At 43.4% G+C, this 72,089-nt stretch overlaps 1 long non-coding RNA gene across 2 annotated transcripts; it reads left to right on the forward strand.

Moving 5' to 3' along the window:
- Positions 1–12,135: 12,135 nt before the first annotated feature.
- Positions 12,136–46,891, forward strand: LOC137471750 (uncharacterized). Of its 2 annotated transcripts, XR_010997815.1 has the most exons (4): positions 12,136–12,365; positions 23,427–23,560; positions 42,248–42,362; positions 44,369–46,891. It is a non-coding gene; the product is annotated as an uncharacterized lncRNA (long non-coding RNA). The 2 variants fall into 2 exon arrangements; XR_010997816.1 differs by lacking the exons at positions 12,136–12,365; positions 23,427–23,560 and adding an exon at positions 37,144–37,302.
- Positions 46,892–72,089: the final 25,198 nt, after the last annotated feature.

Here is a 72,089-nt window from a genome sequence, read left to right on the forward strand (position 1 = left end):
GCTCACCAACCCAGCTGTGTCACTGTGCTCACTGAGAACTCCACAGTGACAGTGGGCCCACGTCTGGCATCCTCCGGAGCCTTGGGAGCTCTTGGGGCCATCGCTGTGCTCACAGCTTCGGGCACAGAGATCCTTCCACCAAACGGGTGTTTGGCAACCAAATATGCCCTTGGATGCCAGCCCAAATCCATTTTAAAACTTCGTGCCGGCCTCCCACCATCACGGAGGTACTTCCAGAAATTTCACCCGCACTGGGTAAAATTAATTTGGAGGTGTTTTCCAGGAAAGTGCTTGGAAAAGATGTTGTGAATGATGCTGGAGAAGGGAGCAGCAGCAGGGACATGGGTGCACAGGGGAAGTGGCCACCTCTGCCAGGTCCCTCAGTGTCTCTCAGAACACTCTCAGCCATACAGGCAAGTAGCTGCTGCCTGCTTGGTGGTATTTGCAGGTGGTTCATCCTTTACACACCCAGCTAAGAAACACCCAGATCCAGTCCAGTATCTTGGGATATTACAAGGAACTGCTCTGGAGCAGTATTTCTATACTGAATTTCTCATCAAAGTTATTACATTTGCAATATTAGAGAGTATGACTAATTACTTCCCCTCCAGAGAAGCTATTACTTGAGAAGGACCATTAGTTTCCTGCTCAGTGCAGATGCTCAATCATGGAATGGGAGAAAGATATTTTGTGGTTTCAAATTTCCTCCATGGCTTTCAGGATGTTACCTGCAATTAGATTTTCCAAGGGAAATTCCATTTCAAAAATCCTATAAAGAAAGTGTCCTCAAGCTGAACAATGCTAGAGCTTGGAAGAGGCTGTCAAGAACTCCTGGAGATGTTCCAGGTCTCTGGTTTTATGTGAGCTCTGCAGATTGGAACCAGTCTCACTGGTGATGGAAACCATGGTGCTTTCCCAAGGAGGGCTCTTGTGTCTGTGCTGAAGCCTCTCAAGGGTTGGAGATTGTTACCCAGCCTTATAACTCAAGACCCCAGGGATCAAGAGAAACAAGCCTGATTCAAGCCATCTGACCCAAAATTAAATGGAAAATCTATCAGATAAATGAATCCCACAGGTCTGTGACTTTATGGGGGTTTTTTCCTTCCCTTTTCTCAGCTGCTGGGTTGGTTTCTACTTTATGTGTCTATTTTTCTTTTATGTTGGCCCTTTAACCACCTTTTTTAAGCTTTTTCTTTATGACAGATTTTAAGCTTGTTTTCCATCAAAGTAACCAATTTCATTCTTGTGGTGTTATAGCATCTTTCACTGAGGAATTAGATGTGACTGTTGAGAATTAAAACTCTAAATATCCTTCTCTTGAGACCTGTAACTTGGAATGGAGTGAATTGCTACTCAGTTGAAAAATTTCTCTTCAGGGAGAGTTCAGGTAAGGACAAGAAAAATCCTCAGAACTCGAACATTTCTCACATCAGCAACTAAATTAATCACCTAATCTTGCTAGATCTTGCTGATGAAGGAAGACATTACTGAAGAACTAAGAAACTAAGGAACTCATAATCCATAGTATCTTAATCCTCATAGTTTTTAAGAGAAGTAGAAAGTTACTGGTTTTTCCTTTTAACTTCCCAGAGCCTCAGTGATGTGGTTTGGGCCTCTTAGAGATCTGGAATTTAACTTTAGGATCATTTAAGCTGAAGGTCAAGGTCAGCCCCACTGCTCCATCCTTCTTTGTGAGACAAGGCATTTGAAGCTGAAGTATTACCTAGTAAGTATGGCTTTGGAAACATGACATTTTAGAGCTGAGTAATTACAGAGGAGGAGAAAAGAAACCCGGAAAACACAGACTTTATTGTTTCTCCCTGCCCTCAAGAGCCAGCAACCCCTTCTGGACCTCCTGGTTCTGATGAACAATGTGTTGATTAGCAGAAGGTTCCAGCCTCATTGTTTTGGGGCAGGAAGCAGGATAGGATGACTTCCCCAGCCTGCCCCAGTGCAAATGTAACACCAGGTTGGCTCTGCTGGGGCCTCCCTGGGTCACTCTGGGTGTGAAACGCAGTATTTTGCATCTGTAACTGCTTGCAAGTCCTTGATGTGCTTCGTGTACACACTGATTTAACCCAACACAAATACGGAGCGATGTGGGAGGGAGCTGTCATCTGCAAAGGAAGTTGGGGATTCGGGGGCTTGGTGGCACTGGAGGCAGCCAAGCTAAAGAGCAAATCTGCATTTTCCCCTGCCCTGACATACAACCCTTTCTGAACCCTGCCTTCAGAGGACGATTTTTGCTTCATCACAGGCAGAAGCAAGAAGGCTTCAGCCAGAAAAAATGAAAAGGGGAAATGCCTGTCAAGCTTGTGCGTTATTAGGGATGAACTAGAAGGTGCTCTATAGGAAAACCACTTCAGATAACAGAACTTGGGTGGGTTCAACTAAGGGTATGCAGAAGTGTGGAAATCCAGACAGACTCAGTAAAACATAATAATAATAATAATAATAATAATAATAATAATAATAGTAGTAGTAATTAGGGATTTTCACTGATTAGTCTGTCCTGTATTTGTAAAACAGGAGGTTTTTCTACCTACTACAACAGTCAAACAATTCCAAGTTCACATTGCTGAAGACACGGACACTAAAAGTGCCCCTGGGAGGGCTGTCATCCTGGATAGGCGCTGGGAAGCACATCCTCCCTCTTGGGTCCCAGGAGGATTTGTCACAGAAGCAAACTCTTTCCCAGGAGGTCCCAAGTTGTAGTCCCAAAATGGGAGGAGTACAGCAGGGAAGGAAGACCCTAATTCTGCAGGTTAGACAGCGTCACCCCAAGGAGCAGAGACACACCCTGTGGGATTTAGTGTCCCTTAAACAGTGTCTTTATGTTGCTGTGCTGGAAGAGGTTTCCCCCGGCCTGTGGCACACAGCCCCCAAGGAATGTGATGGCAGGAGCAATGGCTGAACGAGCCCTGGGTTAGGAGTTTCACATGTACAGACTGCAGTGACTTCAGACTCTGAGAAACAGCCACTGCACCCTCGACACATTTTATATCTACTCATATTCAAGGACCAGGTCAGGTCATCCTTGATCAGTTTTGACTGAAGTATCATTCAAGTAGAAATTGCTTTTCATGGCTCAGGAGATACTCTTCAGAATCCAAATCCCTGCTTGAAATGTGAGTGTCTGATTTATTTATGAGTGTCCTGGAAACTCAAGAGGTGGTGACAGAACTAAGGGGAGAGCCCCTCCGCTGACCTCTGCCCTTGCAAAGCCATCATAGACAAAATTGATATTGGCTCAAGGGAGCTATACATTAGTGAAATGTAACGTGAGTTCAGATTTCATCATGTCATGCCATAAAGAAACCATTAAGTTACTTGGATCAAAAAAGGAAAAAATTAAAAGAAAATGGTAGCAGAAAGCCATTCAGACACAAGCCATCTGGAAGGGAGAAAACATAACACAGGTATAGGTCGCTTTAAATCTCAAAAACAGCTTCACTTTTCTATTTCTGCAGTTGTTGTCTCTGCACTTTGCTCTTTTTGGAATAGCAATTACAGCATGTCTAGTAGGAATTCATGACAGCTTAGGACCTCACTTTAAAGGTAAAGGGTTTTTTTATTGAGGTGGCAAGAAAAAGACATTGATACAATTTTAGATATCTGCCAACTCCCGGAAGAGATCCAAGCTATTAATACAGACACGTGTGCAAGACACGATACACTGGTCTGAATCTGTTGTTATCAGAAGGTCTTGTAGTGACACCTGTAGCTGTCTAACACTCTCCCTCCCTTAGAATTTATGTTGTAACAAGTCTACTGTTCCAGCAGAAATTTCAATTCCAAATGGTTGCTTCAGTTTGTTGGGTCATTTTGGAGGTGTAAGGAGATGGAGAAGGGCTCAGCAAGGATAATCTGGTGGCTCACAAAAACAAAGTTCCCCACTAGTGAGGCTGCATGAAAGTCAGAGGCCTGGCACTGGTCCTGGCGGGCAGTGTCGGTGTTTCTGCAGGGTGAGGCATCCAGAGACAGTCTTGTGTCATCCCCCAGCCCTGCTTGGCTGAGGCACACACCTCTGAGACAGATGTTAGACATGAGCTTCAGCTGGCAGACAAACCCTGGGCAACTCTCCTCTGCTCTGAGCCTGCTTTTGAGTGCAGGCACTGTGCACTGACCACTCTGCCATGGTTTGGGTACCAGCCCCCTCCAGGCAGGGTGATATTGGGTGTCTGGGCATGAACAAACTGCTTAACCCCCTTGGTCGTGTGGCAGGATATCTCCCTGCTTAGCCTTGTCTCTGGGCTGATGCACTGTCCAAGGAGAGTCAGTGCTGCGGCAGAAGGCACCAGATGCAATGAAATCCCCGACATGAATGTCTTGTTTCCTATCTGGAGCCCAGAAGTTGAGTATTCTGTTGAAAAATTAAATGCCTGGGAGTCAGAAGGGTAGTCAAAGCTCAGGAGCAGAGGAGGGAGGGTAAGGTTTGCATCTCACCACAGGAATATTGCATTATTTGCTCATCTCAGATCTGTGGTTGTTTTGCACTGCTCGCTTGACTGAACTTCTGAGTAGGAAAATCCAAAAGCTTAGAATGAGACAAAAGGGGTTTTAATTGTTTTTTGTTTCCCCTTCTTTATGTAATTTCAAAGCTGGACTGTTTTAACAAGCCCTGGAAGCTCTGAACCCTTACCCTCAGCTTTATTTTTTACAATTTGAAGTCACAGTTGTGAAAAATCAGACGCCTTTTATGTATTGAGATGTAAAACTATAAGTCCCAGGAAGAGACTAGTGGCTCCCTAAACACAAGTTTTTGGGATTCTGAACAGACTGTAACCCTACAGATTGGGCCAGGCTTAGTTATTGGTACAGGGGTTTCTTCCATCGGAGGAGCTGAAAGTTGTTGAACTATGAGCTGGCTGAATGTACCCTCCAATTTAAGGCTGAGATGTAATTTCACATAGCATGTGAAATGTGGTCCCTGCAGAGCAGAGCACAGAGCAGCACTGCAGGAGGGCTTGTGGTACAGAACAATCAAAGACTGTGTTCAAATCCTCTGGAAAAATCCAGGTGAGTCTGCAGGAGCAGAACAGGCAAAATAAATCCCTTTTCTGGCTCCATTTCAGCAGAATTATGTCAGTGTTTCATAAACTGACAGAATTCCTATTTGACCTGAGTCCCAGATCTCACTGCTTGCCGTATCTTGCTACCAATTGAGCAATCCCTACTCCAGACCAACACTGCAGAGCCTGGAAAGTCTTGGGAGCCTCTGAGAATAGCCTCAGCAATTAGGAAAGTAGCAATGCTTAATGAAATTTACTATGTGTTTAAAAATGGTAGGGAACCAAAGCCAAGATAATCCCGTTCTCCAGAAAAGCAGCTTTGGGTGGGATTCCTCGTTTCTAAGAGCCACCTTAATTTTTCACATTCCCCACAACAGATTGTTTTATGAAAGGAGTCTTCCCCTACCATTTATCCATCTTTCTCATCACTCTATTTTCTCACTGTCCCAGCATTCCTGATTTTGCCTCCTCTAGCTTCCATGGGGGAGGTTTTTCACCCTATTTTCTGGCAGTGGTGCTGATTTCTGGAAATACCTACTATTTCCATAACCTCAGATAGCAAATTTCCTGGGCTATGTCCCCCCTCCTTTTGAGAAGCTAGTTATGCAATTACAGATAGCAGAGTTGCTATTTCAATGTGTGCCCCACAACCTGCACTCCCATTCCACCAGCCCCCCTTAACCAGCCTCAGCCACAGCTCAGCAGGATTATCTGCAATGCCTAAAAACATAGCTTTGCCAAGCCAAATTTTCCAGCTGCCCTGTTGGGGATGTAGGATTCTCAGGAACCTTCCTTCTGGAGGTGGGTGTCTTCTCTGCTGATAACAGATTTTCCAGAGCAGAAACTTAGTGAGACAGCTTTGACCTGAAACTGTCAGTGAAAGATCCAGTGTAACTTCTATTGGATATGTTATCAGGAACAGCGGTAATTTATTAAAGCAAGAGCCTACATTCCACATGAAGGGGAAATTACCTATATTTCTGTGTGATAAAAATCCACTCTTCTCTTCCGAGAAGGCAGGTGCAGTGACTTCATGGGGGATCACTTTCTGCCTTCCCAAACCTCTGCAGCTCCCCAGCTGGTGAGCCATGAAGAGGCTTACAGAAGGAGGGAGGGGATATTGTCCTTGTAATTGCCATCTGCAGTTGGGCCATTTTACTATTATCCTGGATGTTACTCCACAGAGCATAGCAGGGCTTTGTTTGTTTGTTTGTTTGTTTACTTTTTCTCCATTATTTTAAAGGTGCTGGTGGCACGGGTGTGGGGGAAAGGGTTCTTTGACAGACTCTTACTTTCTGACCTCACTGGGGCATTTCAGCATAGAAATGGCTGCAAGGGCTGCACATTTTCCACACATTTTCATTTGGAGAGGATGAGGATTTCTCAGTGTTTTTTCCTCTGCCTGCCCTGTCTGACATTGTGGTATCACCTGTGATCTTTGTGTCTCTCCATCTCATTGTGTCTCTGTTACTTGATCTCCATGTGTCTTGCAAATATTTTAGGGAGTATAGAGCAGGGAAGCTTTGTAAAATTTCCTGCTACCTCCCAAGAACAAAATTTTCCTCTTTGCCATGTGCTTCTGGAGTGGATCTTGCCCCTGCCTGGAGGAGTGCTGCACGTGCACTTGTCTTTTCTCAGAAGGCTGCGAGCTTTCAGGTTGCAGGTGGCTAAACAAGCACATTTCTCTTATCTGTATCTCGGCCAGGCTGCTTGTCACCACAGCCTAGGATCCTCATGAACCCCAGGCAGCTACAAATCCCTCTTTTGATCGTCAGGCAGACACAGCAAAGCTCTCCTGTGAGATGGTTTGAGAGTCAGCCCTGTCCTTCCCTGTAACAGTAAAGAAGCAGCTGGAAAATCAAGGAAGTGCTGCTGCAGTGACAGAGGGAATCCCAGCCCTACCTGCCTGCACCCAGAGCTGTGTTGCTTTCCTACATGGAGCAGCCAGCAATGACACGATCCATGTAAAACCAGCAGTGAAGGAGGGCTGGAGGCGGCTCACACGGGCACATCAGCACAGCTTTCACAGCATCAGAAGAGGCTCACAGCTCCTGTCCTTCATAGGCAGAAATTCATCCAATCTCATCACTCCATTTAAAGGGAGAAAATTGTGCAAACAAGAGGCAGGATGCCCCTTTATTTCCCCCTCTATCACTGAAGTAGCAATTACTGTTCTCTTCAAACTGCCAAGAGCCTGCACTGAGAGGAACCCAGACATAAACAGTGCTGTGCAGAGGAGGAAACAACGTGAAAGAGGAAGATCTACAAGTCATGTTTGCCTTCAAATTGGAGCAGCTCTAGTGCCTGTTGCCTATGCCAAATGTGATGGATGTGAGCACAGTGCCATTTTTGAGTAATATTTGTTCCAGAATGTAATCATTTGTATATTGGTGGACTCCTTTGGAAAGTTTATTTTAGTGGATAAACCAGTAATGTGTTTCAAACACATCTCCTCCTCTGTCAACCAGAGGACAAACATTTTAAAGGAACATGATCAGTTTCTCATTCTTTCTTTCATGAGAATTGCTATTTCCCACACATGGGGACTACTTTGTAGTCATGTAGGAACTCATTTTCTTTCTATTTTGAGAACTTCATGAGGTGCAGGAAGGGGAATTCTTTGCCTTAACTGAAAAGATACTCATCAGATTCCATGAGTGGCACAAAGCATCATGTAAGAGAACTGAAGGATTCAAAGGGAAGGGCAGTATAGACAGTAAAGTGCCTGTGTGTCATGAGGAGAAAACTTAGGGATGTAAACACAAAGCCAGTCTTACATGCTGAAGACCAGGACTCCTGCACACAGAGAATAGAGCAGCAACTTGGTGCTATCATCTGCTTAACATGCTTAATCTGCTTTTATTTGACAAAAAGCTGGGGTTTCTGAACAAAATGCTGCATATGCTCTTTGCTGTTGAATGTGTCAGCACACTGCCTGTCCCTGTGGCAGATGACAGACCCCTCTGGGGCTGCTGGAGTTTGTTGATTTGCCTCCTTAATGCTGTGGAAACAAAATCCAGCAGTTCACCATCAGGATTCACAGGATGTTCAAAGTTATGGTCTGTAAACTACAAATAAGTGTTCAGGGTCTGCTGGATTTGATTTATGGCTTATAAATGTGATTTTGCTGACCTAAATACTACTTTTTTGTAGTCTGCCTTCTATGAGAATAGTTAGAAATAGGAAGCCAAGTTTGCTCCTGCTTTTTTGAGAGAGCCAGCTAAAAGGGACACACACTGTTCTCTAGTTAAGAGAAGCCCTTTTCCTCCTGCCTCCCTAATGCTTGGAGACAAGGCAGGAAAAGACAATGTCCCAGGAAAATCACCCATTGCTCAGCCCCTTCCTGCCTCAGGGGTAGGAGAGAGTACAGCAGCCACAAAGTGGCCCCCACTGTGGGATTCTGACTGTGACTGACTGTGAAAGAACACCCCCAAAACCTGTGTCCCACTTTCAACCACAGCCTGCTGGCCCCCCAGCTACACTAAATAAATATATCAAAAGCTCTGTCCTGCATGACTGTAGTCAAATCCTGAGACTGATATGGGCAAACCACTGGGATCTGAGATTCCTGTTAAAAGGAGGGCACTTATCTGTTCTCAGTGCTTCTCAAGTGCTGCTGTCTGAAAGGTCTGAGGAGGATTCTGTATTTATTGCTTTATTGCTGAATCAGGGTGTTGGAAATTAACCTCCCACCTGCAGAGCCATGGCTTTCACAGACTCCCATGCAAGCTGGATTCCTCTGCACAGTGAAGGTGCAGCTCTTCCCTCGGCCACGACTTTTATTTAGCTCAAATTCATTTCAGGAAGGTGTCAGTCGATTACCATTACTTTGGAAGAAATAAGCACAGGCTTATTTCAAAAGGGTTTTATTAAAAAAAAAAAAAAAAAAAAAACATAGCAAAGAAGCGGTTTGCTGGTTAATCTGTCTGTGTGAGCTGGGCTTTAGCCTAAGAACCTCATTACAATTTTCCCCACTATCTGTTTAAATTTACAGTCCTGTTTAGCACCATCCAAATGGCAGGGGCCTTCAGCTGGGTAGGAACTGTGAAATGTAAAAGCTGCACAGGAAGCACCAACACACTGAGCTGCACAAAGTGGGCAGTACCAGACCAGGCAGGTAAAATGCAGCATGTCTGTACAAGTGATACAGAGGGGAAAGTGACCTATGAAAAAGGTCTGTATATAAAAGTTGCTGATGCATAGCTAATGCTTTGTTTGGGGAAACGTGGGGCTGGCAGGCTCTGGTCTCCTCTCCTCAGGTGATCTGCCTGCAGGCAGTGAAGCAGAAATGTATTTGGCAAGGAACAGAAGGTTGTGTATGCACCGAGTGTCTGAAAAAATGCTTCATGTAATAGGGTCTGCTGATTGAATACAAAGTCAGATATTGTTAAAAGCAAAATTACTAAAGTGGGGAACTGAATACACCTTTTTTTTTTTCCTGGGCACAGCACGAGTGAAAATATAGCTGATGAGTGCCTTTTCTGTCATTATTGGTGGTGTCCTTCCTTTTATCTATGGATAAGATCTCTGTATTTCACTCTAACAACTCTCCAGGGCATTGATCTTGTGCTCTTAAGCCAGTCCTTGCTACAATTAAGTCTGCACAGTGAATCTGTGTGGCTGCAAGTGCCAAACACTGAGGAGCTTTTAGCTGATCCAGTCTATCAAACTGCAGTATTCACCTATTTGAGAAGAGAGAATCAGGAAATGGCAAAGAAAAAGGTGTCTGTAAGCAGAAGAGAAATAGCAAAAAAGGGAAGAATTGTGTAATGGCGATAATGGGATACCTACACCCTTACTCAGGTCGTTGTTTGCCAACAATTCCCCCATCACCTGTATTCTCTGGACTCCTCTGTCAATAGGCTCTGATTTCTCATGAGCCACAGCCACCTAATTACATCCAGGAATGGGACTTACATCCTACTCTTCTCATCAGTGTTTCTTATTAGTAGCTGCCATTGCTGCTGCCTTCTGTGGTTTTCCCTGTACATTCAATAAAGAGCTCCAACACCTTCATCAGGGCTATGAAAATCAGCAGGCAATGGAAATTAGGTATTTCAGCAACTGCCTCTCTAGTGGATCCACTGCTAAACGTATCCATGGACAATCTTTCATGTTAAATGTATAGCCAAAAGTCAAATGTAAGCCTTAGCCAAACAGAATCTTCAGCCTAATGCAAGGGAAACTGCAGGACTGATTTCATGAGGAAAGGAAGAAAGAAAAGGCAAGGCAAGGTCCCCTTGAGTAACAGAATCAATGATATTTATACTGCCCAATATCTAATGTGACTTGTCAGTTTTGGAAATCTGTCCTCAATCAGGGCTCTGGTGGTTTGTGGGCAAATCTTTCCTGGCTCTGCTTTCTTTCTTGGGTCATCACTACTGGAAGGAGAACACATGCCAGTTGCAAGCATAATAATGTGGGAAAACATAATAAACAGATACAAATACAGCAGCCTTTTGGTTATAGAAGCTCAAGTTGCTCTGTCTAAAATTCCAATAATATAAAATTTATGTCGAGAAAATATCACACTGTGAAAATAAAAACCTAAAGAGTTTATTGTTTCTGTTGAAATTTCACTTTGAGGAAATGGAAGAAGAAAAGGAATTATTTTTTTCTTATTGCCATCACAATGTGTTATTTTAGATACTTTTAACATTTAAAGATTTTAGATATTTTTAACATTTGTTTGATAGAAAATTTCTGCTGGGCCACGCTGTGGCAATGTCTCAGTGGCGTGCATGGAAATGTTGGAGTTGGTCGTACTCTGGGGCACATCTACAAAGAGAACAACTGTGTGAGCGAAGCAGCCTTTCCTTCACACCTGTATTTAGTATTTATCACAGTGAAGGTCATGGCAGTGCTGGCCCATTTTGAGAGATTATTTTGTTACTATCTGGGTTAAACTGAAATAGGACGCAGCTCATTCTGGGAAACCTCCCTATGGAGATACCTACCACAGTAATGAAATGAGAACTCAATCTAATTGTGTTATTTTGCTTCCAGAGCATCTGTAGGCAGGTCTCTTTGTTAGGAAGTATTTCTACACGTTAAAAAATGCAAACAAATTTTAGGGATTGATCTGTTTTCCGTAGAAACTAGAATGGGCTTAAATTTGGAAAGACTTATGAGTTAAAAAACAATACTTTGCTGGTTTTAGGGAGGAGATAGAGAACCTAAGAGGATGTTTAAGTCTCTGATTTTTATGTACAGATATTGGTTATGTCTGTACCTCTTCTGGTGTGGGTTGCAGCTGTTTCTGTAATATCCTTCTATAAGTTTATAAGAATATGTTCCATTTGCAGTGATAATTAACTAATTAAGAAACTAAAATCAGCCAGCTTTCTTTTAAAAGAAATCAATTTAATTTAAATTTTTAAAGTATACTACCACTCTCCAGATATTAAAATTGCATTCTTTTGTGTTCTTAATACGTTTCAACAAGATCAAGTAGCAGCAACAAAATGTTCCATTTCCATGGAAATCAATGTAGTTTTCTTTGCCTCTAATCAGACCACTTTGCTGAAAGCTAAATTGTTTATTTTTAACCTCTCAGAGGATGAAAGCTTGGCGTGCCTTTTATGTCAGGAGTGTAGCTGTTCTTCTCTGCTTCATTAGGTCTTTTGGCTTCAGCCTCATCTGCGGCTGAGAGCTGGGCAGTGGGACAGATGTGCAGGAGATGCTGATGCCTCTGCCCTCCTTCCTTCGCTCTGCTGGCAGTTTCCAGCCCAGTGCAGTGGGAAGCAGCATAAAAAAAAGAGAGACCTGCAAAGGACTGCTTCCTGTCTGTCTGCAGGCTGGCTCAGAGAGAAGCATCAGGATCTGGAGGGGGAAAGTGCAGGGGATGCTCAAAGAGCTGGGATGTCTCATGCACCTGCATGAAATAAAATTGGTTGTCTTATCATTAGTCCCAAAAGCAAAGGATGAGGTCAGGACACAGGCAACACACAGGGGAACCCATATGCCACTTTCCAATCCAGAGGCTGCAGCGGTTCCTCCCGCAGCTCCCACGTCCTGCACAGCTCAGTGTAAAAGGCGGTTTTGTAACAATTGCCGCTGCACATAAAGCAGAAACAGAGAAACAGATGGGTGCCTGAAGCCAAACCTGCTGTCCAACAGTTTCGGTCTGAGTCAAGCCATGGTACTTATGCACCGTGCTTGGTGATGAAGGTTCAGAGGCTCTGCAACCTCCTCCGCAGGTGCCACCCACTTCTGGCCTCACAATCAGCTCTGATCAGAGACATTCCTGGGTGTCTTCCCTACCTCTAGGAGAAAAATGGCATCAATAGGAAAGCACATTTCAAGAATGCACACCCCAGCATAGTGAAAGCTCTCATTGTACCATACTTGTAGGTAGGTCACTTATTTTTATTTTTTCCAAAAAACAAGCTGCTGACTTAGAGATTTGTACTAAACCAGAAGCTATTACAGTAAATTGCCTTGGGTGGGTTTTTTATTTTTTGAGAAACCCAGTTGCTGTAACCAAGCTGATATCTATTGCACTGATGGAAGAGCACAGGGCAGCAGATCCCATCAATGCATGTGTGTTATGAGGAGTCCAGCTCATAAGGATGAGTATTTGGATGCAAAGATGGTTTTCTAGTTTATAGATACTTATATTTAGGGTTGCCATCTTCATCTTCTCTTTGCAGACTCAGCACTGCACCAAGGCACTTCTGTGATGACTAATGATGGAAGGAGCTAATGCAGAAAAGAGGATTGAGGTAGGGATAGGAGCCCTCAGGTGAGAGGAACAGCCAGAGGGAAGTGACTGGCAGGTGATGGCACAAATAGGGTGTAGGGCAAGGGAGCAGGAGGGTAGGAAAGTTAACAGGAATTTCCCATGTCCATCCCATTCCTATGCTCCCCACTAAGGTCTCCTCCTTGTTACAGGTGTGTTATCTTGGTGCCTGTGAGCAGGGCAGCAGTGCCTGGCTGCCATGTGTTGGGGAGATAGTTCTGCTGCTCCAGGTTGCTTGGCAGCATTCTGAAGTTGGTGGTGTTTGCCACCTTCTCCAAGCTGAGCCCATGATCTTCCCTGCCAACAAAGCATGCCCCGTGGATCTCACCAAGATCACATGTATTGATCTGATGAGACTGATTTATTGGTTTGGGGTTTTTTTATTTTTCTTTCTTGACCTCGACAGTTTAACCTATTGATGTATCTGTTTTTTTGAAGGTTGCTTTTTGAAGGTTGCTTTTGTTGAAGGTTGAAGGTTGAAGGTTGCTTTTGTTGAAGGTTGTGTACCTGACCACAGTTTAAAATCAGCTGTAGTGCTTTACTTTTCCTTGTCTCACATTCTCGTGTGCCTGACAGTGCCAAAGCCATCGCAGGGATCAGGGACAACACTGACCCTGAACCTTCAAAGGCAGGAACAGATAATCAGCTCATCAATGCAAAGGCCTGTGCAGAGATTTTATTTACCTCTGCTGATGGCACACAGGACACAGGAGGGAACGATCTCCTTCTTTCTCTTCAATAGCTCGATGCTTCTGCACAAAAAACAGTAACCAGCAGTAAAATTGTCTCCTTGCCAGTAAGGTCAGTAGCTGCAGCTCAAAATTCACGGGGAAAGTGTGTAGGAAAATACCATTTTTGTGAGGTCACTCTTTACCCTGAAAGTGGCATTGAACTGCCTTCATGGGGTCTCTGCCTGCTGGGGAGGGAGAGAGGTTTTCTTATGATGCCAAAAATGTACTCCAGCCTTTTCATCAAGTATTTGAGTAATGCCAGAGTTGAACTAAGGAGACAGCAGGAGAATAATCAGAATGACCTGATATGAAATAATCTCCTCTGTTTTATGTGAGGTTTTTTTTGTTAGCATTCAGGTAAGACTTTAATTGAAGGTTTCATTTGTTACCTATTGATCTTTGATATTTACCCATAGTAATTTTTTTTAAATTTGATTTGATCTTGCTAGATAGGAATGAAATACACAATTAGTTTTAAGTTAGCTTAAACTGAATAGTTCAGTTAAAAAATGATTTGCTGACAATACTAATTGCTTGGGTTGCTGATAGACTCCAGGAACCACTGCAAGACAAACTGATATATTATAGCAGGCATCTGAAACTGGCAGATGGTTAGGGAGAAGAAGCAGATAAGCAGGTTCAGGGAATTCCAGAAAAAGTAAACCTCTGAGGCATCATTGCTAGAAAAATTAGGCCATTGTAAGATTTGTTGGCTCAGTGCAGCTTTTGTTAGTGCCAGCCACAAGAGATAGGTGCGTGAGCATGTGCAGCCTGCAGTGTTTAATTGCCACTGAGCCAGGGCTCTGGTGCCCATGTGGGAAAGCACTTCCCCAGGTATGTTTAGTGGTGTCTTTCCCAATATAGAACACAGAGAAGATGAAGCAGGAGCAGGACTGCAGCACACAGTTGTGTGTGCGAGGAAAGGGCCAGCGGAGCACAGCTTTGCTTCTCATGTTATCCCTATGCAAAATGTCTCCTGGGAACATCATTTCTGGTGACTCCATCCTGTGGAGCAACAGCAAAACAAGCACCTACGTGCCTGCCAGAAGGTGCAAGTCAGCCAGGACCAGGAAGAAAAAGGGGTGACGGGATGTGTGTGTGTGAGAAAGAGACAAAAGTTTCAGTTGTTTAAATCCCAAGTGATTTATCTTAAAAAAAAAAAAAAATCACAACTTCTATTCTCTTTTTCCTGCCTGTTTTCCCTAGACAGAGTTATCTTTCTTCATCAGTTTTCCTCCTTCACAGGCCCACTTTTTTTCTTTTTGGCATGGCAAGAAGAGGAAGAAAAGAAAGTATGCCAGAGGAAATGAAGGAGAAACGGATAAGCACAACCTGAAAAAGCATTTAATTTTTTTATCACTGCCTAAAACCCAGAAAATGGTTTTAAAGTAACTTTTATGATATAGGAGTAATTCAAAGTATTTTTTTTTAAATGCCTATCAGGTCAAGCAATTGTTTCTGTGTCTGTCTTGCAAGTGAATGAGTAACAATGGGATGGTAAAAACTAGCTGACTTAATAATTTTAAAAAAATTGTCACATCACTTTTTGCTTCTGTACAGCTTCTTGCTTTCTCACTATGATGTTGAACACCAGCTTTATTACTGTCTTGTGCACTTAGGGTTTAGAAGTGTGTTGCTACATTAGAGGGGATTAGATAGGCTGGGGCTCTGAGCAACCTGGTCTGGTGGAAGGTGTCCCTGCCCCTGGCAGGGAGGTTGGAACAAGATGAGCTTTAAGCTCCTTTCCAACCTAACAAATTCTGTCATTCTGTGATTAAGGAATTTGGCCCTGAACACTGAGCCGGGGGCAGCAAGGGTTGCCTAACCCCACGAGGATGCAGCACCTGTTGATGGAGGTATCCAAACCATCACCCAGCATCCTTGCCCTACAAGGAAAAAAGCAGGAAAAGGCTGGGATTTAATGTAGTTTGAGCTTTTTTTTTTTTTTCTCCACAAGGCTGGTGAGGATGGAGGAAGGGAGCAGATGGGGATGCCAGGGGTTAGCTTCATCTGCCACAGGAGGGAGAAATTGGGACCATGCCCAAAGGGAAAGTGAAGCTCAGCCAAGAGGGCTTCTGAGGATACATTTCTCTGAATGGGAAGGCACATCATTCCATTAGTGAGAAAAGATCTACTTTAAGGGCTAAAATAAAAAGCTGTGTATTGCTGAAAATGCAGAGTCTCAATTTTCCTGTGACATGTGGGATTCATTTCTGGGCCTTGCAGTTCATGAGATAATGGACTGCGTAACTGTTCTTCATCACTGTGACTAACAGCCCCTTTTTGGCACACGTCCTGGAACTCAAAGCAGTGTAATTTTTATTTCTGGATATCACAACTAATTATTCTATTACAACTAGCTGTAATGTTACAACTAACATTATTATTATTCATCTGGGCCCTGGTTATCCTTTCCCTTTTATAAATCCTACTTCTGCACAGTTTAAATTTTGAGGCTATTAACACTTTGATTATGGTCTAATCATATTAAATTATCCCTTGGTAGTAAGGTTGTCCTGTCAACCGCTATCATACCCACAATTAATTGAAAAGATAACTGGTGGTTTGATGCAAAGGCTGAGCTGGAGTAGGGTAGCAACCCCCAGGGAGTCTGGTGCAGGCTCAGGTGGGCACTCCCTCCTTCCTTGCAATGAGGCTGGAGACAAAATGGAGTTAGGCTATAAATGGGAAAAGGATTTAGGCTTGTAACAAAAGTGGGTGGCTGCATGCTGAAGCATAATTAGTTTTTTAAGTCCTCCTGGGTGACACAGGAGAGAGAAATATGAAAAATAGGGAACTGAGTTACTACATTCTGCTTAAAACTAGGTCCCCATCCCTATGTGTTCAAAGGGCCTAGGGGAAACATCACAGCTCCAGCGAACAAAAATCACAATGTTTGAGTCTTCAGCCCTGGTATACAATGCCACTGCCCACACATGCATGGGGCCTTTCAGGTTGCTGTTTACCAGGGTATTTCACGGACCCTGAGGGGGGATGTGCCACAGAGACTCCTCTTACCAGCTGAAGGACTTTGGGGTAGTTTCCAAACATACATCATCCCTGGACTGAGCAGCCCCAGGGGAGCACCTCCATGGATAATTACCTTTTTGGCAGCTGTTGCCCATGGCTGGGAGCTGCCATGGGAGGCTGCTCACCCTAGGCCTGCCTTGTTTATCTCCCCACATTGGGATAGACAATGAGCTACGATTTTCCTTTCCATAATTATTGATAGAGTGGCTGGTAAATGCTTCCTTGCCTCCTCACCAGACTCAAAGGTTAGCTTGTTAACAAGGAGGTTTTCAGATACTCCCCACCCGTGTTCCCTTCAGGGGCGAGCGGGGTGTCTTTTAATGGTTGTTTGATGCTGTTCGCATGGGCAGGCAGCACGATAACAAGGAGAATGATTGCTTTGCTGATCAGAGCCTGTAATAACTGCTCACTTGGTGCTGCACATTCAATTCTTGACAAACCAAAAGGCATTACCATTTGGGCTGATGCTATTTTTACCCCTGACGGGCAGTAGGAATGATTAAGTTTCTCCCTTCTTCCACCCCAGTTGAGCATGGGGTTGTTGCATCTAATTGCAAATGATCTTGGATGATTTCTTTTCCCTGATATCTCCAGAGGCATAAATTTTGGAGTGCCAGCAGCAGGCAATACAATTTCAAAACATTTGGGAATGACAATTAGGGCTTATTTAGGCGATGATTGAGCTGCCTGAGAGCTCAGTGCCCACCAAAATGCACTGTGGCCTTAGACAAAGGGAATTTTCTTGCCTGCCTACATCTGATGAAGAGGGATAGTTGCATGATGATGGCTTATTTTCTCTGTAGTTGAACACCTCAGTTCAATTGTTTGAGCGTGCAAAAAGTAGTGTGTCCATCCTTGCATGGAGGCTGGTGCATTGTCTCATGGGGTTTGTCTATACTAATTTATGTTACTGCATAATTCTAAAAAGAAGAAACTTTTTTTTTCTTCCCACTAATCTCTAATAGTAAACCTGGGTTTGTAATAAATGTAGTAAACATAGGTTTATGGGTAAATAGTAAACTCAAATTTCTGCTGAATTTCTGTTGTTGGTTAGTTCCACTAAGCCAACTGGGCAAAATTGTTTGTTATGTAGGTGGGGTTTTTATTTGGTGTTTGTTGCATTTTTACTATTGGAGCACAGGTGGAGTTTTATTTGATGTAGGACTTAAGGCTGTGTTTCCAACACTAAATATCCTGTACTTTGGAGATAGGCTCCGCTGTTCTGCCCTGGCATCTCCCAGCCATCAAGCAAGGCAGGAATGCATTGCAGACCCTTCCAAATTATGCAGTCCTTGCAGGTGGCTGGAGGACAGTTTCTGCAGCAGACACAGTGGGATTTTCCCTCTGCTCCCCTTCCTGCATGGCGGGCTTGGAGCTCACCAGCTCATCAGCTTCTTCCCTCCTACTCTTGTTAGTTGTTACTGTTTCCAGAAATATTCCTGAATGTGGGTTAACTGGGAGCTGTTGCCCTCTCCTGCATAGCAGGAGGGCAGACCAAGCCTTTGCGCTCAGAGCCCAGGAGAACCATTGGTCGCGCTGGGCAAAACCAAGCATGACTTTGGTCCCCAGGAACTCGGCCTGATGTATGTGAAGCTCACACATTCTATAAATAAGCAAAGTGCATATGTTAGGGCACAGAAGGAGGAGGACAATATCAGAAGATATTTACGGCTTGCTTGGGGAGCAGTCAGTTGAGATGAAAGCTTTGTGGCCAGACTTTCCTGAAGAGCTTGCTCGCATGATTGAAGTTGGCTCTCATTTAGCCACTAAAATTAGCAGTGGAGCTTCTAGGCCAGCTGACTCTTTTAGGGGCTAGACAGCTTTGACAGCCTGGCCAGAGATATCCCAGAAAGTGCAGCTGAGTGTGGGGAAAAAAAAAATCTATTGGTTATGGAGTTTCTCCAAATGGAGCGGACTTCCTCTGGAAACACGTCCCTCACACTGCCTGCTAAGGTTTTGAAAACCTACTTCTGCTGTGCAGATAGGTAGAAGACACTTGGAGATATGTGCAGGCAGAGAGATAGAGATCTGTAATGCACATCCACAGCTCTAGGGCTGCTTGAGCTGTGTTCAAGCTGTTGAGCACTCAAGATGTAATCTTGAGTGCTTACATCTTACCTGATGTAAGATTGGATCAAAGTAGTCAGTGCTGTACAACAGTCCCCAGCCATAAAACAAGAACTGTCCTCTGCTTCTCCTCGGGAATGATAAGGGTGGCATTTAAAAACAAACAAAAAACCCCACAACAAACCCAAACAAACAGAAAAAACAGAATAGCAAGCTTTTTCCTTCTTGCTCCTGTTTTTGGTGTTGTCCTTTGTCTCCTGGTTTTAGCTTTAAAATCTTGAAGTTTCCCCCACTGTGAATTGGGTAAGATGCATTTTTAGAAGATAAGAAGGATCTCATGAGGCTAGAGCTGGGTCTAATAAAGAAAAGACTAATTGGGGAAGGGCAAGAACCAAATGATAATGTTTCACTTACTATTTTGAAAATTACTCATGAACAGGAAGAGGAAACAGCTGGAATTAATAGTCTCACTTGCATTTTGATTTTTGAAGTCAAACAGAACAAGAAATATATGCTAAGAAATGAAACATTGAAATACTATTTTTTTTTGGTTTTTCATGCAAAAATCTTTAATCCATTACGGGAAATATCCATTAAATGTTTTTCCATATGTCCTATAGAAAGCTGGTCCTTTAGAAAACACCTAAATTCTCTTTCTGTATCTGTGCCAGATACTTTAGGCTTAATGTAGAAATCACAAAATTTGTTAATACAAAGGGCAGCAAATGAAACATGACTTTGAGTAGAAAGGCCCCTGGAAGGCTATTGACTAAATCTGCAGGTTCATTAATCACCTATGGATAGGAGGTTTTTTTTTTTTTTTGGTTTTTTTTTTTTTTTTTCCATGAGCCAGAAGATATTTTTTTAAGTAAGACAAATGAAGAAAGGGTGGTTCTACAACTCATTTTATGACAGTAATGGAAAGTCAGAACTTTATTTCAAGTGTGTATCCACCATCTGTGGGGAGCTGGAGCAGAACTGAGTGATAAGGACATAACCTTTGATCATCTCTCAAAATTAAACCTCATTGAACAATCTCTCTGGGTGAAATTCAGCCCTTGGATATGAAGGTATTTCTATTAAAGACATGCATTTGAGAGCTAAACACAGCTACAGGAGTCCAGGCCAAACAAATCTGATGAGGGTATGAAAGTGAATTTTCACTGGTTATATATAGGGAATGGTGTTGGATCAGTGAATGAAGTCCTACAGAGCTCTGATAAAAATGATCTTTATCAAAACTAACAAATTGAGTTTGGCCATCTTGGGTCATTTTATTGTTATTATATCTTTATCAGTGATCACCCAGAACAAAGTTTTCAGACTTTCCAGGAAATTAACTGAAGATCAGTTACTGTGCTGTCTTCCAAATTTATGGCTCTGCAGCTGACTACAGACCCAGACACACAGCCATAAATAATCTCTCATGTCTTCAGCTCATCAAATTGAAATCTGCTTCCTTGGGAGGAGGCAAAATGAAATTGGTGCATTACAAACAAATTTATTAAAAGGTGTGTTCAGTCTTTCAAGAAGCATGAGAAATCATCACTGCTTAGTAGGGAATGAGATTTTTTTTCCTTTTAACTTTTTATTTTATGAGTATGAATGTATCTGAGAAACTCAGTAAGAGGAGCAGCATGGAATAAGTTTACCTTCTAGAAGTCAAAAACAAAGACCAGACCTGGAGCTGATTAATGGCTGCATAATCTATCAGTTCAAAATCAAGGAGCTGTGGGTAGAGGCAAGTTATTTGTAAGGTAATTTAGCTTGACCTAATGAAGGCTAAGTTCCCACAGACTATGGCAAGTTCTATCAGTCTCTCTGGCTCTGGAAGAACTTGGGGAGTGTTCTTAGTGTATCATCGTAAGTGCATTTGTTGTTTATTAAATATTACAGCAGAGAAGATCTTTTTAAAATTATTTTTTAAAAGAAAGACTATAGCAGTGGTGGTAGTGCCTCTGGGATAACAAATTATTATTAGAAGAGGGAAAACTACAACAGCAGGGTACAGTGGGGAATTCCCCAGATGTAGAAAATCCTTTCACCCTCTTTAGTCTGCAATAGGAATGATTAAGTTTCTCCCTTGGCACAAACTTTTTGTTTAGCAAGTCCCATTGTGTCAGGCCTTTCTTGCAGCAGATAATGGCAGGTGCTGTGGTGGAGTGAGAGAAAACTCCTGCTGATTATAGATAGAAGGTACCTGAGGAAGGTGACTCATCTGAAGGGTTTTGTTTGCGCACACTTAGACCAAAGCGGGGATATTTTGCTAACTGGTGGCTACCAAAGAGTAGCACATTTCCAGCCTTCACCAACACAGCTTGGTACCTTCAGCAGTCCTTCAGCTGTCCAAAGCCTAGAATTTGATCACTTGTCCCTCACCCTCCTGTCAGCTCCTGCCAAGGAGCTCCTCTCTTGGGTGCCTGTTCTGTGCAGACAGGTGCTGGAGAGGGAATGAAAGCAAAGGGACTCCCCTGACACCTCATTGCTGGAGAGATCCAGATACCTGAACTCCTCTAAGGTTTTCCATCTTTGCAACAAGTCTTACTGCTTGAATGAGCATTGATTCCAGCTCTCAGTTTCCTGAATACAAAGTAAGTTCGGGCCAGTTTTCTTTGCATGGATAAACATGGTGATTACTAGGCATGAATCTTAAATTCTACATCATGGATTACTTTTGCATTGTTGAAGATAACATAAGAGCAGCCCATGGCTGTTTGTGCACCTGGTTCATCCCACAAATGATTTGCTCAAGAAGGGCTGAGGGTCTGGTACAGCCTATGTAAGACACTGCAAAACCTTCCAGTGGTTTCAGTGACTTCCAGTTGAAATTGCTTTGTCAATAGTTCTGCCTTTTTTACCCTGTTGCTTTACTTACACTGTATTCTTACCAATATTTACTTTGTTCATGTTTCCATTAAATTCCTCCAGGAACAGTCTTTCGGGGCTAGTTTTCAGTTTGCTGTTATATTCCTTTCTTACCCAGCAAATCCAGCTGCTGTATTTTTTTCCCCACTGCATTATTCAGCCTTGTACTCTTTCCCAGGTTTTCCTCCTCTTTCTCCCCCTTCCTCCTCCTTCCATGCAGAGGAGTGTTATGTGGCAGCAGTGGCAAGCTCCTGGATTTTCCCACAAGGGTACCAGAGGAATTTTGGGGCTCCTGTCCCAGAAACAGCTGGCAGATAAACAAGACTCAATGTCAGGATTTGCATTCACTCATTTACTTCAACAAGTTGTAAGTCTGTTACAGGATTTTATGTTTTCTAATGATGTTGTTTTGAATTTTCTTTTAATAATAGTGTCATTACTTACTCTGGAAGTATACTTCAGTTGCTTAGACACTGCAGTATTCCTGGGACATCTCTCTTTTCAGGAGGAAATTAATTCAGTGTTTAACTCATAGGGGTATCTTCTGCAACCTATTTTTAATGGGCTAAGCAAAGATAAATTCAGTATAGTGCAAATCATAAGAATAATGTCCGATGTCTTCCTTCCTCCTTTCTTGGGGCAGACCTGCCAGGCAGCATTACAGAGAGCTCTCTGGTGGGAAAAGGAGATGCAGAAAGTGCTGCCATCACTCTTTGCCTGCACTTAGATAAACCCGTTGACATTCACAGACTGTAATGGCAGGAAAGCTTTCCAAAACCATTTGACCAGAGGAGTTTGAGTTACCATCATTGTTGTATCACAGTCTGACAGGGAAAATGATTTGTCGGTCAAAATGTCTTGTAAACACAGACATTTGATTCAATTTAATCAGAGGCAGCTCCTTGTGCAGAGTGTGGGTGGCTCATCCCCAAGGGAAGGAGGAATGGAAGAGCAGGGAATTCACTCCATCACGGTCACTCTGGGTCAGCAGGGAATGCATCAGAAGAAATGCTGACTGCCTGGGAAGAGGGAGGCTCTCCCAGGCCTTGGGAGCAGCTCCCCATTCTGGCTCAGCATGCCAATCTAGGCACGGGCCAGGCTGAGCTGGGACTGAGGTTTGTGTTCTGGAGTCAGCCAGAGACTTGCTAGGAAGAGGGAAAATCCAAGTATCCCTTTATACCAGAATGACACGGTGAGGGATGGCGCTGGCCCAGTGCCAGCCCACAGCCCCCAGGATCTCCTTCTGCAGGCGCTTGTAGGCCTGAGCAAATCTCCTTGTGCTAATGGCCTTATTAAGATCAAGCCAGTGTACATTGCAAATCTACACAAAGAGAAATTAGAGCCCAGATTAGATTAGGGGCTGAAGGCTGGGAGCGTACAGCTGTTTGCGAAATTGCACGCTGAATTTCATTTTTGAATAGACTTTTACTGGTAGCAATTTGAAGGCAATCATTAGAGCCATCAGCCTTTGGATGAGAAATTTCAAGGGACACTTCAGCATAAATCTACTCCTCTGCTATAAGAAATTATTCCTGATATGCTTTGGGCTATGGAAACCAATTACATGAATTATGCACAATAACCTGTTTCTCCCAAACAGGGGTAGCACTCCGGGCCATAAACAGACATCCTTTTACTTCCAATTAACTGTGTGGCTGTGTAAATATAAGGAAAACTGCCTTTTCAACTTGAATTTAATAAACAGAAAACAATGGGGAAAGGAATCATCATTTTACAGTTATAATATGAGACTCTGGCCATCCTTATTCCCTTCCTCTGCAAGCCAGCTGGAATTGTGAAAACAAACCCTTTCCCATTAAATCATAAATACTGCCGGTTTTATTCCTTACTGACTCCTAGGTTCCAAGATTTAGGAAAGAGTAGGATATTAATTTCCAGAGCTAAACTTGATATAACTCACAGTGCTCTAGTTGTCATTTAAACTTCAGGTGTGTTTTTCTTCTATTGCAGATACTCCAGAGTTGCCCTGTAATCCCCGATTCCTGCTGAATTCACACCCTGGCGATATAGCAATGTCAAAGGGATGCAACTGGTAATTCTGCCTGGCTGTTAAACTGCCTCATGTCACCCTGCTTCCAATGGCTGCTGACAAGGTATGTGTTTTAACTGCTTCCAAGTGCTTTAATCTTAGTAGAAAAATAATCCATTATTAATGCTTAAAGCCATTGTTATCTTCTCTCTCTGCCAGCTGGTTCTGTATTAATATTAGTGTTTCTAAACTGAAGCTTTGTATGTGTGACTCAGGCCTCTCATGTCATTAGTCTGAAAACCCTGAGAGCATTTTCTTACACAAAAATTGCACAGGGAAGGAAGAAGGTCTTTTTATTTACCTTCAGATTTCCATCCTTGAGGATTTTCTTGCTGTGTGTTCTCAGGTTGCAGGTGTGATTAGAAGACTTAATTGGTTTTGTATGAACACTGGGATCCCGTCATTCCCCAGGAGCAGCAGGTTTCATTAAAACCACCACCCAATATCATGAAACATGCAATTAAATTCTTGAGCTGCCAACATAGTTGCAAAAATGGTTTATAAAGCCCCAAGTGATAAACATGTTGAGAGAGGAGGCTCTGGGGTGGCGTGAGCTGCTCCAACTCCTGCTCTAACAGAGCTCTGGGTGTTTGGTGAGAGGCACAGCACTGCTCAAACCAGATCTAGCCAAGCCTTTAGCCAAGCTGGGGCCAGGACAGCTGCAGCCACAGCACTTGCATGTCTCCTGTGTGAAGGCAAGGCCCTGTAATTGCTGCTGGACTTGTGTTAATCCATGTCTGTGAAGGCGTGGCTAGGAGACAGAAGGATGGACCATGAAAGCTTCAGTTGCATCTTCTGGGTCTCTTGGAAAGGTTGAGCTTATTGCAAAGCTTTTCTTCCCAAGTAGTAGTAGTACTGGGAAGGTAAAAATAAACACTCATATGTCTCAACCCCCAAACTTTGCTGAATAGAAAAAGAGTGCATTATGCCAATTTTTCTTCCAGTTGCTTGGCTTAGTGCAGTGATGGTAGCACAACATGGGGGAAGTTATGCCTGCCAGGTTGAGATATGGACTCATAACCAGCCAGCAGTAAAGAGCTGAGGATTTGTCTGGGAGGGGAGAGAAATTTTTCTTTGTTAACTACTTTTGCATCTCACACTGAGAAGAGGATCAAAGTTTGAAATGAGCAGGCCAGCAGAACAGTGCTGGATCTGTGATCCAGCTGTCCAGGTGTATCTGCCCTTAATGTTCTCTTGAAGGATTGAAGCACAATCAGAAATTCATTTGAAATTGTGAAAGTCCTAAGTGAGGAACATTGGTAGGTCAGAAGGAAGAGACACCAAGAACTAAACTTGCTATTTTGGTCTGTTTTTTCCTCCCACTATCTTTGAAAAAAAAAGAGAGAGAGTGCATTGTAGAACCAAAAACTCATCTACCACAACATTCCTTTATCTTCAGCATTAGGAAAATAAAAATCCTTCCAGGTACTGAAGAAAAGAATATGTGCAGGGTTCTGTGGTCCCCGTCCATTAGCCCTGGCTGTCTGCTGTCCTTTCCTTCAGCTCAGTCTGCTGAACTCCTGTCTTCCCGTGGGAGGTGGATCTTGTGGCCTTGCACACAGAAATTGCAGGAAAGTAGGTGTCTGTCATTCAGGTAGTTGCTATTTTATTCACCCTTTGAGGCACTGGAGAGAGGTTGTCTTTTTTAAGTAAGACCAATATTTGGAATAATTTGTGATTTCAATTTTAAACAAGCTTGGCGTGATTATGTAGCAGCAGATGCTGGGGAACATGAAGTGTTTTATCTGGCAGGTCCTATCTCTCTGTAGGTCTAGCAGGCCAAGAGACAGAGCTTTCCTGGGAAGACTCACCACAAGAACAGCATCCAGCTTTTTCCCTTTTTTTCTTTATTTTTTTTTTTCCCTAGCAGCTGTACTACTTTCCTTAACTTAAAAGCAAAACCTGTTCCTTTTCTCCTCATTGTGCAAGTCTGCAGAGAGAGAGCGTGCAGGAAGATGGGCAGAGGCTGGGAGCACTTTCATCCTGCTGAGGCTGTGCGTGTGTGAACATCCCGAGCATCCCGGGGGGACCCCTCTCTGGGAAGCGCTGCAGAGCCGGCTGCGGTGTGTGGTGCCGATAAGGACATGAAACAATGGCTGCGATACCAAAAGCCTTCACAGAATTACTTGGTGAGGATGTTGCAGAGTCAAAAGCTTTGTGCCTTCACAGCACGGAGCAGATGTGCTCACTCCTGAATGCTTAACTCCTTCTCTTCCTTTTAACTGTGTAAGTGCATGCACAGCTAATAAGAGCATCTGAATTTGTGAATGCTGAGGAAATGGCACTTGTGTTTCTTGTCACTTGCAAGGGTTTACATTTCCCTTCTTCCAGGGCCACGGTGAGACCTGTAAACCACTGTAGTGCAGCCCAGGCACTGACCCTATGTGAAGATTTAGGGATGCCCAAGCCGTGCCTGGCAGAGGTGGGAAACCTGAGATGTCCTTGCTTGAGATCCTCAAGTGGAGTTAAGGAACCAAATTTCTTATATTATTGATGCCTCATTTCCTCAATACTGCCACAAAGATTTATGTGAAGGGACTTCCAGAGTGCTAATGGAATTACCCACCTAAATCTCCCCTGTGCCAGTGGCAGGGAACGCTCTGGTTCTTTGCCCTCATGTTAGTGCTGGGTGAGTAATTGAATTATTTCTTAGCTAGGAAAATAAAAAGTCCTGTTTTTTTGTTGGTAGTGTTGAGGCCTTTTCAATACCTGCTTTTTTAATACCTTTACTTAGGCTTGAGTTATAATTTGAAATACAAAATGAAACCATTTTGATATTTTTTCCCATTCCAGTGCCAGCAAGGGTCAGTGGTTTCACTCAGTAAACTCTGCCTTTTTTTTTTTTTTTTTTTAATTAACAAAATGCCATTCTGCAGCATTCCACTTAACTCTGTTTAGTGTGCCTGCTCCTGTCAGGACTTAAATGTTGCTTCAGATCTGGTGCTGATTTTGCTGAGAAGTCCTTTCCCATTGCCTCACAGCTGCCATTTAATTTCCTAAAATCCCCCTGGATTTATTGTCTGTGCCAGGGCACAGAACTGCACTGGCTGAGCTTGGGGAGGATAAAAAGAGCAGCACAATCAATTGTGTGGAACAGGACCAACTTCTGGTCTGGTGAAAATGACTGAAAGAGTAGGAATAATTCTGGAAATCACTCTGAAACCAAGATGGGAGGATACAGCTGGAGCTGGGCAGCCTCTTGTGTGAAACCACTTCTATGAACCTTGTTCAAGTGTGTTCACAGACACCTGGGAATGATGTATTCCTTGTCATGGGCCTGATCCTCTGGAGCTGTGAGTGTTGTCAGGAAAGGTGACCAGGTCAGCTGCTCCATGCACTAGGAGGACAGCTTGTGCCTATAAAGAGAAATACAAGTTCAGGACACTGGAAGTATGATAGTCTGAAGATTAATGATAGAAAACTATCATGTGTTTGAGGAAATGAAAGTAAGCAGGAAAAAAGGAGCCTAAATTAGGCCACAGCTCCCTGGACAGAATACTCAGGTTATAAGTACTCTGGCAGCATTTAGAGCAGGGCTGGCTGTGCTGGTTGCTCTTTGCTGTCCTTGACACTAGGTTTATTCATGCTACTGTTGTGCTGTGCTGACAAAGCCACCCCAAGTGTCTCTGAGGTGGAAGGAGACTGTGCATGGGTTTGGCAGCAGGATTGACTCTTGACTCTGCTGGAGAGTGTGGGGGTTGTGCCCCGTTTGCTACAGCAGCTCTGTGGGACACTGGCATTTCATTGTGAGCCTTTCATTGCTCAGCTGGTGCCAGGGATGCTGGGTTTAAAGAGCATCTTCTCAAAGGAGCCAAACTTTTCCACACCGTCACCGAGTCACCCTGATCTTTGTGATCGAGCTGGCACAAGGGCTTGAAAAGCATCATAACCATCCTCTCCAGCCCCAAAGCTGATGAGCAAGGGAAACTGAGGCATGAAGAGGAAAATGTGGGGTGCTGATGTCTCAGCTGGGTGGGAGAGCTGCGAGCAAAGCAGCAAAACACTTCTCATTGTCAGGCTTAAGTCACAGCAGATTTCAGCCTTCAAAACCCCCCAGTGATTGTTTTAGAGGAACAAAATAGTCCTTGCTGCAAGGAGCCAGCACCTGCAGTGAGCTCCACCTCTCCCTCCCTTTGTCGGGGGGACCGAGGTGAGAGGGGAATTCAGCAGCGCCCACAGTGCATGCTAAACGAGATCAGGCAGTGGCCACTGTTTGCTGAGCTGCAGTGTATGGCATCACTGGGAATTGCTGCATTGCTGAGTGCAGTCAATCCACTTACCAGCACTGCACTGCTCCTGAAGGATCCCAGCCAGCTGCTCCTGTCTGCCGTGGTGCATGGAAATGAAAAGTGCAATCCAGCCTCTGGTTCCAATGAAAATTCTCTCTAATCTGGAATAGCTCTACCCTGCGAGGTGCCTTTAATATGGTAGTAGGGCTGTTATGTCAGGATGAATACTTTTTTATTTGTAAAAAAAGAACTTTTTTCCTGCCATAAAAAAGTTTAGTGCAGAGAGTTAACTGAGGTAATGTTTTTAGAAGCTGAAAGTATCAGGAACTCAAATAAAAGGCAACAATGATTGCTTTTTTTTTTTTTTAGACTTTTCTTTCTTCTCTTTAAAGTTCCTGAGAGTTAATTTCCTGGTGTCATTGTCATAACCCCACATCTGAGTAATTGATTTGTATTTGTGTCAATCCCATGTATGCTTCTGTAAGTATTGCATGCAATTCAGACTACATGAACAGCTAAACTAAAGCTGGTTCTGAGCAAATCAAGCTGCAAACTGTGTGTATAGGCAGGAGTAAAACACTTTGCAAGAGCTCCACTGTGCCATCAGGTGTTCTCTGCTGGATGCAGTGTATTTCTTGGATCATTTATACAAAAAGGCCACTTCGATTTTTATTTCTGTATCAGATGCATCATGAGACCAGTGCTGATATCGTGACTGTGTCGGTTTCCTTGATTTTAAGTAAATTTTCTAGGCCCCTCTGTCTGCTCATTCCTGGTTGTGCTGATGTCTCTGATGTGAATAAAAATGCTACTGAACAGGTAACCTTAGTGTCATTCAGCACTATGGCCCTTCACATTAAACTCTAGCTTTTGGCTTAATAACTCAATAGCCTCTGAACTAACACCACTCTTTAGCCAATCAGGATTTTAAACCAGCCTATTTCTGTTAAGAAGCCAGTGGTTTTTGGAAGTGCCTCTTTGCAAGATGATACAGGAGTTACTTTATGGTTATGATTGAGTTATGGTTATTTTTAGGGTTAGAATTCATGCAGAGAGAACAAGGAAGGGGCTAAAGCATGGTGGAGTGGGGCTGTGAAGGGATCCCCAAGGGAGGTGTGGGCTGCCAAGGGACCTGGGTTGTCAGAAACTTTGGGGTCAGTGTGCTATAGCCGGGGATGAAGACCCAAAAGGATGCACTGCTTGTCTCTCACTCCTTCATTATCACAGTTGCTTTTGGGGCCAGTTGCATCCCTTTCCTGGAGCATAATTTCCAGCTCCAAGGGAACCATTAGCCATTTTCCTTAGAATATACTTTGAAATGTATCACCTATTCATTACGGTCCTATTTTAAATAAAATAGGAAATGAATTATTTTGATATCACAAACTATAATGATTCCTCTCTCCATGAGAATTCATTAGGCTTTATTTAATCAACTACCTGATGCACACTGTGGTCTTTGCAAATAGAAGCTGCAGTTGTGTCACAGGAAAAATAGACTCCATGGACATGAGGAAAAAACCACCCTGGACAGCAGTCTAGTCTGCAAAATCAAAAATCAGATACCCATAGTTTAGGTAAATTGAAGCTGAAAGAAAACCAAATCACTTTGCAGTGCCAGGATGAATGAGAAGCCAATCTGAACATCAAATTGACCTTGCTCTAGGGGAGAATAATTTGGTATGATATATATGCTGTCTCTCAATGTGTTGCTTACAGACAAACTAAGTGGTTTTCCTGGGAAAAGAAGAAAAGGAGGTGAACATAAAGTCATGAGGAATTAAGGGTCTTACTCTCAAGTCAACCCTGAGATAATTTTGGAACTAATACACTTTTAAGGGAAAGCAGCACTGCTTTAAGGGAAAGGTGCAAGATTTTTCTTGGTAGGAATGTTCATTTATGCATAACTTCTACAGCTATTGATGCAAGTTTTAGCACAGCAGCTCGAGGACAGCATTAATGAACACAGGACAAGTAGGAATGAGTGTATGAGATATGGAGAAAAAGCATGCTGTAGAGGGACTGAGGGAGTGGGTATTGAGTAGCATATCCTGGCCTCAGTGAAGGTACTGGAAACTTTGTTATGAATGTCCAAAAAAGTAGTGATTTTTTTAAATCGTGATTCTGTTACAGAGCTTCTGTTGCCAAGCAGCCCTCATGAAATGTTTAAAGTGCCTTGGAGTGTTACTAAACCCACCACCCTGAGAGCAATAAAGAGGAGTGGTTTCATTCCTGAAGCCTCACTGTCAGGTCTCATTAAGGAACTAAGTGTTCTCTTTTCTCCTAATTACCCTGTGCAGACATCCCTGGTGCTGTTCAGCTTCATTTTATGGCCCCTGCAAGTAAAATGCAGCTCCATAAAAAGCCAGCCCAAGATGTGCAGGGTAAGAAGGCACAGACCTACTGGGTGGGTGCAGAGCATAAATACCAGGACTAAATGACAGGGTGGGTTGGCAGGAGCAAGAGTGGGAAGATTGTTCCTGTTTGTTACCTCTGGGTCTTGGGGGAGTTTTGCCACCAAATTCCATTAAAATGAGAGTTTCAGCCTTTAAAAGCATCATTCAGGGGCTTGTTTTGTTAAATAAGCTAGCAAAGATTGTATATTAGTCTCTGACAAGGCTACATTTGGGTGAAAACCATGCTGAATTATTTATTTTGTCATTAATGTCACACAAACCACAGTAAAGAGAATTATATGGGCTGCAAAAGCGAGCAGCTCTAATTCAGGTTCAAACAAATAGAATTGTTATTCTTCAATACCATTGGCAGGCTGCAGCTGCCTAATGCATCCAGGAGAGGATGAGAAGTGAATGGTAAATCAATGGAAAGGTTCACACCTGACTGACAGCCTTTAAATAATGTAAAGCGTCCCATGGCAAACAGCAGAGTTATACAATACATTAGCATTTAAGACCAGTGGAAAGACATGCAAGGAAATGTTTGGGAAGTTTTGGTCTTGTAGCTGCAAAGTTTAAAGAGCTGGAGAGGAGAGTACATGGAAATTGTGTGAAAAGCTCAGAGTGTGCTTTTACAATGAGAAAACAAAGAAATTTTAATTTGGCCAGACTGACTTTGGTTGGCATTGGCATTTGGTAAGGCCAGAAAGGGTGTTGTGCTGTGCAGGGCAGAGGACTCCAGGCAATGGTGCTCCCCTGGAAAAGTTGGGGCAAGGAGGTGAACCCAAGGCCACTTTGGGAGTGCAGGTTCAGCCCCTGCTTGTGCCACACGCGACGTCTCTAAGCCATGCCATATTAGTTTCCACAATTCTGATGCTCTGCCCACCTCTTGCCACCTGTGGAAAGACCATTCAAGGCATCCTGGAGGTTTTCAGCTGTGTTCTGTCTTTCACAAAACAGCTTCTGAACAAACATCATAAGGAGTAGGATGAACACAATTGAAGTATCTAGCAGATACTGAGGTCTGCTTCTGGTTCTGGGAGTCTGTGCAATGTGCATTCCCTGGTTCTGGGAATCATTGCAATGTGCATTACTGCAAATCCAGTCTGGACATGTGTACATGCCAGCTTGCACATGAATGTGCTCTCTCTCTCTCTCTCTGAACTATGAAAGGTCTGAACTTTGCATTCCTGACCCTAGAAATGTGTCATAAGGGGACCTTTGATTTGTGGCTGTTTGGTGTGCTGAGGAAAGGGGAAGAGGATAAATGTCTGTGATCAGACAGATGGACATACCTTCATTTTATGATGAGTTTATGGCCATAAACTAAGCCACAAGAAGTTTCACTCAACATGAAGGAGAGCTTCTTTATGTTGAGGGTGGCAGAGCACTGGGAAAGCTGCCAAGAAAGGTCATGGAGTCTCCCTCTCTGGAGACATCCCAAACTCACCTGGATGTGTTCCTGTGTCACCTGCTCCAGGTGATCCTGACTTGGCAGGAGGTTGGACTGGATGATCTCCGGAGGTCCCTCCCAAACCTAATGATTCTGTAATTCTGTGTTTTCCCACTACACATTAAGATGGGAGAGAGTGAGGCTTGGCAGGGCTGGTGTTTGATTTGTGATTCAGCAGCAGTCTTTTGGTGGGACATTAGGTGTACAGTGATTTACATAAGCTATGCAGCTTTCTGCTTTGTCATCTATAAAACTGGGAGAAGTAGCCTGAAAATTATGTAGTGATGAGAAATGCCTTAGCAGCTCTGTGGTGCTGAGGAACAACTGTAATGAGGTAACAAGACTGTAAAACTTTGGTTTATTAAATTCTTTCCAATGTTAATAGTTAAAGTTTATGGGAACAGTATCAGAAACACATTTAGGTTTTTAAGAAGCTGAGGCATCATTTATTCTGCAGTGAGAAATGACAGCCACTAGAAAGACAAAAATTAACTTTTTGTGTAACTATAGTGAGGATAAACCTGTTAATAAATGAAGGTTGAGAGTTAGTTTTAACATGTCTGGTAGTCTACAGCAGACTGGGAGGTTTATATGGAAGATTTCATGGAATAAACTATGTATTGTAATGCTTGGATGCAGCCTTTAAACAGGCACAGCCATCAGAAGAAGCTTCTGATAACCAGGAATGGGCTAATGAAATTAATTGCAAACATTTTCTCAGCAATAGAAAAAAATTAAAGTATATAAAAAGTATATAAAATATTTTTAATTTAATGATGGGGAAAATTCTGCTTAGTTTTGTTTATGAATACTAGTTAAAAAAAAAAAAACCCTAATCTGGTAACACCATTTGCTTCAGTGTCCCCTTTGACCTTCTGATGGAGCTATGAAAAGTCTCTCTTCTCTTCCTGGGATTTCTCCTCTTTCATCTACCACCCTTTGCCTGGCTGGCTGCTCTGAAGTTCTTCTGTTGTTGTTGAGTAAGAAACGGCACAGACTCACCAGAAGGCTGGTTTTCACAGCAGCAGCTGTACTGCAAAAATCTCTCTTTTTATAGACTGTTCCGATACAGATAGACCAGATTGGTCAATTAATCAATACATTTCACCTAATTGGCTAATTAACAAAAACACCTTTCTTATAAAAAATCTTTGAGAAAACCAGGAAAACAGAGAGTAGGAAAACACCACCTGCGGGTTGTTTATAATAACAAGTTCTCATCATTTCTCTACAACTCCCTAAAGTCTCACAAGTCGGCCCTGAGAAAACTTTATCTGGTTTTCTTGCTCTCTGACCAGGCTGTCACATCCACATTCTCCCTTGGTTTTGGTGCCTCCAGGCTATGGGGTAAGAGTTAAGCACAACACAGCAGTGGACACCTGATCCCCTCTTTGACCAAGAGAAGCAGCAGGATCTTTTCTCAGCCACTTGGCTGGAAATTCGTAGCTTCCTTTAGCTATGAATTCAATAGAACACTAGCAGTTGCCTTTCTTTGTCTTTACTTGGCTAGGCATTGTTGCTATTTATTCTCCTACTAATTCCTGTCTCACTGCATGTATGTGTGTCATATATCATGTGCGACACAGCACTATTGGTTACTTGGATCTGTTCTTTTTCCACCCTAAGCCATGGACAGTGATACTGAGCAGCATAGGCCCAATGTGCAGCCCTCGGGGACCTGTCAGAAATAGTCTCTTGGATGAGGATTTCATCAGTGACCATTTAGTTATTTTGGCTGTGAAATGTAGCACACTGACTTTATTTTGCCCTGTGAACCCACAGGCAGAGCATTTGCATGACATACAGTTACTCAGGTGAGAAAAGGTGTCATGAAGAAAAACCCTCTCAAATAATGAGCAGAAAACAGATTCTACCCAATGTTCTCATAGATGCCATGCTGTTATGAGTCACCTATTTCAATATTCAGAAAGGGCATCTAACAGGTTGACTGGAAAGCTGAGTGTCTTGAAAATTCTGGAGTGGCTTTATTGCAGTGGGGTAAAAAGATTATTTGGTCAAAGACCTTTTTAAAAGTGCAAGGTACATGTATGGGTGTGGTAAGTTCCAGTGACACAGTGTGAGCTGCAGCTGTGGTGGTGTGAAGAGAATGATTACAGTCCAGGTTAAGGCAGTCAGGATAATGTCACTGAAGTCACTCCAGTGGGTTTGTATTTCACAGAATCATAGAATGGCCTGAGTTGGAAGGGACATTAAAGCTCATCTGGTTCCAATCTCCCAAAGGTGGGCAGGGACACCTTCCCCTATACCAGGTTGTCAGAGCCTCATCCAACCCGGCCTTGAACACTTCCAGGGATCCAGGGGCATCTAACTTCTCTGGGCAACCTGTTGCCAGTGCCTAAACACTCTCATAGGGAAGAACTCATTCCTAATATCCAATATAAACCTAATTTCTCTCAGTTTGAGGCCGTTCCCCCTTGTCCTGTCACTCCAGGCCCTTTTGAATAGTCCTTTTCCATCTTTCTTGTTGGCTCCCTTCAGGTACTGAAGGCCAGAGTTAAGTCACCCCTAAGCCTTTTTTTCTCCAAGCTGAACAATCCCAAATCTCTCAGCCTTTCTTCAGTGAGAGATGTTCCATCCCTCTGATCAACTTGGAGGCCTCCTCTGGCCTCACATCAACAGTTCCATGTCCTTCCTGAGCTGGACCTGGGCTGGACACAGCACTGCAGGTGGGGTCTCAGCAGAGGGGCAGAATCCTCTCTCTTGACCTGCACTCCAGTGTGAGTGAAATTAAAATTTGCATTTTAATCTATAAAGAGTAGCTCCTGGAAAAAGTATTAAATTTGAATGTGCTGCAGTCACAGATCTCCATTAACTGCAGAAATGGAGTTTGGCTGCATTTCACTGGGTAAAGCTACTTCAGGTTTTCACCTTGCTCTAACATTGCTAGTCGTCTGAGGAATTACTTGGTGTTTACACAGCACTTTCCTTTCCTGGCTGATAGAACAGCTTGTTTGCCACAGCAACCCCAGTGGTGACTGCTGCTCAGGCACAAGAGATGTTCACATGAATTTTGGAAATTATTGGTGTTTTAAAGCAAAAGGGATCTGATATAGTAATGAGATGCTAAGCCAAGAAAGTAAGGTGTGCTACAAGTTCATTAACCAAGATTCCTGTGCAATCATTTTCAGTAATGCTCTTGTTTCTTCTGTTGGTTTTGCTTTCCTATGTTTATGCATGCACTTAGGGGAAAAAAAACCCTTGAGAAATAAAATAATACAGCTGCAGGTTCTGAATTATATTTTTAGCCTAGTGTTTGACAAAGACATTGGTAGCACTGCAAAAAACAACCAAAGGTGAGAGTGGATCCATTTTTCCTTCAAGGGAGGCTGCTCCAGACATGAAGGCTCCTGGATGCTTGTCTGGGCTCATGCTGCTGTGCCACTCATTTTCCTTATGGGAAGAGTAACATTTTGCGACCAAGACAAAGCTTCATAAGAGCAGCAACAGCCAAATTACAAATTACTCTCCTTTCTGCCTAGTCCTTTAAAGGAAAATCTTTCAGATCTGACTCCCAGGGGGCTGAAATCAGTGTGGGTGTTAAGCAACATGGCTTGGCTATTTGGGTAAAATGGCCTAGTTTTGATTAGGTAGGGAATCAGAGGATAAAAGGGATTTAGTTTTCTCAGAACTGGGCAGAGAATAGCAATGTAAAAACCTGGATCACATAGTTGAAGCCAATATCTTCCCCTTGAGGCTTTCTTTTGTTTCCTTTGTAGCGCATCAGCTTAAAAGAGACCTAAACTCCTATTTCTGAAGGTTGCCGAGTGGGAGGGCAAAAATAAAAAGGGTGTTTGGAGTTCACAAATGCAGCCTCCTAGGAAATTGTGGAATCAACCTGTCATCCTTGGAGTCATGGCTGATAATTCTTATATGACTCTTGGTCTTTATCTAAATTATCTGCTGGCACATCTTCAATTTAATGATGCCACATGACACTTGGTACAATTCAGTCTCTTTCACATGTTCCCACTCTCCTGGTACTTCGGAAGGCAGCATGGACAGGAGGGAAAAAAAAGCTTTTTTCTACATTTTTCCCTGGATGTGTTAATCCTCTCCAGCCTGCTGAGCAGCTCAGGCTGTCATCTACCTTTGGGCATTGCTGACCAAGGAGCTGATGCAGACACTTCCACCCACCTGCAGATATCCTGTCCTCTGTGTGTATTCCTAAACTATATTTGGAGTCAAAAGGAGAGAACAGACACATAAATGCTTATTTTAACAACTCTCACTTTAAGGAGCGGCTCCTGCTGAGTGGGCATAAGGATATGTGCTACTTCTTGCTCCAAACAGAGCCTGGAGGCCCTGGGTGGGTGACAGGGTGGGTGGACAGAGCCCCTGGTGACACAGGGAACAGTGAACCTGTCCCAGGTAAGGTAGGGGACCAACAAAGACCTGACCCTGCACCCACAGAGCTGCCCCCAGGCACCAGCTCTGACTCCAGTTTCTGTCCCAAATCTTACCGGATTTGCAGTAACTTGTTTTAGCTTTTCATGTTGCTCTTCTGGATCTTAATTTGCTTTGCAATACATCTTCTGCCAGGTTGTCTAAAATATATTGAAGGAAACAACACTAATGGCCCCCCATATATGACAACAATAGAATAGAAAAAAAACAATTCACTTAAGGGAGAGAAAACGAGGTGGAGGAAGGAGGAGAAGCAAGGAAAGAAGAAAGACTTGGATATTTTGTCAGATGTATTTGGTTGGGATTTTTTTTTCATAGAGCTTTTTGTTTTAATAGTCTTTGGTTAAAAGGAAAAACTGTTTTATTAAGAACACTCCTTCTATTTATTTTCTGTAAAATTAATATTTGCACATAAAAAAAAAAAAGACAGCTTCTACTTTGCATACTAATTTTGACTGCTTATCTCTGCTCCTTTTAATTTTTTAAATGAAATTATACCTGGATCCCTGTAATCCTAAATTCAACATGAAGAAGGAACCTGAATGCTACTGTAGATCTGCCTGCTGATTTCCAAACCATCTTATACAATTTCCAAAATAGCTTATGCAATATATGACCTGGAGAGAAGGCACATTTTGTTTCAGGAAAGAAAAAGGAAAAAAGGGCAAGCTTTTCTCCCTCCCTGTTCCCGGAGAAATGATGGAATTTGGAGGCTCAAAGGCCTGCCACTGGAGCTACAACACTTCAACCCTGGAGGGGCAGAAAGAAGCAAGGAGAAACACCCGTCCAAGGTTAGTGTGAGAAGAGCCTCCCTCCCGTAGGCCTCTGTGGGCACATGTTAATGTTTTAAGTTTCACTGCTTTACTCAGTTGATGTCACCCCTGTTCAGCCCCATTTTACCATGTTTGTATTCCCCAGAATGTTCTCCCCTCTCTCGATCCCCATTGGCTGCAGTTTGTCAGAGTGTTCTGCCCCTGTTATCCCATTGATTCCCCTAGTTTGCTGTCCCTCCCCTGCACCACTTTTCCCTGTTTCCATTGGTCCTCGACCCTCAGAGCCACCCCTTTTTCCTCGTGTGTAGCCCTGTGCCCTCCACCCTGCTGCGTCTTTGTCCCTAGACCCTCTTCGTGCCAATAAATAAATGGTTTTCGGATCTCCAAACAAAGACCCTTCTCTTGCTTCCTTCATCAGCTCTTTTAACAAGCGTGCTCTGGGCCCTGAAAGCACAAGTTGCTCTCTGGGATTTGTTGAAGCGCACCGCTTCAATGGAGCATTCAAAATCTAAAGGCATCAGTAAGAGAAGGTACATAATGAGCAAAATTTAAAAAATCTTATTGTATTTAAGTAACATCCTGGGCTTTGGCGACTGGTTTCACAATGTGTTGAGTGTTGTTGCTTTGGCATGGAATGGTTTCTATTCTGGAATTGCACTTTGCCATGGGGAATGTTGGTACAACAGGAATGGGATTTGTCTCTCCTCTGGGAAAATTTTGCCACAGCTCATGTCATTATTGTAGGGAATTGTAGGGGTGCCCACTCCATTCACGTCCCCGCTGTCGCAGGCACCATTCCAGGATATTCCCGTCACAGGTTGGACATGGCTCCACGTTTGCCAAGGAGTTTGTTTTGTTGTATTTTTCTAATGGGGCCCTGTGTAAGAGGCACCAGGCAACTACTGCCCATCTCCCAGGGTGAGCATTCCCTCCCTGGGGAGAGAAGAGCCACAGCCGGGAGGAGCAGTTGGATGTACATTGCTTGTGACACTGTGCTTGAATCAAAACCTTGAGACCAGAAGTATGAAGCAGTTTCTGTCCATGCTTTCCTTAGGAGAGAATTTTTCCCTTATTGAACTGCCCCACACCTTTGCAGACCTGTTCTGGCCAGCAGGCTACTGCTTTCTCATTAACAAGATACATTTTTAAAGAGCTGCACTACAACGAGCACAAGGAAGCTCTGAAGCCTTAACCAGAGGCCATGAAATTTTGTGTTACATATTTTTTTTTTTTTCAATTACTGTATAGAGAGAAATGCATTAAAACTCAAAGCAACACTGATGGAATGATCCTGGGTGAACAGGCTGAATCAATGGGTAAGCAGTTCCTGTAAGATTAAAAAAGGTGTTAAAATAGTCAAGCTTTGTGCTGCTTTGAAGCTCACAGGCATGACATTTTGGTGGTTTTATTACATTTTTCGTGTGTTTGAGTCAAGTAGACAGTGTCAAATTCTGATAAAACAAATTCCAACATCCTGAAGTCAAATGATGATATAATGCAACATGTACAAACTGTGGGGTTTTTTTTTTTTTTCTTTTTATTCACTCAGGGTATTTTTAAGCTGAGAATTTAACCATGTGTGTCACTGCAATTTAGAAACAAGCTGAGGTAGGTAGGAGTTAACTCAAAATTATTGGGAAAGATGAAGACCACTTATATTTCCAATGATCTGTATATGCTGGACAGCCTCTATGTCCATCTGAAGACATTTTGCTGTAGTATTCTTCATCTTTTCTGCACTTTGATGAAAAAAATCAAATTGTTTTGATACTCCATTTCAGGTGAGAAATTGTCTTTTCAGGTAGTGCGATTTCAGGGTAACTGCCAAATGTAATGTTCTATTATTGTCTTACTTAGGGAAAAATGTTTTTGCCTAAATTAGTTCTGTGATGCATCATCTGTAAGTATTTCAAAACAAAAAGCTCATCTTGAAGTGTTTGGCTTCTGCACTGTAGCTTTCTGAGCTCTCACTACAACAGGATCTGAACCCCTTCCAGCAGCACGTTAAATACCATGAAAAACATCTGCCATGTTTTGTTTGCTTTTGCATCCTCCCCTCTGGGGAAAAGGCAAGTGCAGTGACATGGCCGATTTTGGTCAGGTTTCTCTGTATGAGACTGGTTTGGGTTTTTTAAGCAAGATACATTATTCTGAACTGCAGTGAGAAAAGGCAAGGTGGAATAAATGCACAGAGCTCTTGGAGTGGCAGGCAGAAATATTTGTGAAGTGTGGGTGGGTGGTGCTCACCTTCCTCACACTAAGCTGGGGGAATGGCTGATCATACTGGGATTTTTTGGTATGGGAGAGAAAAGCAGAGCTGAGAGCGAAGGGCAGGTGTGCTCATTGCTGGATTGCAGCAAGTGGAGTGAGAGCTGGTTGGATTCCAGCCTCGAGTCGGGGACTGTCCCTTGGAACACAGGAGCACCTCTGGCCACGGCAGGGGATGAGTAGAAGAGTCACTTCTGGAAACTGCAGTGTCAGAGCTTTGGGCTTGGATTCACACTTATTCACAGGTTGTCCAAAGTGAGATGTTTCTGGTTGAGAGGTGACAAACACGATGCTATTCTGGGACTGCTGGTCCTTGTGCTAGAAGGACTTCAGCTTTGAGAGACCCTGGAAATCCAGCTCTGATGTGCAGTCCTTCTGCTGGCTCAGCTCTCAGGAGCTGGACTTCATCTGTATTGCTAACTGTGGTGATCTCATTATAGAATCTGTGTATCTATTACCAGTGCTGCTGTTCCAAAACAGACTCATTTTGAGTTGGAATTTAACAGCATCAAACAGACCAGATAAAGGCACAAATAGTTAAATTGTTCTTAAAATCCAATTTGCCATAGGACAGAGGAGTTTTGATAATTGATAGTAAACCACTGTTGGGTATTTGCCTTTGCTCTCCATGAGAGGTGGCCAGGCCTCCAATGACTGGAAATGGGAAGCCTGGGAAGCCCTGGCTGTTCTCACCTCCACAAGCCTGTCTGGCGCAGGAGTCAGTGCTCCAGCCCTCAGAGTGTCAGTCAGCCACTGGCTTTGCTGTCCTGTAAAATGGCATAGTGCACAAACTTATCTGGACTCATTCCTAAATCCAAAGCTGCTTTACAGAATAAACTGGATACAAATTACAAACATCCTTTGTCCTTTTCAAAACCTAATGCACAGCCGCTGGTACTCACTAGTCCTGGAATAAATACTCCAGACGTCAGACCAGTATTATCTGAACAGTTCTGCAAAAAAGGCAGTGTACTATGTAAAACAGCTCTTTAGTTCCTAAAACTGGGAGATCCCAGCTTCTTAAATTCTCTGTACAATATCCAAAACAAATATTGTCTCTGGATCATAAGTTTTATTAATATATTGAATTTACTTTTATTTTTATCTCTCAAAAAGCATGCAATGCCTGGCAAGCTGGGGATGATTGGATAAGAGACTGTATCAGCAACATTTTGAGGAAGAATGTAAATGGTTTTGGATAGAGAAATGAGGAAGAGGCTCCCAAGGGCAGGCAACCTTCAAAGATAGGGAGAAGAAGAGAGAGGAGTGAATAAAAGGCTATGCAGGCAAAAGCAAAATCTGAAATCCAACTTAGCATAAGATTAACAAAAATGTCTGCATTTTTATCACCTGGAATGATGGTTGGTAGTTTGCAGCCCTCTTTATAGGGAGCAGGAAAGTTGCCCTGTCTTCCAGCTCATGGATCAGCTATATGTTTCCAGGGATGATTTATGATTTCTAGCTGAAGGGCACATGCTGAGCTTTAACTTACTCCTGTAGAGTGACTCCTGCTGATTCCTAAATGATTTAGTGTCTATTGCGAGCTTCCCAGGCTGCTCTATAAACAATAAATGGTTAAAAGCCAGTGAGGAAGGAAATGGCTGGTTGACTAATAATCCTAGTGAAAATTGGCCCTTGATGAAGTGCAGACTCTGAAAATTGGCCCTTGATGAAGTGCAGACTCTAAGCGATCTGTGATAGGCACCAAGTTTTCTTTCAACCCATGTGCTTTTTATTTCTGCTGGTGTTGGCTACTGCAGAGTCTGATTCTGCAGTCAGGGGCTGTTTGTCACCAACTGATGTATGGACAGAGCCTTCAAAAGGTGGTGGTGTATGTTGTTTCTTTCGTTTCTTTTTTTAATCTTTACTAGTAGAAAAAGAAGCTAAACTTGCAAAATGAAAACAGTGAGAAGAGAATGATGTGTCTGTTGATCATGATTATGCTATGAGAACCACACTGGCATAATGAAGGGAGAATTGCTCACTATGCTGTGGTCTGTTTTCACATGTTTATGACAATTAGGTACAGAAGTGGGCAGATTGTCACCAATTTTAGGGAAAGCCCCTGAGCAGGCACAAAGGAGCTGAAATGCTGGCAGGAAACAGTTCATCCTTTGCAGCCCACCTCTGCATTTCCAGCAGGATTAAATTCACCCATTAGCAGCAAATGCGCAGTGTGGAGATGCATGAGCAGTGCCCAGTCACTGTAATTTTTCATGGAAGCAAAGGAGGGAAGTCACTAAACGCCCAAGAGCCTCAGACCCAATAGGTACGATATCAGCAAGCTTTGTATCAACTTAGCAGCCCTTCTGCATGTGCACAGAGTGTGAAGTCTTTCACCCAAATTTAGATTGTCTTTGCTTTGGTTTAGTGGTCCCAGGCAGATTGGTGGTTCTTCACCACAAAACCTCCAGTTTGCAGTCTGTTGGCAGGATTACTTTGAGGGACAGCACTGGGAAGCCATTCCTCCATGGGATAAAAGGGTTCCAGTTCTTTGATGTGATATTGAAAGGCTGCCACTCAACCAACTTGAAGGCTGGGGACCTCGAGCCTGCAGCTCCCTACACAACCATGGCCTGATTTCTCATGTGTCAGTCCTGGACAGCCTCCCTTCACTCAACTTGAAATGCTTGTTTTCTCCTTAAAAAAACCATTGAGGCTGCCTGTTTTCAGTGATTCATGCATGTACAACCCATGATCAGTCTTATGGATTTGCTCCAGGTTTTGTTGTGATAATTGCCATCCCAGGTGGCTATGAGTTAATTAGCAAGCTGTATGTTTCAGGGTGCACCACAGCCATGTATAAACAAATCATTACTGAATAAAGAATGCACAGATAGGATGTATTTGATGATTTGGCAAAAATACTTTGGTTTGACCAGGATAACTGAAATCCATATGTGGTTCTTTACATTAATTGCCTTCATCTAGATTTGGTTTTTGGAGATTTGGGAATAAGGAGTTATCTAAGGATTAGATATTAGGAAGAGATTCACTGTGAGGATGGTGAAGCACTGAAACAGGTTGCCCAGAGAAGTTGTGAATGCCCTGTCTGTGGAAGTGTTCAAGGCCATGTTGGATGGAGCTCTGAGCAACCTGGTTTAGTGGAAGATGTCCTTGTCCATAGCAGAGGGATGGAATGAGATATTTAGGATCCATTCTAACCCAGGCCATTCTATGATTCCATGATTTTAATTTCATTTTCAGACCAGCCTGTGATTTGTGAGTTTTGATGATCTTCCCTCTTTCCTTGCTCCAAGGAAGCCTGTTTGTGTTTGGACATCTGGGGAAGAAAATACAAAGCCAGCAAGATCTTCTATTGGTAAGGCACCACCGATATCTTCTGGTCTTGAGCAGCAATCCAGTGTCTCCCAAATGTTTTCTCCCTATGTGTCACCCTCAAAGTTTTCCTTAGCACACAGATGGCCCCAGCACAATGAAGGATGGAGGAAGGCAGCCAGAGCTTGGGTGGTGGGGGGACAGATTGAGGGTTTTGTGTCACCACTAAGCAGGAAGCCAAGCATGTGCTCTTCTCTCCTACCACCAAACCTCCAAGTCCCTTCACTCTGGGGTGCCTGTCCCCTACATGGGTATGTCCAGGCCTGAATCTATTGGTTTTCCATTCCTCTGCTCTTTCTGCAATAAGTCACTTTGCCGGTTTGCATCCTTCCCTTGCAGGGCAGTGCTGCTACCAGGGAAAAAGAGTGGGATGGGGGCGGCAGAGAGAATCAGCAGGATGTGGCTCTTAGAGGCAGTTTGGCATCTTACTACCCATGGACACCCCCCTCAGTGGGGTCAGGAGATCCCTGTGGATGGGCAGGTACATTCCACAGTAATTGCATCCATCCCATCCCTGCAGCCAGGTTCCTGTGACTGTAGCCTCACATTTAATTTCCAAAGAACTATTGAGGATTTTCTAGGGTTAAATTCTGTCTTGCTGATGTGTTTGTTGAGACAGTGCCCTACTCAGCCTCAACCTGAAATACAGCTTGGGAGCTTGGGACTGTGAGCCTTCAGCTTGAGTTTGTTCTCTCACTGGAGTCATAGTTTATTTCAGCATAATTTTTCTAAATTCATACCCATCCTCTCAACACACACAGACCTCAGAGAGATTTTCATGCATTTAAATGAAAAAGCCAAAGTTCCCTTTCCTCGTTCACATTATGCAGCATTGCCCTTCTCTGTACCTTGTCCTATTTCAGAGCTGTCATGCAAATAAAACCAACTTAAAAAAAAAAATCATTAAAAAGTGTGCATCCTATCAACCGTTTTTCTCCTGGTGCTGCATGTGCAGGAAGAAATCCCTTCTCCTTCCTGCCTTCCTATTTCATATGTTTCTACTTCTTTCCTAACTGTGATACAGTATCTTTAGGGTTCCCCAGTTGCCCCAGAAACAAACCCTGACTCCCTTTTCCCCAACATGTAGTATTCACTATTCCATGAAGCTACTGTTTCCTGAAGTGTTTTATTGTGGGTTTTTTCCCTAAACTACTCCAGAAGTGGGAATTCTCCTTTTCAGTCCCTGTACTGGGGCACCCCCTTTCCTTTACCTATCTGAGTCTATCTGGATGAAGCAGTCAGTGCATTTTCTACCTCCATCACTGCAGTATCTGACTGAATTTAGCATTATTTCTTTTGATTATGTGAATGTACTGAACAGTCATCCTTCTGCCAGGCATTCTGCATGGATTCCCATGGGATTGCCATGTTGGCCACAGAACAGAGATCCTCTTTGGCAGACACTAAAGATGGAGAAGGCGGATCTGGCTCTGGGGTTCGTGGTGGGTAGTCACTGGAGGCAGAGGGTGTCAGCAGGAAGGATCATTTGTCTTTCCTCTTGGCTCAAAGTGCATGGCTCTTGTTATTGGCTCTCCTGGGCAACAACCATAAAGCCAACTCACACTCTCCCAGAAGGAGAAAACCACCAGAAAATGAAAAAAAAAAAAAAAAAAAAAAAAAAAAACCAAAAACAAAACACCACCAAAACAATCTACCCTAAAAATTATCCCAGGATATATGATGGTGGGGAGATTTAAAGAGTAAAAGGCAGGTTGTCCCTGTGGAACAAGGAGTTTGTTCTTGCTGGAACTCTTTGTGAGGGAATGTGGATGTTGGTGTGGCTGTGGTGGGAATTCTGCACAAATCACAAGTGGAGTGAGCAAGAGACACTGGAGCAGGTATGGAAGAACAACTCAAGGCTTTTGCCTGTAATCCTCTCATGTCTGATATACAGAGACCCCTGATGGCCAAGAGACTGCCTTTTCCAAGATGAAATATGCCCTGGAGGAAGATCTCCGGTTTGTGGTAAAAATAACTATTATTTCAAAGGCCCATGGAAAAGCACCTGCCTGGTAGCAGGAGACTGGCAAGCCACAGATGCAAAAATGGATGTGACAGCTTCTGTGCAGAACAGCCATTGGTGAAGTTAAGCTGCCCCATCTTCCCTTTTTCCTTGTATAACTTTGTATTATCTTGATTTTTAGTGACACATGGAAGGTAAAATGGTCTAAATCCTAATGATTCATGGGATGGGGACTATTTGTCAGCTTCAATAAATCTGTTAGCCTCTTTGACAGTAAGGAGGAAAGAGCTGTTTTGAATTCATGGTATGTTTTTAAAGTTTCTTTCAAAGAGTACTGTTTTTTTCTCTCCTCTCATGTTTCTCAGAAGAAATCAGCCTGCCAAACTGCTCCAGGAAGCTCTTCTGAGATAGAGACAACCATCTCTGTGTACGGTCTGTACTTGTGAAGCAGAGCACAAAGCCCTTTTTCCATTTAATCCATATTAATTATCCCTCTGCAGCTCCTCTCTAGTTTCCACTCATCCCAGGCACCAGAAACTTGTGTGGCTGCATCTCGAACAAACCGGAGCCTTTCACTAACCACCTGGTATGTCAACACTCCAAAAATAAAAATAAATAGAAAGGTTTACTGCTGAAGGATTGAAGCTTTCCACACTTGAAAACTGAATGCCGTGGGACTGTGGACTAAGGCGGATATTTTTAGTGCCATCAATATCTCTTGGACTTGATACCTCCCAAGACAGATGGTTGTTTCCCACAGAACGTTGTCAAATGTTTGCTCAGCCAAGATCAGTTTTGTTCCAAGTTCTTTCCCACCTTCTGGTGAAATACATTTCACTTGCCAGACAAAAAATTACAGAAACAGCATGAAACCTTGCCACCATGGAAGGTTCTCGTCCCCATGGCTCTCCTGTGTCCTTTAGCCATGTGACTGACATCTCTCTCGGTGCTGAGGAAGAATAAAAGATGCACTCATGGTGTGAGCACATCAGGGCTCAGGTCTCACGTCAGAGGCTGATTTCCTATGACACCTGCACATTACTTCTCAGCCTGTCAAAGGGCCTTGCTGCCACGCTTTGCTCTTAGGTCTCCTAGATCCAGAGCTCTTAACCTGCACACCCCAAATTGATCTTGTAAGAAAACTAGGTGCAAGGGGGAAGGAGGGGCAGAATTGGCGCTGAGGAGGGGCACAGAGAGGCTGAGTTTGTGTCCATTGCTCAAAAACTGCAGCTTTCCTTTTAATTACAAACCCATTTGAGTCTGGAGACATGGAAGCCCTTTGTGGTGTCCGGCAGCGTGCATGGCTCTGTGTGCATTTTCAGCTGAAATCAGTGGGGAGCAAAGGGCTTTTCAAAGGGTGATGTGGGATGTATTTATTTTCTTTTCCTGGCTTGTTGCTATTTTTAGCTGAGCCTGACTTGTCACAGTGTAAGACACAGAGCTGGTTCTTTCCAAAGTACAAGTTCCCTTATAATGCCTGATTGTTACAAGTGAGAAATTACAGCAGCCAGTGATAGCAGCAGTTTCTGAAATGTTATGACGATTCCTTCCTGCTACACTTATCTTGTTGTGGCTCTGTATTTGAAAATTGTTAATACATGGTTGTTTTCTAGCAAGGACTTGGCAATCCAGGCTCAGTAGGGCATCTCTCATTTTTATTGCTTCATACACAAAAATAATACTGATTTAGTTTTGTAATTCTAAATCCTTTTGAAAATGCTATGAAATCAAATTCATTCTTCTACATACTGAAAGGTACATTGGATCATCCAGAATATTCTTTCCATGCTGATCCATAATCTTTACTATTAGAGATTCAGAGGCAGGTGAGGCTCTCATTGGAAGGGAAATAAATGCTATGATGCCCAAAAATATTTTTCATCCTTAATTTAGTTGTCAGAGTGATCTATTCACACCCCCCTGACATCTTAAACAACCCCTATATCCTCAGACTGCTTTTGCAGAACAGGATTATAGTTGAAAGAAATGTGCAGGCCTTGGCATTGTTTGGAATTTGACTGGGATTTATTTATATTTCATTCCTGCATTTTCCTTAGGATTACAGACCCTTGATCCTTAACTCATGTAGGAGGCATTTTCAGCCTCCTCCTGACAAATGAGCATCTTCACTGTTACCAAAGTACTGTGGATGCATAACCATGTATTACATACATATATGCCCAACTTATCACTAAATTGTTAACCTGCAGGAATCACTTTCTGCCACCTGGCAAAGTCAAGTGGAAGCCTCGGTGTAAGGCCTTTTCTTATATGGACTTTCTTTTCTTTTCTTTTCTTTTCTTTTCTTTTCTTTCTTTTCTTTTCTTTTCTTTTCTTTTCTTTTCTTTTCTTTTCTTTTCTTTTCTTTTCTTTTCTTCTCTTCTCTTTTCTTTTCTTTTCTTTTTTCTTTTCTTTTCTTTTCTTTTCTTTTCTTTTCTTTTCTTTTCTTTTCTTTTCTTTTCTTTTCTTTTCTTTTCTTTTCTTTTCTTTTCTTTTCTTTTCTTTTCTTTTCTTTTCTTTTCTTTTCTTTTCTTTTCTTTTCTTTTCTTTTCTTTTCTTTTCTTTTCTTTTCTTTTCTTTTCTTTTCTTTTTTATGGCAACCTGTCAATGGAAGCAAGGTTTGCAGTGTCATAGAGACTTCTGGGAGGGTGCAGATGAGAGGATAATCGAAATCGATCATTTGGCCTGCAAGTGGGTTTGGGACAACCCAATCCCTATCCACTTGTACGAAGCCTTCTTGTGCAAAGAGAAATAAGGGGAATGCAACAATTCCATATATAAAAATCTGGGAAAGAAAAACCTGAAACACACAGAAACTTTGTGTGTGTGTTTGTGTAAGATGGTGTTTTTTATTAAGCCTTATTTTATCTATGTCATAGAATCACAGAATGGTTTGGAATGGATCTTAAGGACCATATGGGTCCAACCCCCCTGCCATGAGCAGGGACACTTTTCACTAGACCAGGTTGCTCCAAGCCCCATCCAGCCTGGCCTTGAACACTTCCAGGGATGGGGCAGCCACAGCTTCTCTGGGCAACCTGTGCTGGGGCCTCACCACCCTCAGAGGGAAGAATTTCTCCTTAATATTTAATCTGATTCTGCCTTCTAATAGTTGCAGCCATTCCCTTTTGTCCTGTACTACATGCCCAACTTAGCAGCTGGCTTCTCTCCTGCTCTTTTGGGGAGCTTTCTGATCTACTTTTAACTGTAAGGAGAAAAAAAAACTCCTTTCTCCTTAAGAATATTCGTGTGCAAAGGCCAAGATCCTGCTCTTACATCTTTGCTTGGGAGTTTGTCTCCCAGATACATTAATTTGTGGAATGTTATCATTGTTAAGATCCAAATTAAGCTGTCTGTCCTGTAAAGGATCCCCCCTGCCTGAAGCAAAACAGAACAGTTAATGCATTTTTTATAAACAATGCAATTAAGGATGCATAAAAGGCGTGTTGTAAATATTAAAGTGAGACTATAACTTTTTTTTTCCTTACTCCATAAAGCATAGGAGAAAAATCTACAGGTCAAATTCCTTCTGATGCAAATTAAGCCAGATTCTTTGATTTCAAATGTTTTGTCCATTTATTTTACTATGGTATTACAGTTTCTTCTTGAGCTCTGAAACAGCCATGCTAGGATGTTCAAAAATGTGGCAAGTTCAATTATAGAACTATGCAATAGTACAGCTATAAAAACATTTGAATGTGAACAGAGCAAGAACAGAGGACATATATGAATATTTCAAGACATGTTGAGGTCTCCTAAAGCTGCTCCCTGGCCAAGGCAGGTTTGACACAGAGCTCAGGGCTTTATTTGTGGGACCCCTGTCAGCAATGTTGGCCCAAGACTGGGTGCATGAATCTCCCAGGCACATTGCCTGCTAGGCTGTTATCCCATCTAGTGGCTGCTCTCCCATCCCACAAGGTGATTTTCTTGAAGGATATTGCTGAAGCAAGCCAAGGCTTGATGTATTACTTCAGTTAGCAGTGAATGTGCTTCCACATTGCTTAGTCAGGTGGCCAAACGTGTGCCCTTGCCTTAACTGCGTTACACCAGGGACAGGTTTCATGTTCACATCATCTGAATTCATGCATCAAATATAGATGCCTGTCTAGTACAGCCAGCTTTCCAGTGTGAGTGCTCTACATCACTCTTCTTACTTACACAATCACAGAATCATTTAGGTTGGAAACCTAAGATCTTCGAGTCCAACCATTACCCAGCATGGCTAGGCTCACCACTAACTCATGTCCCCAGGCACAACATCTAAGTGGATTTTAAATATCTCCAGAGCTGGTGACTCCACCCCTTCTCTGGGCATCCTGTTCCAATGCTTAACAACCATTTCAGTGAAGAAATTTTTTCTAACATCCAATCTAAAGATCCCCTGGTGCGACTTGAAGCCATTTCCTCTTGTCCTATCACTTGTTACTTGGGAGAAGACAACCACAACAACCACTCTGTGTCTTCCTCTTAATCTGGGCACATGAGATAATGTGAAGAAGACCCTCCCTGTCCCTGCTTGTGGGACCACGTCAAGTTTCCCCAAGTCCTTAACAGCAGTCACAGGAGTGACTTTTATCTTCTCTGCTGTCAATACACAGGTGTGCACAATACTTCTACTCACTGCCCATCCACTTCCCCATCAGCCCAACACTGGCCTGACTGAAGGCAAAAATAAAATTTGATTGCCTTCTGAAGAAGTAGGGTTCAAGCCAAACTTTTGAGTTGGAATCACATGAAAAAATTATCATTTTAAACATATTTTAATGGCATCAAGAAAAAAAGATTATTTGCCAAAGCACCGTAAGACACTTCCCCCAACTGGACAGGGATAATATTTACAGTGAGCCTTTGAGAAGGAGTCCACTGTGAAATCCTCTGTTCCTTCCTTCCAACCCTGCTCTCTGCCCCTCTATTTCTATGCCACATTTTGCTCTGCTTTCCAAATGTTGCTTTATTGTGAAAATAAGAAAAAAAATCTGTCCTCACTTAATTCTTTAAGTCACTGCAGTGGTTAAATGCATAATTCACTCTGACTGGAGGGTCCAGCTTTTTAAGTTGATTTCTGTACCCAGAAGAACCTCTTCATTCCTTTCATCATCTTTTTTCCCTGGTTTTGATGTTAGTCTTGCTTTGTGGGACTGAAGCACTCAAGAGTAAAGGCAGCTGAAGTTGCCAGCACATGCCTTAAGAGTGTCTGCTGCTCTCTGCAAAGCAGAGATGTAATAATGAAGGTCACCCCAGAAATTTAATGGTTAATCTTTATCTTTTTCTACAGAATAAACAACTCTTCTTCAGAATATAGAACTATAAGAATTATTTTCATATGTATTAAAAAAAAATCACATTGTTATGAAACAAAACCATTGCCCTGGCCATAATTTTTACTAAATAAGTCTCAGTATTTAATCTCTTTTTTATTGAAAAAAAAAAATAAGGCAATTAATTGCTTCAGTGTACTGGCAATTATTTAGGTGAAAACATTCCTACCTGTGCTGTATCTGCCAATGTACTGGAATAAAATTTTCCCTAGAAAAGTGAAAAAAGGCCCAGAAAGCTTGACACGTACTTTCTTTTTTCTTTTTCTCTGTTGTACTTTTTTATAGATCTATAATTGGATGATGAAATGCATTTACCATCAGTACTATACTCAATTTAACAGTCAGCTTTTTCTTGCAGAAAACCTGTAGCTCCTTTCTCCCTGAGCTGCTTGCTGCCTGCAGCTGGGAAAGCTTTTCCCATGGCTCCCAATTAGCTGCCTACCCAAGCGGTCTTTTCTAACTGGATTAGATATCCAAGATTCCCTTCATATGTCCCTCTGCTGCCTGCTACACTTCAATTTGCATTTCCAGCAATATCCTCTACAAGTGATCTGCCATGTGGTTATGCCATGGGAAGGTTTGCTGGATCTGCAAGCCCACTGCAAGGGTGCAGGGGTGCATTGGTTTTGCATGGCCTGGTTTTTGGTAGTAGGGGGGCCACAGAGGTGGCTCCTGTGAGAAGCTGCTGGAGGCTTCCCACTGTGTCCAGTAGAACCAATCCCTGATAGTTCTGAAGATGGACATGCTGCTGGCCAAACCTGGGCCAAGTAGAGAGGTTGGTAATGCCTCTGTGATTACATATTTAAGAAGAAAAATAAAACAAAGGGCACATAGCTTTTCTTCTAGTCAGAGAAGAGGAGAAGGTGAGAATATGTGTGGGAAATAACATGGCGACACCGAGGTCAATAGAGAAGGAGGGGCAGGAGGTGCTCCAGCCACCGGAGCTGAGATTCCTCTGCAGGCCGTGGTGAAGACCATGGTGAAGACCATGGTGAGGGGATGCAGAGATCCACCCACAGCCCATGGAGGAGGTGCCCATGCCAGAGCAGGTGGGTGCCTGGAGGAGGTTGTGATCCAGTGGGAGACCCAGTGGAGGGAGAGGGCCCTGCTTCCAGGCTGGAGCAGCCTATCCTTGGAGGACTGCACCCCATGGGAAGAGACCCATGTCGCAGCAGTTTTGGGAGGACTGTGTGCCCTTGGGAGGGACTCACATTTGCAGCAGGTGAGGTTTGGCTGCTGCTCATGAGAGGACCCACGCTGGGGAAGTTCACAGAGAACTGTCTCCTGTGGGATGGAACCCTCAGCCTTACAGGGGAAGGACTCCTCTCCCAGAGCAGCAGAAGAAAATCTCAGCGATGAACTGACCAAAATCCCCTGCCCTGCTCCCTGTCTCCCTGCTCTGTCAGTGGGAAGGCAAGAAGGGCTGGGGTAAAAAAGGTGTTTTAAGGCTTTATTTTACTTCTCATTATCCTCCTCTGATTCCGTTAGTAATAAATCCACTTTGGAACCTAACTTGAGCCTGTTTTGCCCTTGAAGTGTTTTCTCCTGGTCCTTATCTCAACTCGTGAACCCTTTGTTATTTTTTTTTCCTTTCCACTGCCCAGCTGTGGCAGGGGAAGGTGAGCGAACAGCTTTCGTGGGTGCCTAGCTTTGGGTCAGTGTCAAACCATCACCAAGGGCCAAAGCTTCTGCAACTTCTGACTGCTCCAGCTTCTTGTCTGCTGTTTTCCCAGGGCAGAGGAATGCTCGTGCAGTCTGTGGATGAGAGGGATTTCCCATAGCACAGCAGTATGTGGTTGCAGTGCTGGGGCCAGGGCAGAGCTGAGTGTAGTGTTGTCTTCCCCACTGGGCTGCAGGTCAGTGTCAGGGTACACAGGGAAAAAAAAATAAAGGAAAAAATTTCTTACATTTCTACCACCATGTTTCATAGTTTTTTGTTATTTAAGTCTTGTGGGCAGGAACTCAGTACTGAAAAGCTATTTCTAGACAAAATCTGGTAATGAGCTCCCACTTAGCTGATGATCAGTTTCTAAAAATAATTGCTCTGAAATTAATGATGCAGGGTGTTTTTTTCTTTGTTTAATCATGCTATCTTTATACCAAGGTAGACCAGAGTTGTCAGATCAACTCTAATAGGATTATTTGCTGTAATTTGAGATCATAATTCTCAGACTAAACTGAAAGCATTACCTTAAACCTGCAGCACAGGGCACCTTCAAGCTTGTTGCACTTGATACTCCCTGTGTAACAGCATTTTTGACCCTGTTATTGTGAAATGTTTGAGCTTTTAAATATACTTGGAATGCCAAGAAAAAGACCTAAGGAGGAGAATGAGCTTTGCACTGGGTGATTCTGCTGCATATTTTAAATATTTCCATGGAATTTGGATTGTAAATAAGACATGGGTGTGGGAAACAACTGTGTGTCTTCAGCTCTTGCAGAATCCAGAACCAAGTCCGAGCTCTCAGCAGTTTGTGAGCTGAGCACTGGTAAATTGAGCAAATCTCTTTGTCTGATGGGCTGATCAGACCAGACAGAATTAGGAGCTTTAAAAATAAAATCCCCTTTAGTCCAGTTCCTCTGGATCTGGTGGCTGTCCCTTGGATCCCTCTGTGCCTGTGACCTGTGGGAATGACATCCATCTGAAGTGAGTGCCTGCTCAGGAAGGCAGAGGGGGATTTTTCTTTGCACACAGGAGTGTCCCATGCTGTAAGGAGTTCATTGGTCTAGTTTCTGTTTAACGTGACTGGTGTATAAAAACGAGTTTTGGTGCTTTTAGTGGTTTTTCTTAAGGAAAAGGAATTTTCAATCTCATCCACTTTAAAAGTTCAGGCCACTGCAGGGTCCAGGTATCACCCTATCAGTGTTCATTAACAGCTAATAAAAACCATTAGGTTCTGAAGTACTCTGCTTTTGTCTTTTGCAGAGATCACTTAGCTGCAGATAACCAGGGAGATGCCTGAGAAAAGGAGCAATTACAGGTAATCAATAATCCTCAAATGGCAGCAATTAAAATTCTGAAAAAAATATTAAAAAGAAAGCAGGCAAGGTAATAGCAGATCATCCATCAACCATTCAGAGAGGTTTTGCAGATGTCATCTTGAAGAAAGGAGGAGTTTTTAATTAAATCATCATCTAAGAATGCCATTACTCCTTCATGTGTGACCATTTAGAGTACAAGAAACAGCTCCGAATGGCCATAATCGTAAAATATGTGTTTGTTTCGCCCAAAAATGTCCCCCTTACCTGGCTATGTAAAAGAGATGATTCTGCTGAAATGATACAGGAGAGCTGTCTGTTTTTAAATTATCTAATTTCCATCCCCTTTAGCTGACACAATTTAATGCAGTAACATATGCATTTGTTTCCAAATAGAGATGTCTGTAGACAATGTTTTTGGTATAACTTTGTCTTCTGCCCCAAGAAGATAAAACCCGTGGATTATGATTCACCAGGGCCTGTGTTTCTATGATATGATGAACTCGAGCAGCTTGACTTAGGAATTGCCTTTCCTCAGCTCTAACTAGGGCACAAATTCCATTTTTAGTGATTCTTTTGGAAGCTCAGTCCTGGGGCCCCCTCAGTGTCTTGAAGGGGCAGAAGAGGTGGGTATCCTTAGAAGTCACCTACTGCTTTCAGAAGAAATGGCTGGTTTGGGGCAGCACCTCTCAAAGCTGCACGAGTGTCTGCTCCCACTCACTGATGATGAGGAGGAGGAAGAAAAGGAGGGGATCCTGAATCACTCAGTAGCTGGCCCAGGCTAGGGGGAACTGGCGGTGGGGATGGACTTAGGGTTCTCCAATCTGCAGTGGCCTCAGGTTGGGGACCTGTGAGTTTTTCCCTGGGTGGGAGACATTTGGCATCTCTGCAGAGCCTGGAAACTCACCCCTGTTGCAGGCAGCAAGCCTGAAGGGGTAGGGGGTTTTGGGTTTTTTTGCTTTTTATTGTGTGAGGTTGTTTAGAGGGGATTTTTTTAGAGTTTTTCCCGTTCCGGTGGTAGAATTGACGGTTTGTTGAACTGGAGAACATTAACTGCTTTTCTGTGTGTGAAAAGCAGCAAGACTCAGCTCTGCCGGGGCTTTGTGTAATTAAAAACATTGTGGTGGTGATGTTCAGGTTGGTGCTGGAGTTGTGCTGCAGGAGGCTGTGGGAAGTGGGGGTGGCTCAGGTGGAGGACTGTGCTCTCTGCCTCCCACCCCAAGGCCCCTTGGAGGCAGGCAGTGGGTTAAAGGTCTTTTCTCTTCTTGATTAAATATCTGCAGTTTTATTGAAGCTGGTGAGACTGCTCACAGGAGAGAGATTAAGTATTCATGCAAGCATTTGCAAGGTGAGTTGTTCGACCTTGCTCTGCCTGATTTCCTTGCCCAGCTGTACAGCAGAGCGCTGAACATGAGCCACCTGTGTCAGAAAGGAAGGATATTTGCTGTATCTGTCTCTAGCCATCTTGGGGTATCAAAGATGGGTGCCTTTTGGGACACAGAGGTCTCTTTTTCTTGAAACCTGCACCTGAATTAGGTGTCTGGGGCAGCCTGAAGGAGACCTTATGAATTGCCGTGTCTGTCCCCTTCTGCTGACCTAAACTCGCAGCTCCCAGGCTTTGCCCAGGGAGCAGGTCCTGTCAAGGGGCAGGCAGGGGTTACAAATCAAGTACCTGTTATTCCTTTCCTTGTCCAGCTGCTCAATAACTTCAGAAACCTTTTCTGCAGTACCCACTGTGCTCAGGGCTTGAGCTGTGTGGCTGCCTCAAGGTACAGCCTTCACACCAAAATCAGCACACCTGAAACACTCATTTGAACAGCCCAAAAGTTTTACATTCAATATATGTACTGGGATGGATCCAAACACTGCCTTGCTGTTCATTCTCTGCTCCTTTAAACAGAAACCTGTGGATAATTTTATTTAAAAAAAAATCAGATATGTTAATTGTCACCTGAGAGAGGCCAGATAGCTATTTAAGTGTAAGTTTAAAAAAACAAGGGTTTTTTGTTACAATGGGGCAACAAATGAAACCTTGTAGCCACTTGCAATGGTGGCTATTTAATAAGAGTTGATAAGGAGGCATCATCTTGCCTCAGAATGCTTGCCCTGTAATGGATACCACATCTGGGCCAGTGCTTGGTCTCTTGCAAGACATCTGGGCAAGGGAAAGCTCTGCAGTAAGGCCAGGCTGGCTGCTGCCTGGAAGGTGTTGGAGAGGAGCATTCTCAAAGTCCAGATCATTCCCTTAAAAGAAAATTTCCCTCATCCTCCTCCAAGTACCCAGCACTGCACACATACAAATTGCAAAACATTGGTGCTTCTCTACTTCCTGCTTTGTCAGAGCACACGGCTCTGGCCTCTATACAAACACTAAATTTTAAATAGATGAGTTTTTCACTCCTTTGATTTGCACCTGCCTGAAATACCATCAGCTTGTACTGTTGACTGTCTTGGGGCTTTTCCGAGGCTGATAAGGGGTGAAGAGCAGCATTCAGATGATGTTGGGTCCCATATAATGCTTGTAGGCAAGAAAATGTCTTTTCTGCAGACCATGACCAGCAGTACTTAGAGAAAAAAAAAAAAAAAAAAAAAAAAAAAACAGAAGGAAAACAGAAGATGCTCTTTATTTTTCTTTTCTATAAGGTTTCCATCAGAGCCTCTGCAGTTGCCAACCTCGGAACATTCCAGTGTGTTCTCTGATTTCTATGATTCCTGTATGTTTGTGAGGAGGAGAAACTGAGCCACTTACAAACTGATGATCAGAGGGGCCTCTCTGTGCAGCTGATGCCCTCATTTTCTAGGTCAGACTAGCAATTAGAGAACAACTTTCTTTGTCCTTTCTTTGACAAAAAAAAAGTGATACCAATGTCTACATCCTGAAGTAACTAGAGCAGCTGGTCCTGGTTGGCTTTGATATTTCGAAACATGTAAATGCATGTTTAGCCTTAAAGAAACACAATAAAATCCCTGAGATTTGAGGATTTAAATAAGTTACTTGTGTGGTTATGAATCACTAACAACAGGAAGGGTTTGTAAGGCCTAGATGTATCTCCTCCATTGGATTAGCCCTGTTGGAGAAGCTAAATTTGAACTATAAACTTGGAGACAGTTGTTGTATGCAAAGAGAGGTAAACAAAGCTAAGGAAGCTCTGCTCTGTGAGTCTTATTCAGGAGATCTGTGGTTCTAATTATTTTTTTGAGTCCTTTAAATACCAACTCCTTGAGCCCTGCAGAGCATCTCTGCACTCCTTGCAGCAGGATGAAAGCCAGCTGCTGAGGAGCTGCAGCTTCAATTGTTCCCTCCCCACCTTGGGGGAAAAAAGAGGATAATTGGCTTCAAGATCATCCAGGGGCTGCAACTTGAATCTCCTGAAGCAGCAGAGCAATTCTGGGTGTATATAAAGTCCCCGCTTGCCCACATTGGCATTTCCTGCTCCAACTTGCTGGCCTAGCTGTCCTCTAGTTTCTCCAGAGAAGCTCAGAAAGACCCAAGAAGTATCAAAAGGATGATAATACTTTCCAATATGTGGGGTTTCTATTTTTATCATCTCTGGATGAAGCCCAAGATACATTCTCAAATACACTGTCAGCAATACTCTTAGTCTTCTCCTCTTCCTTTCTGCTTTGGTGCAAAGGTTAAAGCAAGGGCCAGTTTTGCTTATAACAGGTTTAAAAAGGAGTAGAACTCAATGGAAGCCTTACCAGCAAGCCTTGCTTTCCCACCCAGCAGGGATGAGGCATGTGGCAAATTGTTTGTTAAACTGAATATCGTGTTATGTGCTTCAGCAGGAGCCAAACAAGAGGTGCTACAATTACAACTTCATTCCCTGATCACCTGCCTCAGCATGGCAGCAATAAGCATCCACAATTTGTTACTGCATGGCCAATTAATCTTAAAACAGAAGTGGCATCTTAATTGTATCCACTAATAGTCAGCTTCAATCAAAAATCACTGTTAGTGATTCCAGCTAGACTGGCTGGGGCTCCCAGCTCCTGCTTTTGCTGGTTAAGGGACTCAAATGAGATCATTGTGGTTTTATTTATGTATACCATCAACAAAGGGGGGAGGAGGGGGTTTGTGTCAGCTACATAAACTCTGGGGCATCTTTATCACTTGGCATTAAGCTGGGGAGACAGCACAGCTGGGATTTATGGGTTAGTGCATGTGGCTCCTTTTTATGGCTTTTGCATGTTTTAGGCAGAGCTGGGCTTGTGGATGGAAAAACTGATGGGAGGGAGGATCTTGGGTTTTAATTTTGCAGTTCCTGTTTATGACAGTAGTCATAAATTTCAAGGTGTTTTTTGGTGAGGCTGTAGCTTTCAATTATTGGTGCAGAGATGCAAATGCGAGCAAGCAGAGTGAGAGCAAATCCTATTCCAAAGCAAATGTTTGGGTGTGAGAGTCTGCAAAAATTGCTTGATGAATTCTGAATCTCTTCCCATTTTGTGGCAGACTGAGATTAAACCTGCAGGCTCTTGGGTTCAGCAACTGAGCAGAAAACTGAACAATCTCCCCTTCTCACAAGTCCTGAGGACTTCCCTGTCTTGTGAGTTCTTCTGGCTCTTGAGGTACAGACACCCTCTCAGGGCACCTGGACAGGAAATGCATGTGCAGGGTTTGAGCTGGGGATGCACAAGGTAGCATGGAAGCAGGATAGGGCCAGCAGAACCTTTAAGGATGAGGTGAGATTTCCCTAACCCAGAGAGGGACCTGTGCCTACTTTTCCACCCCATTAAATCACACTGTGGATCGATAGCAGACAAATTATTCTGGTTGCCAGTGGCTAGTTTGTGAGATTTTTCTTCATTACCGCTTCAGCTGAAGAGCTGCTGTGGTGGGAGAAGGATGCAACTAATTTAATTTCTCTCCTGGGCAATAATTACCCAGATATGTAAACCCTGCTTGCCAGATGTGAAAACAAGGGCTTTTTGGTTAAGCTCCTCCTATCAGAAGACTTCAGCTCCCCTTGCAAACTCCCAAGTACAGCTCAAAGGCTTCAGAATTGCTGTATCAGTGAAGAGCTTTACACAGTAACTTGAAGAGAGGGTGTGCTGGAAGAGATGGGTCAGTTAGAGCTGCGGTGTGGCACTGTGAGGCATAGGAGGAAATGGCAAGTGCTGGGGGACACAGGAAGCCTCAGCGGGGGGTGGACAAATCTCAGCTCCTAAGTCCTGCAGAATCCTCATGTCCTTTCATGTCACACATAAGACTTTACCACAGAACTATGGATTGACCTCCAGGATCAGGAAAGGAAAATGTTTCTGTAGCACCCTGCAGGCTCAAGAGAAGCTGCTTCACCCTACTGTGGGTGTGCAAACACTGACGTGCACTGCCTGGATTCTTCCCAGCTGGGGTTTCCTGCTGATGCTCCTGCACGGCTGGGAAATGAAAAGCAGTTGCACCAAATAAATAAATCTGCTCTGAGATTTCCTCCTTTCTCTGCCTGCCAGCATCTCTGAGGACAGGTGATGTTTAATAACTCTGTTCTCTGCTGTTAACTTCACCTCTGCTTTTGTGTGGTTTGTTTGTTTGTTTGTTTGTTTGTTTTTGGTGTGTGTGAACTCCATTTTTGCTTTAAGAAACTCCTTTCCTTGCTCCTTGTTGCCCTTGCATCTCCACTTCCTTAGAACTGAGCACGTGTCCTCCCTTCCTGCTTTTTCTTCTTTTCCCTCTACTTCTGAATTACTTGATACAGCACCCAGCTCCCTGCCCTGTGTGGCCTGTCCTGGCCATAGACCACAGCCTGTTTTGTGTTCGGTGCCCTATCCCTGGAAACACTCAAGGCCAGGCTGCACAGGGCTCTGTCCAACCTGATCTAGTGGAAGGTGACCCTGCTTATTCGAAGGGGGCTGGACTGGAGGGCCTTTAAAGGTCCCTTCCAATCCAAACCAGTCTACGATTCTGTGGCTGCTGGGCCCCAGACACTTGGCCCGGGGGGGTTTTACTTGCAATATCCACAGGTTTTCAGACTTGGGGCTAAGGTTCAACTGCTGGTGCTTTTTCAAAACTGACTAGATGAAGGTGTGATGCTACATAAAAGGCGAAATAATTCCATTGCCTTATTTGCATGTTTCTGATGCCAGGCACATCAATAAACAGAGGAAATGCTGGTTAAAGACCAGAGGAGTTGTTATTAACACATTAAAGAGATCAACCAATTGCAAGATCAAAAGTGGAGTAGGAAGTGAAATCCCCATGTAATGTGACCCTGCCTTTGTGTCAGTGATTTGATTTATGTCAGCGGTAAAGGGCCATAGGAAGCTGATGCTGCCGTGTAAACTCCTTTTCCTTTCATGTAAACTGCTTCCCACAGTCTGGCACCAAACAGATAATTTCCCTCTCCTCCTTGTCTCTTTATAATAGCATAATCTTCATGATCTGATTCCTGCCTTTGCTGTGTACTTGCTCACTGCTAAACAAACTTCTGTACATGTGCCAGGCAGTATTTTGTTGACAAAAAAATCACTTTGTCACTAGAATTATGCATATGCACCTGATGAAATCCCTTCAACTGACAGAATCATTTTAGTCACATAAATTTACTCAACTAAATTATATTAGAAGGATTAAACCAGAAATTTCATCAAACTCCTTCCTCTAAGGAAAGAATTTAATTGATCCTCTCTGAAGTTGGAGAGACCTGTGCAGTCAAATGTATTTATTTGATGAACAAACCTGCCGTGGCCTTGAAATTGCTGCAGCAGAACACAGAGATGCAGAGATGTATTAGATGAGCAACCTGATGTGGTGAGATCAGGACTGAAGTTTCTCTGTGAGATGTAGCACTACGGGGGACTTGGTTTTTGGATGTCAGGTCTCTGTTATCATCACCACAAGAAGTGAGGCTTTGGTTCCCATATGACTCTCATAATAGAGCACCTGAGATTGGCAAAAAGTTAATTTTTTTCAGATGCGGAAAGGAGACTGCCAGTATGCAAAAATCAGAATAAGCAAATACTGCAAATGTAGTGGTGTTTCCACCTCTTTTTGGACATTTTCTGCTTCATGATCAGTTCTCTTGAATGTTTTCCTAGGCCAGGCTTGGCTGCTGTTCTTTGAGTAGCTGTGCTAAAGCAGGGAAATGCTATGCTTGTGTCTTCTGCAGCATCTTTAACTTTGTGTGCTCAGTGGTGGAAGAAGTTGGGTATAGAGGAAAGAAAGAAAAACCCCATCACTTTTTGTAGCCAGAGAGGTCACAGAGACTGAAAATGCTTCTTTCTTTCCTCTGTGGTGATGCCTAATGATATGCTGTCATCTCTTCTGCCATAGAAAGCCTTGATTTCCTCTCTTGGGTCTTTCTACAGCTGGATGATGAGTGACAAGGGATCCCCAGGCATTCATCTCTGCTGGGAGCCTGCATACAGTTATAATAATTAATAGTAATTAATAATAATGACCCAAATTATTACTCCTGGCTGTGTTCTGATGAGGCTCTGAAGGCCTTTTGCACAGAGGGATAAGAACTGATCTCCTGTTCAGCCTAAGTCTGTCTCATGCCAGCCTAAGGCAATTTATTTGGAGCATTACCATGATTTTTTTTCCCAGAGTGCTGGGCTTGGAGAAATCAAGCCACAAGGGTTATTTATACGCGTTTTACTCCTTGTGTGGATGCAGAGCTGGGATAAAGCCACCTACAAATTCATCTGGGCATTTACATCCCTTGCAGAAATTTCTGGCTTGTGACTCACTGCTGTTCCCTCTAATGAGGTGTTCTTTTTGTAATTGTTTTTGGTTTGGAGTGGGATTTCACACAGATTTTCAGTGTAGCTCTTCCCAGGGGCTCTCTTCCATGCATGTGTTCCCTCCATGTCCTTCTGTCTGGGAAATGTGCAGGGACTTTGCCCCAGCTCTCTTCTCCATGGTGACTGGGCAGGGGACGCACTTCCATGGCCAAGGGCTGGCATGAAATTAACACTGCATTAGTTATCTGCTCCTTGTCTGACCTGCAAGTCAGTATTTTTATAATAAAAACATTAAAAATGCCACAAGGTATGTCTGTGAAGTCAGAAACCCACTAATTTTAAGTCTGCTATTGAATAAGGACAAGTGTGTATATGGTGTTGGAGCTGGTGCCGCTTTCTGTTCAGGCAGGGTTTCTTCCCTTTGCCAATTGATTCATCTCTAAAATAAACAACCAGTGTTGAAATTAAAGCACATTAATATAGCTCATTTGTAAATAAAATGGAAAGTTAGCCAGACAGAGTAGAAACATAAATAGAGACCAAATGTTATCATATAATGAGAGATGATTCTCCCGTTGAGAAAAAGACTTTCATTCCCCTGCATGCTCGTGGTAATAAAGCAGGAGGCACATGGGCCGCTGGTACAGCAGAAATGCCATTGCCTAGTACTGTGGAGATAAATCTGTTACTTGAATGTTCATCAATTATAAAAACCATTTTGAAGGCGTGCAGCAATTATCCACTCGAGGGGTTTTCCTGGAAACACTTCTCAAAAAAGTTTATTTTGGTGAATTGAATTGCAAATATAATGTCAGGTCTTGGGGAAGAGAGGGAGAAAGAAGCCCAAACCTCCCCTGCTTCCCCTGAAAATTACCCAAGTGTGTGGAGGTGGTTTGGGGGGTTAATCACTTGCCATAAAGAAACAGAGAGGTTATGGTCACAGCCAAGTGTCCTGGGTTGACTGTATGATGCTTGTATCCCCAGTCATCTGTTCTGTTTATACTGAATAATAAGTTTTGCATCTTTAAGACTTGTTCCAGGAGTGAAGGGGGAGGAGAAGAAGCGCAGAGTTTGTTTTCAGAAACTGCACTCACTCCTCCACATTCCTGCACCTGGACTGTGTTGTCTGCGGACGGACAGACAGCAGGACAGAGCTCTCCTTTGCTTTTAGTTAGTTTTAGCTAGCTGAGGCAAAGAAGTTCCCTGGACTGTGGCTTTTCCTTTTCTTTGGACCTGCTCAAACCTGCTCTGGACTGAACACCCAGAAGAGCTCCAGCAGCTCGCACTTGTGGCCCAGCGGCCGGGCCTGGGCCGCGGCATTTCCAGAGCTGGGGGGACTGAGAAGAGACTGAGTGAGCCGAGCTGCAGCCCAGGGAGGGGACTTTCTGAGTTTGTCTCTTTTGGAGCGGCAAGAAGTTTTATTGTTTAATATTGTTTAGGTCTTTTTGTTTAATAAACGGTCTTTTCCATTTTTCTCCAAGGAGGTATTTTTCCTGAACTGGTTGGGGGAGGGGCTGATTGAATCTGCTTCCTAGAGGAACCCCTTTGGGGGTTCTCTCCCAAATTTGCCCTGAACCTGGACACCACGTAATCTGGGGGACATGGCTGAGTGCTGCTGCTCCCAGGCAAAGACAGCTCGTGGATGGATATTAAGATGGAGATTATTCAGTGCAATGCACTTGAGCTGCACGGGGAAGAATTAATTGACACCTAGATGTATTGGGGGTAAGGACGGTGACAACATATGATAAATGAAACACACAGCGGTGAGAGCAGATGTATGCTGGAAGGACAGCATGATAAATGTACATCTTGATACTTACAGTGCCCAAGAAAAAGCTCCCGATCTGATACTGCTTCAGTAGCTGCAGTCGTGTTTGAGTACAACGGGTACTTGATTGATTTAATTAGTTCTCATTAATGGCACTGAAGATAGTTCAACAACAAGACCCAGAGAGTTGTGCTGAAGCGTTTGCATGTTAATTGCTCAATGATTTGTGTTGTGGGATGGCTCTTTTGCATAAATACAAATTAGGTGGTGAGTTGTTTGGAAACACCGATGCTTGTCTTTGCTGGGAGCAGGGTCTGTGCTGCATTGAGCACCTTCCCCATCCCAGCATGGGCTCTCTGTGTCCCAGGAAGGTTTACAGCCTCCAACAATGCTCTGGCCACAGCCTGCAGGGCTCCTTCCCCCATCATCCCCCTCTCTTCTCACATGAATAGAATGAACCTTAAAAATCAATATTCTCATTAAAGCTTATAAATTATTCTTTTGATCTACATTGACTCTGAGGAGTGAGCAAGCTGGCCCAGAGAAAATTAAAATAGCCCCTAAGGCTATATCTACTCAAATTTATTTATTTTTTTAACCTTTCTCATAATAGCATTTTCAAATTCAATTTAATACTCTTACATCAACAGCAAAATGAGTTTGGTCCAACAAGCACACTTCCTTCCAATATTTATTATTTCATGTAAGAAGTAGGTAAGCTTGATATTTCCTGACTTATGTGCAAGTTACCTGTCACTGCCCCGGACTTCATTGCTATTTGTAGCTCTCCACGTCTGAAATGGCATTTTTCATGCTGTCTTGGTTTTTACAAGACGAGTGTCTGCTAGGACACAAAAGGCAGAAAAAGCCTTGGAATGGAGAATGTAAACCCCCTCCCTCCAAATTATTAGAATCTTTACATTAAGGGTCTCTCAGGCAAAGATATGGGAAGAGGAATAACAGTTCTTTACTCATGTGTATAATAAGGCAAACAAACAACAACTACAGCATTAACGAGAAACAGAACCCGGAACCCAGTGACAGCCTTTCGGCTGTGGCACTTTCCCCTGCGGTGCAGTTCCAGTCGCAGCTGGCAGGGGCGCGGGTGGCTCCCGGTGGGCAGGGCAGGTGATCTCTGTGAGGCTGAAGGGGATGCCGCGGGCACGGGGAGCACATGGCAGTGGTGGCACGTGGCAGTGGCGGGGTGGAAGAGAGGCTTTGCTTTCACAAACCCCGGGGGTGGCCAATCTCGGTGCCCCTAACAGAACTCTTGGAAGCAGCAGGCTGGAAATGGCAGGAATGAGCAGAAATCCTGGGGCAGTGAACGAGAATGTCCCAAAACTCCACAGCAAATAGTTGGAACCTGCAAGGTGTCCTGGCAGGGCAGGGGAATGTGAGGGCCCAGCAGCAGAAGAAAGGTTCCCTGTAGGGTCATGGTGGTGGTAGGAGAAGGCAGCAGGGACAGAGTCTCACAGTGGTGGTGATTCCTCTCCACAATGGCCACAGTCTGTCTCCCCTCCAGTGCCTCCAGTGCTCCTGACAGAGCAAGAGCCAGCCATGAAGGTGAACACAGAAGATGAAAACACAGGATGGCCCAGTACCAGATCGGCTGGATATGGGAAGAGCAGGAGCTGTGTGGTATTTCCTAATTCTGCTGCACCTGGGGAGGTGAGGGGGGAAAGCTGGGACAGAGAATAGAGGTGGAGGCATGTTCTTACTGGAGTGTAATTACTGAGGAGTGATAAAATTACAGATTATTAGTTTTGAGTAGGTTAAACTCATCTGGGCCAGTGTCCTGGTTCAGGGCAAATTTGGGAGAGAGTTCCTCTAGGATGCAGATTCAATCAGCCCCTCCCCCAACCAGTTCAAGAAAAATACCTCCTTGGAGAAAAATGGAAAAGACCGTTTATTAAACAAAAAGACCTAAACAATATTAAACAATAAAACTTCTTGCCGCTCCAAAAGAGAGACAAACTCGGAAAGTCCCCTCCCTGGGCTGCAGCTCGGCTCACTCAGTCTCTTCTCAGTCCCCCCAGCTCTGGAAATGCCGCGGCCCAGGCCCGGCCGCTGGGCCACAAGTGCGAGCTGCTGGAGCTCTTCTGGGTGTTCAGTCCAGAGCAGGTTTGAGCAGGTCCAAAGAAAAGGAAAAGCCACAGTCCAGGGAACTTCTTTGCCTCAGCTAGCTAAAACTGACTAAAAGCAAAGGAGAGCTCTGTCCTGCTGTCTGTCCGTCCGCAGACAACACAGTCCAGGTGCAGGAATGTGGAGGAGTGAGTGCAGTTTCTGGAAAACAAACTCTGCGCTTCTTCTCTCCCCCCTTCACTCCTGGAACAAGTTTTAAAGTGCAAAACTTATTATTCAGCATAAACAGAACAGATGACTGGGGATACAAGCATCATACAGTCAACCCAGGACAGCCAGTCATAATTCTGGTGTTGAATTTGTTTTGTAGACTTTGTTTTGGTAACCTTATGACTGTTTAAAGGGGCATTGTTTGCAGGTGGTGTTATTTGCTGATAAAAGAAACCACAACAGGACATTAACTGCTGCAGGGGAATTCCCAAGCAAGGTGTACATCACCAGAGGTCTGCATCTTGGAGCAGGAAATCATCGAGGTAGTGTGCTTTTCCTTTAAAAGAGGGGTATTATTGCAACGGGCCCCAGCCGGGTAAGAATTTACATAGACTCAATGTATTTCAGAAGGCTGATCAATCTATCTTTATGAAGAAACCCATTGCTCTTATAGCCAGTTATGATACAGGTAGACCCAATTGGTCCTCCAATCCAAACACAATCACCATTGGCTAAATCTCCATAACACATTCCACTTGTTCACAACAACAGGTGCAGCAAGTGAAGATAAGAATTGTTTCTCATTCTTTTCTCTGATCTTCTCACAGACTTTTCCAGGACGATGCCTGGGAAAGTTATCTGTTTCTCTCTGTGGCCAGAGAGCTGCTGCCACAGAGGGGTAGAGCTTTATTCTGGTCTCTAGAATGGTTTATAAGAATGGGAATTAAGAAATCTGTTTTATCTGCCACTTCTATGTGAAAACCAACATAATAGGTCAGTGCATGTCACTACACCTCCATTCTTTCTTCAGGAGCCATAATGCTTGATAGCATCACAGGGAGATCTAATTTGGCAAGTGAAAGGCTGCCTTTGACTCCAGTTCTGCCAGCCACAGACTACAAAACCTGTGTGTGAGGTTTTGAGTCCCTCGATCTGCCTTGGTGTGAACCAGAGAAGAGCAGATGTGCCTGCCTCCGCCAGTGCTCCCTGACTGCAGAGGCACTGTGAGATGGTCCTTTCTCAAAGGCCAGAAAGAACCCAAAAACGCTTCTCATGGATAAGGATTCAATCCTAGCTGTGAGCACATGGGCAGAAATACATGTTCTGGCTGGACTCCTCTGGATGAAGCCCAGAGATGATGAGTGCTGAGAGGGGACATACCTTTTGGAAGCATTTAAAGATATCATCCTCCACAACTGTGGTTTCAAGCAGTCCAGCCTTGGGGTGTCTGGGAGCTGTTTTCAGGCTGAGTTTGGTGTCCCTTGCCCACACTGGATGTGCTGGATGTTCTCTTTGCCTGCACTGAGTGTGCCCCCTGAGGGACAGCAATAAATCACAGGCAGCTTCTCACCCCCAACCACAGAGCAGCATCATGTGCATGGACATGGGAATGGTTTATATAGAAGAATTAACTCTATAGCTGTCCTGGCTCATGAGGGCCACTTCAGAAATTAAAGGCAGTGTTCAGGAGCTGGTTCAGCTGTCTCCTGGCAAATCTGTTCCCAGTGAAAAGTGTGTGCTGCTGGATGACCGTAGGCAAAATGCAAGCTGTGCTTCCAAAATAACTGTTTTTCCTCACCTTTGTTCTTTTTTTCCACCTTTCTTCCACACCCAATACTGTACTTAGAAGTGGTGGGCGAAGCAAGGTGTGTGTACTGATGTATGCTCTCCATGTCCTTGGCCAGCTGGGGCTTTCTGGACTGGAGGCTGCATCGTGTTCAAGTCTCATCTCTTTTGTGTTTTCACTTCCTACTTTTATCATGGGAAGTCTTTTTTACACTGTGAGAAAGTGGCTTGTGTAGTCACCTTGAAAAAGTTATTAGGGCTAAGCCAGGAATTTGGGGCTACAGTGACAGAGCTGGTACAGGCTGGTGTGGGGCATTTGGCTTATACCTCCCCAGACCCAAAGGGACACCTTTGCACAGGGTTTGGGAGGAGTACTGTCTGCTGCCCCCATAGAGCTCAGAGAATGCTGCAATTTCAGAAGAGACACAAAACAGCATTTGTCTTGGTGGCAAAGATGAATCAGGTTCTGTATTTATGGATGCAGTGTGAAGCAGTTGCATCATCTGTAAGTTATACGTTGTGATTAGACAAGTCACTGAACTCATTTAACCTGTAGCTTTGGCAATGTGATTGCATTAAGAGAGGGCTGAGAAAATAATTTCTCTCCTTGAAGAAAATCGTAGATGTTGACCTTCTCTTTTGCCCTGGAGGAAGGCAAAGAAAGATGAAAATGAAGAGGTTTTGAAAAGGCAAAACTCACAGGGTTTTCAATTTACTGTAGCTCTTTTAATCTATCAGGTCGTTTTGATGCTAAGATTAAAGTGACTCCAATAAAATACATTCCACAATTATTTCCCAGAGGTTATTCCTGTTGAGTGCAATTTTCCAGATGGGAAGCCCATGTGACTGGGAAACTTCCCAGTAGCTCTAGAGGCCCACAGGTTCTCTGAGCTGGGAAGGACAGTGAAGCCCCAGCCCTGACTTGCAGTTTGTCAATACCTGTGGCTGACATTACAGCCATGCTCAGCAGCATTCCTATATAGCCATGAGCTGGGATCAGCTGAGTTTTGGGACAGGGCGGATAACTGATTAGCAGGAATAAGATATCTCTCCCCTCTGAAATAGTAAAAGACTAAATGCTTGGTATCGTTAGGAGATTTTTGCATGTTTTTCCTAATTGGGCCTTTTTTGTGCAAAACAGCAGGATTCCTGCACAAAATCCACTCTGAAACCAACACAAAACTTTCTGAGTAACACAGCTGAGTTTCCTGAGGTGTAACCCTTTCTCAAAGAATTATTTTCTAAAGTACAGTCCCTTGGTTTATAGATTTGATGTGAAGATAACATTGTGCAGAAGGCTGCTTTGCAGCCCGTGCCCTGTCTATGAATGCTGTGCTTTTCCTGAAATTGTCTCCAGCCCTGTATCAATTCTATAGAGAACTTGTTTTAATAATAACTAGTCTAAAGAAACAAATTTCATTATCTAAGAACAAAAGGGACCTTGGCTTTTAAAATATACAACCTGTCCATGTGATGCACAGACACCCTCTTTGGGCAGGAAGGGTAGGAATCCTGTACCTCCTGATTTGAAGGTGTGTGAGAAAGACCTTGGCCTTTTCTCCTATACAAATACTTGTGTTAAAAGCCCACCCTTGAAGTTCCCAACTTGGCAAAATTCTTTGTTGCTGTTGTGGAGGGAAGTGTTGCTCATCACTTTGTCAGCTGTATTTTGGGAGTTACTGGCAGTTTTCATTAAACTAGGATTTAGAATAAGCAAGTTGCAGTGGTCCAACCATAAATATCAAATAGAGGTTGTTTGAGAACTGATACCATATTTTTGGGCAGGATTGTTAAATAAATTTATTTCTGAAAGGAGTACTTGTAATTTGATAGAAACTCAGTGTACAAACTAACCTGGGTGAATGGTGCTTTTTGACTGAATAAGAAAAACCCTTTGGCTGGCTACAGACAAAACCTTAAACGAACCCTGTTTGAGTAAAAATCCTTCATTTCCATTATTATGCAGGAAAACCTCAAGGGAACAAAGATTTATATGTCTGTCTTGGCCTGTTTTCTACTGTGAATAAGAAGGTTGTATCTGCAGCATGATCTATCCTTCAAAAGATGTCAAAACTTTCCCTCTCCTTGGAGAAAGAAGGTATCTGACCTTGTGAGTGAAGGTGACTTCTCCCAGGCTGTCATTCAATGCTGAGGTTCCACATTCTGCTTTTCTCCTCTTCTTTTATGGGATGATGAAAATACAAAATCTAAACTTTCAGTAAAATAGCTCATAATTTGATACGTGTGAATCTGGTTACAGTGAGAACTTTGCCCTGTAGGTTTGGCTGGATATTATTTTTTTTCCTAACACTCTTATTTGGACTTGTGTATTTGTGTTTGGTTTGGGTCTGCCTCACATTTCTAAATTTAGGTGAAAATGATGATGTGTTTTTACCATTTCCCATGTGAATAGGTTCCTAGCAGCTTTACACGGTTGATAATAGTCAACATGGAGGCATGTGCTGAGAACAGCACAGAGGGAGGCCAGTCGAAGTGGGGAGAAAAGCTAAGACCTGCAATTCTACAAAATAGGGTCTCCCTTTACATTGGACCCAATCTTCTTCTTCAGGCAAAGCTTTTCACTTGCTACAGACACAAATCTCAGCTCATTCTTACTGCTGTGCTCCCATATTATTGCTGTGGTAGCACTAATGGAATTGCTCAGCGGTAGGGCATGTGGTTTCCCACCAGTCTCTCTGCCCCAGCCATCAAATATACTTTTCCCTTCCTCCTGCTGAGCCTTGAGCCACTTTCAAAGTGTGTAAAAGGAATTCGTGTGGTGCTGAGCTTTAGCGGCACCAGTGCTACTATATTCACCTGGTCTTTTCCATGAGCAAGTGAGAGCTGTTTATGACTGGGGAGCAAGAGCAATTAATTTTCATTAGTAATTTCTAGTTTTAGCCTTTACCTCAGATTTTAGGAATAACTACAGCTTCCCAGCAAGTGTCTGCTATCTGTAGCACATTGTGTGATGCCTTCATGTCCACACAGCTTCAAGCAACTTGGTTTGTCAGTTTTGCTCCAGAGAATGTCTCAAGTTTTAACTGTGGCTCATTAATAGGTTTGGGGAATAAAATACTGCACCAAACTTATTTAACGTCTCCTACTTTTTACTAAGCCTTATTGCAGTGCCCACTGTACACAGATCAGAACTGCTTGCCCCTGGTCCAGTCTTGTCAGAGAAGTGCTCAATCAATGAGAAAAGTGGTTGGTGTCAGAGATGTTGACAGGTAAAGGCATCACACTTTCATCAGATTTTTGACTAAGGAAGGACTCTTGCTAGGAGAGCTCTCTGGGAACACTTAGGCTTTCATGGCCCACTGACAAGAAGCCAGGTTCTAGATTAAGGAGGTGAAAAAAGCTGACTGAAAATCACCCCAGGACTAGGCTGTGATGGGGGTGTTAGTTGGCATTTTTCTTGATGCAGAGGTGTTTCAGCAGGTGAAAAGGGAAATGGTGTCTGCTCCTGACATCACAGTGACCTATTTCCAAGCATGGCAAAGGTCAGAGATCTGTTTCAAAAGAGGCAAATAGGAATGCTTCACTTTGGTCAACACTTTGAGGAATTTCTGGCCTTTCTAAAGGTAAGGTGGCTTTGTACAGCAGGTGGTTGTTCACAGGTCATGTGCCAAAATGAGTGGTGGAAAGGAGAGGATTCCATCAGCTCTGGCAGAGAAAGCAAAGCAACTCAATGTCAGGGCATGCAGAGGGAGCCCAAGCATTTTGCACACCCTGAAAAGCTTGGCTGTCAGGATCATGGGAACACACAGCTTTGGCTCTGCCCATTTGCAGAGGCAGCAGCAAGAAACATGTGAATCCTGCATACTTCAGTGGCCAGCATAATTTAAATCTCTGATAAAATGTAAATTAACAGGGGGTCCTACCTGTGCCATTCTGAGGAATTTGCTTCCATTTTATTCAAGATGACTGTGAAGAGTGGACCTGTCTCTTGAACCTCCCTCTCTCATACAAGTTCAGGGTGACCCCTTGTAGCCTTGATCCTGTAAACTGTAACCTCTCATATTATGGGGCCAGAAAATAGTTTCTGAAAAAAGATTTTAATAATTGATGTATGTATATATATATATGTATATATAAATTTTAAGAAATTGTTGATAACTGTTGTCACAGAACATACAAAATTTCTCCAACAAATGTCATAAAATATCTGCCTGGATTTGCTTGTAATTAAGGAGCTCAATGCTGTTAATTGGACAGATAAGTGGTAGGCCCTGATTTGACAGTGCACTGGTGAATCCCAGTGTGTGAGACGTTCCCAGGAAGCCACAAAGATGTTCCCTTGGCTACAGAAGGATATACGGAAATGCTTTTCTGGAGGTAGGCCATCAGGAGTCAGGTGTAGGGACTGGCAGAAGCAAAGCTCTAATAGCTTTGGGTAATGTTCTTAGAGAAAGGAATTCTAATTTAATGAATAACAATAAGAATGGGGAACAGGATGCTTGCAGCTGAAGGGAAGGGCCTCTGCATGTTTCTCAGCAGAGACACAGGCCCAGGGTGATGGTGTGGATTTTCTGTAATTAATTTTTTTAAACTTGCTAAATGTCTTAATCTTGTAGGATAAAACTATCTTGCTTAACCAGCTGCTGGTGGGTTCTGTGAGAAAGATAAGAATTAACCTTGTTTTGGGATATTTACTTGAACAACAGAAATTTGTATTCTCTTATTCAATCAGTTGTTGTCTTGTTATGAGGCTGAGAGAGGCTGCAAGCAGTGTTCAAGAAATAGGCTCTAAAGGGAGATGTCTCAGTTTATTGGTCCCATTTGAAAAATTACATCCCTTCATCTCCTCCAAAAAAGAGCTGTGATCTCCTCCTGCTCCCACTCATCACTTGCAATATCACAGCTTTGTGCAGCTTGTAATCACAGTGCCAGAGCAATAATACTTCTTCCAGACCTGCAAGAGGCCTGCAGCTCCCCAGAAACACAAACGAACTGCCGGCAGAGTTTTTCTGCCTTCTCACCGACATGCAAAGACATGGCTCTCTGGAGCCTGGGGGATCTCAGCCCATCTGTGGAAATAAAGGGACTTCTGAGGGTATTTTTTTTAACCTTGCAGGCTGGAAGAAGTGGCATCTACAGCTAGTTACCCCATGGGGGTGGTGGAGAAAGCCAAAGAATAGAGACAGGAGTATGTGTCACTAAATTAATGTACCTGCTCTGCTGTGGGACAGCTACATCAGCATCACTGCTGTCACCTGGCATGACCACGGGCATTAAGTGAGAATGAGTCTGTCACACTTCATTTACCAGGCTTTGATGATTGATTTGGTGAAGTTGTTGTCTGGGATGATCAACTTTTCTCTTGTATAAATGTCACAGGAGCACTTGATGGGTCTGATGGCATCAGCGTGGTCGTACAAAGGTAGCTGTAACATAATGGGGGAAGCAGAGCTGAGCAGGAATACCAGCTGTGGAAAGGCAAGGCTGTGGAAAGTCTGCAAACTGCTACAGCAGCTTGGCCCAATGGATGAGTGTTCCCCTGTGGGAATAAACTCCAATTACCAAAGGTCTGGTTCAATATATGCACAGGGGAGCCCTGAGCCCTAGTAGTGCATCTTGTGGGGGCTTCACATTAATATCCTAACTCATGGATTGATCTCTCTGCTTCCATGAAGAAAGCACAGGCTTTAAAATAGATATCCAGAGGAAATGTAAATAATGTGAGCTGTTGGTGTTCAGGATAGAACCTGACAGATAGGTCCTGCAAAATCACAAGGTATGTAAACAGGGATTGAAAAGCTGCAGGCCACCTTTTTTGGAGATTTTCCATGGGTGGATTGTTGTAAGAAGTCCCAGGCTTGCTATAGGACTTCGTAATCTGAAGTCAAAATTGAGCTAGTCTGCAGCCCTTGGAAACAGAGAGTGATTCACTGGGGCTGGGCTGAATGACTGGATTTTGATGCATTTGGATTCCTGTCTTGCCTGAAAATTGATGTCAAATGTACCCTTTGGCATCTGAAATGATTTTAAAATCTGGTCCTAAATGTATTTATGCTGCAGGAAGTGTTGGGGTTGCAATCAAAATGTGGAATTTATGATAAAATCTGACCTGTGGCAAAGTCTTAATGTTGCTCACCCAGAAACTAACAGTGGATGCAACACTGGTTATACTGCAGA

Source organism: Anomalospiza imberbis, chromosome 3 (genome assembly GCF_031753505.1).
Source record: "Anomalospiza imberbis isolate Cuckoo-Finch-1a 21T00152 chromosome 3, ASM3175350v1, whole genome shotgun sequence".
Taxonomy (NCBI): Eukaryota; Metazoa; Chordata; class Aves; order Passeriformes; family Viduidae; genus Anomalospiza; species Anomalospiza imberbis.